This window comes from Sinohyriopsis cumingii, unplaced genomic scaffold, assembly GCF_028554795.1.
Source record: "Sinohyriopsis cumingii isolate HCF-2022 unplaced genomic scaffold, ASM2855479v2 utg000229l, whole genome shotgun sequence".
Lineage (NCBI taxonomy): Eukaryota > Metazoa > Mollusca > Bivalvia > Unionida > Unionidae > Sinohyriopsis > Sinohyriopsis cumingii.
In genome coordinates this window covers 5,839,891-5,911,979 of record NW_028315879.1, presented here as the reverse complement: position 1 = coordinate 5,911,979, position 72,089 = coordinate 5,839,891, and positions in this window count along the sequence as shown.

Below are 72,089 nucleotides of genomic sequence, written 5' to 3'. Positions count from 1 at the left end.
ATGCATTTGCTGAGTCAAATAAACCCCGGTAGATTATATGGAGAATTATCAGCCATTTATGTCAAAAGGTTCTATATCACTTATTGGGGATTGGGTCAATCTTATCCCAATAAAAATATTAAGGGAAGCAGGAGCTTCTCGCAATATTTTATTATCAGATACTCTGCCTTTGTCTGAGAAGTCTTTTTCTGATGAAAGTGTTCTTGTTTAGGGTGTAGAGTGTGTTTTTCTTCGAATTCCACTCCATAACGTTAATTTGTCTTCACACCTAGTTTCAGGACCAACGACTTTCAGCGCTGTGAGTTCCTTGCCCATTGAGGATGTACATTTATTGATAGGCAACGACTTCGCTGGAGATAAGGTTGTGGTTAATCCACTTGTAACTGTCAATCCTAGTTTTGGGTAAAAAATCTGATCATATTAAAAACGAAATCTCTTATTTATGCCCTGCTTATGCAGTTACTAAAGCTATGGCAAAAAAGAAATGCTCTTGGGAAAGATGTTTTTTTTTTCAGGAAAGTATTCCTTTGCCTGACAAATGCGTTAGTCAGACTTTTGATGAGGACACCTCTGCTCCTGTTACTGATCAATAAAAAGTTAATGATCATTTGTGATCATATTTTAACTACTCATTCTCTTATTTCTAATCAGGCTGGCAAATGACATTCACTTGTCGTCGAAAAGGAAAAATATACTGATATCTCCTGTTTGTTTCATTGGGTTATTATTAGTGAAGCTGATTTCGCAGATGTAACAACTTGATAGTTTTGGAAATTGGGGTCATTATGATAAAATCGAGATCACCTGAGGCACCCGCTGGTGAAGAGTGGTCAGTGAGCTATCAAACTGTTGCTCTTATGTCATATAGACAGGAAATTCATAGTTTAGCTCATGTTACTATCTTGGCTGGTCATTTAGGAGTCAATGAAACCTATCAGAAGTTCTTGCATCATTTTTACATCTTTTTACATCATGTGTACAAATATTGTAGATCTTGTTTAATTTGTCAATGGCTGGTTTCAGTTCTTTTGAACTAGTTTTTGGACATATATTATCCATGGACTTGTAAAAAGAAAATGCTTTTTTTTACAGAGGAATCTGATACTAATCATTTTATATTATATCTCTGATTGTGAAGTAGCAATATATAATCTTCTGTCTAGTCTCTCAAAATTACAATTAAGGCAGGTCAAAAGTACAAATGTGAGACTTTTCAGCCTGGTGATGAAGTTCTGTCTATCTTGCCAATACTTCAAAATCCTATTTAGGTTAGATATTAACTGTCCTTACAAAGTTAAAAAGAAACTGATTTTGGAAATGTTTGGATTATTCAGAGGAAATAGAAAGTGCTCTTTTGACTATAATTTGATTTTGGAACTAGTGTGAATTATTCAAACAAGTTCTGGATGACACCCTTTTGACACATCAGAATTGTTGGCAAACAAATATATTCTTGGATCTGAAAATTATTTGGAATATTTCATTCTTTTGGACCTTAATATGATTATTTTGGATTCAGTTCATAATTATATGTTACTCTTAGATTTTCTTTTTAAAACATTGATAATTAAATTCTTTGTTAAGTTTTACAAAACTTGTCAGTTTTTCTTCTTTCTATGACTTAGTCTATGACTATAGACTTGTAACAGTTACTAATACAGGTGACAACCCTCTATCCAACATGACTTAGTCCTCATATCTTACGAAATCACACATGTATGCATGTGAACTCTGGATTATAATCCATGAAAGTTACCAACAGGCATCCATGCAAGAGGATAGTCATGTAGAGTAAAAGATTGTGAATTAAATTGGAAACCAACAAAATACTGCTCTTGCCACTCTACTTGAAAGCCACGTCTTCGTGATCGTGACATGATAAATACAATGAACTGCGCTTCTTTTTGGTATTTATAAACCTTTTATTTTAAAAAGAAATTACTTGTACTCTCTGTAAGTCAACAAACCCCTGGTTTCATAAATGTGCACCGAGTTGCCAGTGGTTTTCCATTTCCACCAACACTGACTCAAACTCGGGTATGCTAATTCTTTGATCCTCAATAGCCATCGAGTTATTAATTGTACTGAAACTACTTTGTGCTGCCATGAAAAGTTTCGAACAGACACGTATTCCAGAATGCAGCCATAACGAAATAATTTTACCAGCACCATCTGTGACACTGGTTCCGACAATTCCACTGCGTGTTGCTATAATAGTCAATGTGGTTGCGATTCATACCACACTCAGACCAAAGGCTGTTGCTGTGTCGATTCCACAAATAGCATGTTACACATTTTAAGTTTAACAATTCGATCTTCAAAATTCACAATTTCACCTGGGTCAATGTCAGCAACAATGTGGCTGTTAAACGAAGCCAAATCTCAGCCAAATCTGCCTTGGTGGAACATCTGCTTAGATCAATACAACATCTGAGCAAATATTAACATACATTTTGAATAATGTTAAGCAACCTTAAACGTAATTTCAATACACATTTGCTGGGATGGTGAATGTCTAAGTGCATGCACTTCTTTAACAACAACATGACCATATATTGGCCCATCTGACAATGATGTCTGTCAGTCTGGGATATCGCCATGGGTTAAATAATTAACAATTTTAGGCGGTGGTACAAGCCAATACAAGTCAAAATATAAAATATGTTTGGGTCTTAGTATGTATGTTACCCAATGCATTCTAGGTCCGTTTGTCAAATCTAGGTTAACAATGCCATTTTGTATTATTTGTGGAATCCTCGACGCTTGTTCCCTCGCATAAACACACCTGCAAAATGTTTGATTTTACCACTGCTAACAGCACTGAAATCTCTGCGATGAATGGGAATATCCCACTGAACTTTTTCATTTACTGATACTGGTATATAAAGGAAAATCTTTCTCTACTTACAAATTTCATCAATAATTTTCTTTTAGTTTGTTTACTCTATCAGGATCATAAACTGCAATCGCTTCAACCCTGGATGTTACTTTATCAACATATGTGTTTCCTCAACAGTGTTAACGTTACAGGGTGTTTTCATTGACATATATCTTAGCGAATCATTGTCGGAGTGTACAATAATACTCACGAACAGATCCACAAAGTCGGCAAAGCTGGCTATGTGATTTAACTCGGATGCCGCATTTAAGACACCTATACCAGCATGTCATGCGATTAATAGTTAACATTTTCCAAGGCAAACACCTCTAGAGTCATTACATACCAATGCCACAGAACTTTATATATTTATAAATTGTATTCTAACAGAAATAATCATCTGTGTTTTCATGAAAATCATAATTTATGTTTCTAATTGTTGCGAGTATTTTGAAGACCATATGTATATGCAGCAAAGCTTTCTCACATACCCACATTGGCCAATCCTGTGACTTGAACCCATGCAAATGTGACATGGCAGTGATCAGTAAAGGTGACCCCTTTAGACAACTTAGTCAGCCTCAGGGCCCCTAATTTTTTCTTTTTGAATGATGGTGCACGTATTATCAGGCGTATGTGCTCCTCAGCATATACATATGGTCTTCAAAATACTCGCAGTGGACAGTATTTGATTGTATGGCCATTTGCTGTAAAATACACCGCTGTGAAAGTAATTTGCAAACCTGTGGTAGTGCATTTTACAAACATTTTTACACCAGTCTGCATCAACCAAGGATAAATGTCAAATATATATTGTGTGTCTTAACATAATTTTCTTTAATTCAGTATCTAATCAAATCAATGCTGATTAATATAATCGCAATGTATTATACCAAAACATAAATGACCACCGCTTGTACAATTACATCTGATGTTCTTAAAGCACTGCTTGTATATTGACAATATAGCTTTTCTCTCTGCATGTGAATCTCTTTCCACAAAACTTATAACACTGCATCATTTGCTTAGATTCTTCCTCGTCGAAAAAAGTCTCATATTATTCAAGTAAAGGTGTTGTTCGTAATTCAATATATTAATGCTAAATACATCTATCTCTAATTAATTCATTCTTGATGATCATCACTCTTAGGCTACTGTATTCACTTAATGTTTTCAATTCACCACTATCATCATCATTGCAGAATTTATTCATTTTTTGGGTTCTCTAAATGTTAACTATTTCAGTTCTTTCCTGTACAATATCAAAGGACTTTCTAGGATTTTTTTCTTCTCCCAAGTCATGATTACCGGTACATCATTGCTACTCCAAGACAATTTCTAAATTTGATAAAATTATCAATATGTCTAGGCTATGTCTTTAACAAGTCTCTGACTAACCTTTATGATACATTTATGTGAAACAGTAATTTAATCTTTAGCTGTAGCATTGTGCATAATTCACTGATCTGGTAAAATGAAACCACAATTTGATATGTCAGTACATTCTTTCAAAATACTATAATATCAATCTGTGACTTTTTTGCCATTTATATATAGCGCGGTAATTGTCTAATATAAAAATATCCTCTGGTTCAATTTGTATAAAATAATTTCAAACTACCTCTGCCACAGAAAATAAAAGCATTGTAGTGGTAATCAATATTCCTATTTCTGCAGTTACACAAGAATTTTTAGTATAGCCACAATCAATAATATGGGCCTGATTGAAAACTTCATCTCTGTGTGTAATGCAGAAGGGTCACTTTCTTTACGACACATTCATTAATGCAAATCAGGGTCATAATGAAAAATTGCTTATACAAGTAAAGTCATGAAAGTCTTTTTGTCCATTTTCTTCTGAATAAGACCTTGTCAGACCCTTTGCATATGTACCTGGGCTCAACTGATCTACTTATTTTGTTTGGTTCATGAGTCAATGACTGGTGGTACGACAAATGAAACCACTAATTTACATGGGGAAAACACAGAATGTAAAGGAATACAACCTTCCGATTGGATTGATGAGAAAACATAACCAAGACTGAAAGAAAGAAATGTGAGAGAGCATGTCAATTTGTTTTCAATAAATAAAAAAAGCCTCTTCTTTTTTCAAAAATCACCATATTTAATAATAAAAATAAGCTTCTCTAACTCAAAACCATAAAACAAACATACAATGTTTTAAACCTGAACATGTTTACAAGGTTGTCAAGTCTGGTTGAAATTAATGTGTCAAGATTAACATAGCAGTTGTGGAGGGACACAAAATGATGCACGATGGATGAAAGACAATGCCAAAGCACTAAAAAAAGGCGTTGATAGCAAAAGCTCACTTGGCTTTACAGCCAAGTTAAGTAAAACAAGAGCTCCTTCAAACAATGATACTCCGCTGGCTGAAATGAATTTCCAGGAACCAACGACTGTTTCTTTTTGTTAACTGATGGTGTGGAAACTGTTTCTGATATTCTGGAGGAAAAAGACAATTTTCAAAGTGGCCACCATGAGAACTATAATGGATGTAAGATTGGGGCCATTTTTTATGTGAAGTTTTCTGGTGAAAACCCTATGTTGATATGACCATTCATTTAAGAAGAGTAGAGATACAATGTTTTTCAAGATAGTCATTGTAGCAATCATACTATCTGTGTAGATTGACATCATTAAAGACCAACGTTAAGTCACAGGGCTTGAACTTAGGTAACAAGACCAGGTAAAACCAAGCAGGCATTCAAGTCTTCCAAAATATAAATTTACTTAAATAAAATATAAAATCAAACAATGTGAGAGAATTAAAAATAACTTAAAATTGTATGATGGCTGCCATAGTGGCCATTGTGGATGTCACCTCCACAATTTTTTATTTATGACCATTAAAAGCCTTTAGGTGAAAACGAAATGTCTATATAACTAATATAACTATCCATTCAGAAGAATGCAAAAAAAAAATCAAAATGGCTACAATGGTAGCCATGCTGATTGGAGATTGGAACCATTGTCATTTACTTTCATCTAGGCTTGATAATATATCATCTGGTGCAAAACCACATGTCAATATGATTTTCCATTCATGAGATGACAGTAACAATATTTCTATGATGGCTGCCATAACAGTCACATCTGATGTCAGATCAGCACCACAAACAAAATAAACAAGTTGTTTGGTTGCTTTGACCAAATCTTGCTAAATGTGACCTATTTTTACCAGTGATGAATGAAAATGTATATACATGTGATGATTAGTGTCATGATGTTTTTTAATACAGATAAATATGCATCAATGTTCAATAACATGTTGCTTTGACCAACTCTTGCTAATAATTGGTTCAGTTAATAGATATAAAAATAAAAATATTTCATATTTCAACAGGCAACAGTATCCAAGATCTCTGAAAGTCAGCTTAATGTAAACAAAGAACATAATTAAGCAAACCTGAAATGTAGGTCACGGTTCTACATTTTTTTGCAAATGGGTAAAACAAACTCTTAAAATAAATTATCAAATTTCATGACTGTATAAAAAAAAATTGTATGGAAATATTAACTAAAGGTATAGCGATATATGTAGTCATGGGAGGATGAGACCAGGTCTTTGTGACCAACTTTGTCAGTTGATTACTGTACAACAAGAGTAAAACTGTTTCTGTGTGTCTCCACTGTCTAACAAGAGGTTGTGAGTTTCATCTAAAAAAATTATTACTGTTTTTGTATTTTTATCTTCAAACTTTCTTTTAAGCATCCCTATTTGTTAACTTCTTTATATACTTTTTCTTCAACTCCCATACCAGGACAGACAAATAACCAAGGTTTGAAAATAAATGTGGCCAGTCATACTGACCAATAGATGCCAGTAAATGCCCATATTGTTTCCTCAAACAATGCAGTTTAAAGACAGTACAAATTTCCAAACATTAAGAATAGGAGCAATGCAAATATATTAAGACTAAATTCCATCTCCACCTTAAGCATAATCTTCATTTCAGTTAATAATACAAAAATTCAGTGTACAGTTGCTTAGTTATAATTTCTATAAAACGTTTTATATGAACACAACACTATATGATAAAACAGTTAAAAAATGTAAAGAATCGTATATAAAGCCTCATTTCATGCAAGACTAATAAAATGATTACCAAGTGCAATGAATCTGCTCAACTGTTTTCAAATATTTTGTATGAAGAAATGAAAATATAATGTTCCTGGTCACATTATAAAACAGCAATGTTTTACCCTGCACACAAGAATTATGACATGGATGAACATGCTTCAATGAGGGATCATAGCCAGCTGTCTTTACAAAAGGTGGAGCCACAGAAAAACCTGGTCCCGATATTTGGTTATCCTTGGACTTTATCATTCCTCAGAACAAACTATTATTGACCAGTCCAGATATATTATTTTAATTAACTCATTATAAGACAATAAAAAGCAAAACAACTTTGAGTACAGTTTCGTATTTAAACCTTAATACAAAGTTTTAAAAAATTGCATTTATTTTGGTGAACAAATGTGAAATACATGGTCATAGAGAGGCAAATAAGGCTTGATATAAATTTACAATAAATACGCCTTTTGACAGAGCCAGGCAACAATATCACCGATGCCTAGTTTGCTTAACCTATTGACTAACTCATTTTTTCACATAGATAACATAGTTAGCCATTTAAACTCCTCTCTCACTGCCGATATGTCCATGAACCATAAGACTGAAACATTTTTGCAAAGCAAAATGTAGATGCTATAGGAAGTATACCGCATATAATTTTGGACTGCTTTGTTCCATGCTGCCACGTATCAGTTTAAAGGGAAGATAACTGGCTATGATCCCTCATTATTTGAAGCATATTTTAGGCTGAATCCATCTGGACTGAGATGATTTTCAACCCCAAAATTTCCCCACATCCCTTGGTAAATCTTGTTACTGTAAAAAAAAAATACTTTAATTTCTCTTACTGATCATATTCAGACTTTGCAGTTAGATTCTAACAAGCATGCACATACTGTGTCTCACTATTAAATGTAGTAAAGCACATGCCCCAATTTCATACATATCTGAGTATAATTTAGCTCAACCAATTTAACAGCCAATTCTCCCCCACCCGCTGGATTAATGGGTAATAAGCTAAATGTCCACATGTGAAATGTCATACATGTAATGGGTCACTTAACAAATGGAGGGAAAGGGCCAGAATCAGCTATCTGATTTTTTCTGACCACCCCCAACCAAATACCAAATAGTTTCTTATTATAAATGGGTTCTTTCGTAATATACATAAGGCCTCCAAGTGAAATACCATACATATAATGGGTCACTTAACAAATCGGCGGGGGGGGGGGGTGAGGGGGGCAGAATCAGCTAATCAGCTAACCGATTTTTCCCCACTACAACTAATTGTTTTTTTTTTTTTCATTAATTGACTCTTTCTTAATCTGCTTAAGGGTCCACATGTGAAATATAATACATGTAATAAGTTCATGTAACAAACTCATATAGGATTTATTTCAAATAAGCCATTACATTAAATTTATTACAGATTACAATTTCAGACTAATAACCTTTCAAAAATCACCTATATGGAATAAAATACTTTTTAATTATTGTTCAAACTTCTTCTTAGTAACCTAACACTATATAAAAAAAGTCACTTGCAAGGTTTTGTTAATAAATTCCAGACTGAGTGAAAGGTTTGTGAACTCTTTTCCCTCATCGATAGGACCAAGGCGACATATGATATTAAGTATAATTTTTTTTTACTTCATCAGCACTTTTGTTGGGGAGACCTTCAGCCTCAGACCATTGGAAAAATTATATGTGGCTGCAACAATATATTTGTTCCCACTGTCTTTTATTGGAAGAGGACAGATAATATTGATTTCAACTAAACTCAACACTTTTGATGGCACTGGTAACGAATTCAGAGGAGGTACTGCTTGTATTGGCCTAGATTCACTCTATTCCATTTATTGCAGTCACTGACATATTTTATTATATGTTGTTTCATCCCCATCCAGTAATACCCTACCTGGCATTTCTCATATGATTTTTCATGTCCACCATGTGTATTTACCTGTTAAAATAAAAATATAACAATTCAATTATATTTGAAAAATACAAGAAAAGAATGTTTACAATTTATAATTATGTACTTTGTGTACCACAGAGAGAAAGAGGAAAGTAAGAGCAAGAGCTAGAGACACAGAAGAGAGAAAGGAATTGAGATAGTTGTTGTTATGGGGTTTAACGCCATTTTTCAGCACACGATAGGCTATATATCGTGGCCAGTATTAATGGTGGAGGAAGAACCCGGGAAAACCCCTGCAAGAACCACCGACCAACGAGAAGCTACTGGTAAGCTTTCTCACATACCCACATTAGCTGAATCCGAGACTCGAACCCACGCAGACAGAGGTGAGATGGCAGTGATCCGTAACGGAAAACGCTTTAGACCACTCGGCCACTCGGGGCTCCATGAATTGAGACAGAAATAGAAAGGAAGAGAGAGACAGAAGGAGATAGAATGACAGGAAGAGGATTATATGAGAGTTCTAGAGGCAGATGGTGAAAGGAGAGAAAAAGAGAAAAAGTGCGAGAGGAAGACAGAAAGAAAGAGATAGGAGAAGAAAGAGAGAGCGAGAGGAATAGACATAGAAGAAAAGTGAGAGAGAGATAGAGGAGATAGAAGAAGACAGAGGAAGAAAGAGAGTAGAGGAAGAGAAAGAAAAAGGAAGACAGACACAGAAGAAGTGGCACAGAGAGAGAGAGAGGAAGACAGGACAAGAGGGAGGAAGAAAGGGAAAGGGATTAAGAGGACAAGAGAGGAGACAAAGAGGAAGACGTAAGGAAGAGAGAGAGGTAAAAAAGTAGACGGAATGGAAAAGAGAGACAAGAGAACAGAATACAGTGGGAGAGAAAGAAAGATAGAGAGAGGAAGAAAGAGATTATGAATGAGAAGAAAACAAGGAATATGGAGATAGGAAGCAAGGATGACAAAGAGGAAGAGTGAGAAAGACAGAGGGGAGACAAGAGAGAGAGAGAGAGACAGAGACAGAGACAGAGAAAGACAGTTATTAAGATAGAGAAAAGCAGAGGAAGGCAGAGATCAGAGACAAACAGATTCCACTCCTGGAATAATGATTGATAATTGATTTTGATAGAGTATGGATGTATCAATAGCAAGTAGTGTTATATTGTTTTTTTTGTGTGGACTACGGCCAATAGACCCAGGCTCTGTACATGTTATCTGAGTATCTTAGAATTTTGCATTAATATTATATTATGATTAATAATTATTTAAAGTACTACTTACCAAAATGAAAGTTTGCTAGGACTGCTGATACTTCATTTCTTCTAAGAAGTCATCTTTATAAAGTATTCCACTGCTTGCAGTAGAGCCTTTAACCTCAATTCACTCTTTCTCTTACTGAGAGCTTTGATAGCTGCCAGGTTTGCTGGGAAGGTGCCATTATTAGCATCTGATACTATATCAATGTATAACTTGTCATCCATGACTGTGGGTCAAGAAGTAATATTAAGGATATTCAACTTTATTTATACCAAGATTTTATCCCACCAGATGCTCTTATAAATGGGATTATAGACCAATTTCCTGTAGGGAACACCTGGAATTACCAGTGATAGTTACTATGTATAGAACATATGAAATTTCTGGTGGGATTTGCAATAGACAAGTTTTGTGGCTTTATTTCTTTTCAAAATATGACCACCCTTCCCTGCTCCACTGAACCCCCAAAATATCAGTTAGAACAATTACATTCACCTGTAGTCATCACACCTGTGACACTTTCATTAAATATACATAAAGTAAGGAACACCTACAATACTTACAACACTGGTTGCAAACTTCCTATTGTTTTCTTTTTAATTTGCAATTTCAATAAAATACAAAATTATTTTATGCATGCTAATAGAAACTGACAGATTGGGACAATCATATTTCTTCCAAGTGAGACCGTACAAAAGTTATATTTCCTCATCTTATATTCTAATTATATATAAAATCCAAACAAAATAAGAAAAACGTATAACTCCCTCAATGAAGAATGTACATATATATATTTTTTTAATATGGAAAAACATAAATATTTATTTCAATATGATTGGTTTTAAAAACTAATATATTCATGGGGGGGTGCAGAGATTTGTTCTTATACAAATTTTAAACTCAGTATCTGTTTTCATAAATTTAATTTTGCTTTTTAAATGTTCTAATGGTGTAATTGGCAGGGGAGATAATCACCTAGCCAGTTCCATCGTGGGGGGGGGGGGGCACTTTCAGCTGGAGGGGGGAAAGAATTTGCTAGCCTGGCAAAACTTTCAGAGCTGGGTAAATTTTACTAATATACCAGTCCTGTACTTTGAAGTTTTTGTTCAAATGCATAATTTCGACAAATGGATCAAGATTTGTTTGAGGCAAATTATGCAGCACCTTTTGTGAATAGATGAGACAGGTAGCTTACAAGAGGGGCACACTCTTGCTTTAGAGGTAGCCTAGTCATTGTGTTATCAGGTTTCTTTTTTTCTTTAAGCTCTGCATGAATCCTAAATAAATCTTGTGTGAAAAGTAAAATCTGACAAACTTGCAATGCAGTGTTCCATCATGGTACCTGAAGTTCTTTGATTAATGGCTTCAAACACAGTTCACACTGCAATAGAGATTTCTATAACTGCATGCCACAGTGTTTATTGAGTTCAAGCTGTTATAAACAGATAGATAACAACAAAACTTGTATGCATGTACTGTTAATCTGCACTGATATGCTTAAACTTTGGGCACAGATTATTGCCAGTTACAAAATCATGCAAAAACAACTCAGAATTAATTTCATGGCCATAAACCATTATGATCACAACTTTGCAAGGGATCTGACCCTCCTCCCCCGGCAACAATATGTTAAACCTGTTTAAGAGAAACTCAGTATCCTTTAATTTGTTTCCAATTTAATTAAAGAACCAATATGACAATTTGCAACTAGTGCAATATAGCTGCATTTTTTAAATATAAATTCATAATTATAAGAAAGTATACAAGTACTAGGTTCTATGCAAAGAAAAACGGCACTACATTATACCAGTATGGTACATCTCTTTTACACCCCAAACCCCCATACACAGCACTGACTGGTGTTATGACTCTATGGTCTTAAACTAAGTATCAGAATATAGTGAACACCAACAAGTATTTCATAAAATTCAACATATAATTTATTTCCCTAGAACACAAAGTGAACGTTTAACAGGAACTTACACTACTGTGAATTACATTCCAAATAGTCCCAAAAAATTCTAACTTAAGTCCAATGGGAATCAAGTATTTCTAATGAATTCCAGTAGTATTCCAAAAGAAATTCGATATTGAATGCACTCATGTGTCAGACGTCTGGAATAGTGTGGATGTCCTGACAGTCGCGATCAACAATATAATCCAAAATATACTTGAATAAATTCGTAATAATTCCAAGATAGTAATTTAGTCCTAAAATCAAAGAGCACTTTGTAATTACAATCAATAATTGAAATAAATAAATTAAATTTTCACAAAATATAATTGAACACAACTGCCTCCACTGGACTGATGTTAAGATATGGAATGAATCATTCTGAAGTAAACAAAATATATATACAACAAAAGCCAAGACACAATAACATAACCTGGATGAGGGTCAAAAGTTCATTTTCCCATTAAATTCACAATAATAATAATAATGATAATAATAATAATAATAATAATAATAATAATAATAGTAATGAGGACTTTGTATAGCGCCTAATCTTTAGAACCTCTAAGCGCTTTATAACATTAGACAACACCTATAAGATAAAAATCATATATAATGATAAGATTGGAAACACATTCACCATGAAATTGGAAAACATAAAAAAAACATGCTGAGAATATTTAAGGTAGGAAACATTATTAGATCTTTAAGTTTGTTCTTGCAGTCGAAATAAGTGAGTTTTGAGAGGACTCTTGGATGTGATCACTTTGTCTTTGTCTCGAAGTTCAGTGGGCAATTAATTCCACGTTTTCTGGGCTCTGGTATGCAGAAGAACGCTGTCCATATGAATTTGTTTTCATAGTGGGAATAACGAGTATACGATTGTCAGAACAGCAGCATAAGAATCTTGCTGGTGTGTACACATGGTGAGGTCAGATAGGTATGATGGACTAGAGTCCGTCAGTGAAACGTAGCACAGAGAACAAATTTTGTGTTTGATTATGGATCTAATGGATAGCTAGAGTAGGGTACAGAGCAGCGGGGAGATGTGTTATGATCGTGGTACTCTAAGTATGATCCGAGCAGCTGTGTTTTGAACCTTTTGAAGTTTTTGGACTAGATATTGAAATGAACCAGACAGAATTGAATTAAAATAGTCCAGTCTTGAAAGTACTAATGAACACATAAGTGTTTTAGTGGCATCAACTGAAAGATATCTGCGATGGAGATGATGTGTCTCAGCTCAAGATATGCAGATTTGCATACGTAGTAATGTGTGACGGTATAGCCTCAATGGAAAATCCAGTGTAAAAGGACAAAAGACATTATAGCCTCAAGATTTATAGCCTCTGTGGGAATTAGCATTACAGATCCCTCTGGGACGACATAGCCTCAAACTTTTTTAGTACACCCTGGGACAGTATAGCCTCAAGGGAAATGGAACAGTGGATTTGTATAGCGACAAGGGAAAGAGAGCGTCGACGTCACGGTAGGGGAGATTGGCAACACGGTAGCAACTAGGGGAAGGTGGCGTCACAGGACTGAGTTGGGTGGCTAGATTTGTATATTTTGGTGTTATCAGCGTACAATTAGTGAGACACTGGATGATGATCTATGACACTTGAGAGCGACTGAGTCTATAGAATGTAGAGAACAGGCCCAAGAACAGAACCCTGTGGAACACCACAACATAGATCAACTGGACTGGAGTGTATTCCATTTGCAGACACAATTTTTGTCCTGTTGACCAAGTAGGACTTGAACCACAGTAAGGCTGTATCATGAATGCCAAATACATGCTGGAGACAGTGAAGTAATATATCATGGTCATTGTGTCAAATGCTGCAGACAAATCAAGGAGGGTGAGGACTGTAATCTTTCCGCTATCCAATGAAGAGAGAATGTCATTAACTCCTTTTAGAAGAGTAGTTTCAGTACTGTGGCAAGGGCGATGTACATTGCTAAAACGACTGTTTGAATTCACATTAGATACAAGCTGGAATAGAACAACCTTTTCTAAGATTTTTTATATGAATGGGAGATTAGAAACTGGGCTGTAGTTCTTTAAATCGTTATCGTCGAGTGTTGGTTTCTTCAGCAGAGGCTTTACAATGGCAGTTTTGAAAAATGATGGAAATTCCACTGATGAGAGAGAGGTATTAATAACATCAGTTAGTGAAGGCAATACTGGATCTAAGCACACAAGCAGCAGTGAAGTTGGAATTGGATCAAGTTCACATGACTTTGGTGCACTCTTCATCAGGATTGTACGTACGAAGTCCATATAGACAGGTTCAAATGCTGCTAATGGTTGCCGCTCAAATTTTGTATCCCAACTGTATGGTGACGACAAATCAATTGAAACTGTGGTGTCAAGCTTGTCTCTACTGGTTCGTACTTTGTCACGGAAGAAATTTGCAAACATATGTCCGGAAGGTCGACTGGAGAGAAGGTAGTTGGAAGTGGTGTAGATTTGTTCCTTGACATTAGCTTGTTAGTAATCTCGATGAACTCTTTGCAGCTGGAGCTTTCCATAATATATGTAGTGTAGTGGGCTGATTTCGCTGCATGGACTATATTTGTGACATTCTTCTTAGCGGCTTCATAGATCTGCTTATGAATAGTGAGTCTGGTGGAAAGCCAGAGCCTCTCAGCTTTACGGCGGTCTCTTTTAGCAATGCGAAGCTGGTGCCTAATACTGCTATACTATGGGGAACACGTTTGAATTGATATTCTGCACTTGGTAGCTGGGGCATGTTTGTCGAGCAATGAACGCAGGCAGTTATCGAGTTGTTCTGCTGTAGGAGGTAAGCAAGTTGTTAGCTTTGCTTGTATGTCATGCATTAGTTTGCAAGGTTGCTTCCAGAACATTCTCCGTTTAAAAAGGAAACAGACCCTTAACTCAAAATTTGTAAACATGTTTATCTCTAGGTGATAATTATCTTAATATATAAACTAAAATCGCAAACAAGACTTAGTAATGTAATATGTTGTTTACAACAGCAAAAAAAACAACAAACATTTCTGGCCAAATTTTGAAAACTGTCGTAGTTGCTGCATCACCCAAAGTAATTTGTTGAAACTATATTTGGGGATCTTTGCCCCCAAATCAATAGGTGTCTTTAGTCTCAAATGCATGACATCCACAATCTCTGGTTTATAGTAGGTAACAAAGAACAAAAGATATTGTCAGTAAACTATATTTCCCTAAATGGTCAGTGACCCTGACTACAAAATCAATGTAACAGTATGAATTTTGGAAGATGATTACTGTACCATAACTAAGTGGAATCTTTTTGCAGTCAGATGACATGTAACAATTAACTTTAGCGTATAGGCTTGGCCTGCAATAAATAACTGCCTGTGAAAGATGGGATGCTCTGCCGCATGGGATAGCGCATGATTGATTTTTAATTAGGACCTGCTGGAATAATGGTTAGAAATATAGAAAAGGCGACATTAATGTGGGGTTAAGTGGCGGGAAACGCAACGTAGAGACATACCAGAGACAAGTCTGTGACATTTGGATCGTGTGCGTGTGATTTGGAATTTTAATGTAGCTTTCACAATTTTACAGTCATATCTGCAGTATGGAAGTTTATTGTGATGTCTAGCACTAGGGTATCATGCCGCAGACATGTAGCATGATGTCCCATCCAGCCACATTATAGTAAGCTGGCCAGTCCTAACACTAACCTCTTAATGCTAAGTGCCTAGAAATACAGATGTTAGAGACATTTTTATAAGTCTTTGGTATGACTCTACTGGAGTTCAATCCCTCAAACTCCTGCATCTGAGGCGGACACTCTAACTACTAGGCCACTGGAGCAATCTAGTACCATTTGGAAATAAGTGTCTAAAATTAATTTTTCCTGAAGAGTTATTAATAAAGGCGGACCAGAGATAATTATTCTAAGTTAATTGAGGAGTGTGCTTCCATGACAAAATTCAATGTTTTAAATGTCCTTCCCCAAACGTTTTGGCAGTCCAAGTTTTCCTGAGGAAATGGATGCCCTACTCTAAGAAAAAGAGCAAGTATCTTTCTCATTAAAACACTGTCCATGGGATGGGTGTCTGGAAGTGAGGGACACGAAGTCATTCAGTCATATAAAAGAGAGCGTGTCTTGGAAAGCATAAGGAGAAAAGAGCTCTATATGTAAACCAGTGTGGAAAGACAACAGACAACCAGGTTATGACGGAATAGCCAAATGAGGCTGGAGAGAGAGAGAAAAGAGGAAAAGGAATACGGCGACTCTCACCTTTCACAAACACTGAATTTGGAAGGAGACACAAACAGGTTATGCCGGAATGCTGAGCAATGAGTTTTTTTGTTCACTCGTCTCTGTGATCAAATTTGTTTGATCGGTATAACAGAATGGATAACTGCATTTCTTATAAATTTTGAAATACTATTTCTAAGAGAAAGTATATTATTCCAATGTCATGTTCAATTTCATCTTGTTTATGTAATTGATTAAAATGTTATTTTTTAAATACGGGGTGGGGGTCTTGTGTTGTTCTATTCTATATCACTGCTCAGATCTCTGTTATTCCATCCATTACTTTCATATTTGACATTGTTATTTACTCAATCTGGGCAATGACACCACAGTCAATCATCTCCTTGATAACAATAACCAACAAAAGCGCCATGTAAAAAGTGGGGTATTCTCTCTCAATCAATTAGTGTCTTTCTCATCTCCTATGTGGGTCATTTACATGGTTTGGTCAAAGCAGTGAGTATGCATGTATATAACCATAGATAACCATCTTCATTCTTTCAGTCCTTGTCCTAGTCACCCTGACTCTTGATACCTAAAATTAATCAGACTCTTCCTAAAGGCATGCTCATCAAATAGTTCGGTAACCACAGACTGTAGGGAGCCTAACTTATTCCTAACAAAATAAAGAACAAGCAGACTGACATCTGGAAAACAGGTGCACATATAATATTATTAAATGGTTGTTGTATAACAACTGTAAGAAGAAACATTAAGGTTGCCATGCATTACTAGTCCAGAGGTCTCAAACTGATGGCCCATGGAATTATTTCCTGCAGCCCGCAACGACATATGGAATTTGTTGTTGTTGTTATAGGGTTTAATGCCATTTGTCAATGCAAGATAGGCTATACATGGCAGTCAGTATAAATGGTGGAGGAAAAACCTGGGAAAATCCCAGAAAGAACCACCAACCCACGAGAATCTACCAGCAAGCTTTCTCACATACCCACACTGGCCGAGCCTGAGACTCAAACCCACACAGACAGAGGTGAGATGGCAGTGATCCATAACAGTGAGCGTTTTAGACCACTCTGCCACTTTGGGCCCCACGGAATTTGTAAAATAATTAATAATGCAATTTGTTTTCACAGTCAGCCAGTTTGATGCAAACTGGATTATTACATCATTTACTTCTTCTTGCCAACATTTCAACTAGCTACCATTTTTTTATATGAACCAGTTTTGACATGTGTCAAAACTTATCAATCTTTGAATTTCAATAAATTTCGAAACTCATTAATGTTTGAATTTAAATGTTGAAACTATCCAAGTTATATTTATTCCCATCGTCTGACATACTATAGTTTTAAGTTCAGCTATGGCAATTATAAAATTAAAATTGTAAAAACAGCTCACTGGTTGAGGTTTTCGTGCTCAAATTTGCGATTCTAACAAATTAAAGGATGATGCCAATTAATGCAGCAATATACTTATTAAAAACTACCAACACTCAATTATGTAAAAAAATTACATTAGCAACTAGTTTATCACTGGAAAAATATCTGAATATAAAATTAAGGAACAATCCCTAACTTTTTATTTGTGTTTTCCAAAGAGGTGAATTGGAAGATCCAAAATGCACCTTTTCCTACTTGGATATACAAAAGAAAAATTCATAGTACAGCACGCATTGCAGTTATGTGTTTTGATCTAAGTATTTTTTCTCTTGCTGGGAGTATACTATGCAAAAATAAGAGCAACTCCTGAGTAACATCTAATTTTCATGCACAAAATTCATTGTTATATTCCAGAAAATATCAAAAACTACAATCTCCCAACTATAACAACAAATACTACTTTTACTACAATATAAATAACAATAGAATGGATTGATGCTTTTCTGAGTGAGAAGACTTTCCAGGAATTTAATACAATACCATTTGTCTGGTAAAGACTAAGTAGACTGTTATGTATAGTACATTAATTTTTTAATGATTATACACTGTTATGGGTCATTTTGTTATTGTTGTGGGGTTTAATGCCATTTTTCAGCACACGATAGACTATACATGGCGGCCAGTATTAATGGTGGAGGAAGAACCCGGGAAAACCCCGGATAGAACCACCGACCCACGAGAAGCTAGTGGCAAGCTTTCTCACATACCCACATTGGCTGAATCCAAGACTCGGACCGCGCAGACAGAGGTGAGATGGCAGTGATCCGTAACGGAGAGCGCTTTAGATCACTCGGGGCCACGGATCATTTTGTAAAGAACATATTAAATAATAATTTTGTCCGTTACTATGGGCTTTTACTTTAAAATAATGTAATTTTGTTTGTAAACATGTTAACTTGGATGTGAATTCAGGACATTGGTATTCTCCTCAGAAAAACATGATCTTCCTGCCCTTTTCTTAACAGCTTGCTAATATTAATATAAACGGACATGACCCATGACCTTTTTTTTTTTTTTTTTTACAAATTTGATGGAAATTTCCCAAAAGTGGTTTATTGCACCATAGGTCAAGAAAGAGGATATATACATCATACATGTGATGTTGTTTAAATCAGAATTACTATTCCTATCTTAACGATTGTACTGGAATTGGTCTTTTAGAAGTGTTCAATTATTATCTGCGGAGATTAATTTATTTTAATTACCAGTATTCATTGGAAGTACAAAGCTTTCATTTACTTTAGGATAAAATCACTGTTTACGGATTATTTTGAATTTATTCAAGGACATATTCTAGGTTACATCAATTTGAAACAACAAGACAATTTACAAATTCAAGACCATTCACATATCAGAACATGCAAGATTGGAATTTATTTGGAACACCACTGGAATTCATTTGGAACATTGCACTTTTGGAAATGTGATAGAATTTATAGGACTATTTGGGATTTAATTCACGATACTGTTAAGTTCCTTTTATTAAAAGGAAATAAATTATCTGTTGAATTTTACAAAACTTGACGATTTTTTATCTTTTCTTTCACTTAGTTGAAGAGCATAGAGTTGTAACAAGACAAGATTAAAAGCCTTTTAGTGAAATCCTGATGACAATATAACCATTCATGCTGGGGGGGGGGGTAGTGATAGCAACATTTTCAAGACAGCCAATGTAACATCAATATTGGATCTACCAATGGCAACATTTGCACTTAAAAACAGCTAGGTATCATAAGAAGTATGTTGGTGAAAACCATATGTTGATATAGGCATACATTTAGGAGGAGCAGAGATAACGACACTTTCAACATGGCCAGCATGGTGGTCATACTGTGAGTCAGTTTGCATCGTTTTCCTTCAGGACTAACTAGACATCAGAAGAACTCTTCTGACGAATACCCATCTCAAAATGACTTTCCATTGAAGAGTAGAGCAAGAACTTCCAAATGACCATTTGGGTCATCAGTTTAGCATCATTGTCATTTATAACCAACTAGACATCACAACAAGTCTTTCAGTTAAAACACCATGCTGATATGACCATTAAATTGGTCACTGTGGTGGCCTGAGTGGCATGTCATTTATGACCAACTAGACATCACAACAAGTCTTTCAATTAAAACACCATGCTGATATGACCATTAAATTGGTCACTGTGGTGGCCTGAGTGGCACCATTTTCATTAGACACTTTAAGTTTTTAGTAAAATCCACGCTAGTAAGAAATCCATTTAGCACAAGATGTGATGACAAAGTTCTCAAAATGGCCACTATGCTAGCCATATTGGATTTGTGAACAACGTCATTGTCACAAAACTATTTGCTAATGAGGAGTAATGATAAAAAGCTTTTAAGATCGATCAAGGCTGTGACAGCTATAATGGAACTCAGATCAGCACCCTTTTCATTTAAGACCAACTATACATCATGATAAGTCTTTTAGTTAAAACATTATATCACCATCCATTGAGAAGCAATGACAAGATTTTCAACTAGAAGATACCGGTATATTAAGACTTCTGGTGAAAACTCTGTTTTCATATTGGATGTCTGAGCAGCAGCGTCTTCATTTAGGACCAACTAGACCATGAGATGAATGCATGTATAAGAAAAGGTTCACTGCCATCCTCAATGTAGCTTAGGAGATTTGATAACAAATTAGCAGTAACAGACAAACGGATGGATAACAGATGATGCATGATAGACAATCATATGACCTCTTCTGTTATATGACAAGTAAAGATAATAGCAAGTTTTAATAGTGCCTAAAGTAGTGTAAACCATGCCAACCCACCCCCTATCACCCATATGTAACTAAGCAGATCTAAACAAAAGTTTAGTAGTATAGAAAATTTACCACGTGATCCACTGATTTTCACTGAAGTAAATTAAATCTCCCATTCACTACTGAAAACTGTCTTTTCTTTTTTATGATCTTTCTTCAGGTAATTTCCACTATCTGATTTGGAATCACCAATGTTTGATCATCAGTGACAGATCTAGATGGGGCTAGCAGGGTAATTTCATGCTTGTTCTGAAGGTGCAGAGTTCATTTTTCAGAATGATCATTCATAATTTGTTTAATTTGAAAGTGTGTGTCACAAGTTACAAGTTGATAATGGAAATCACTGAAATGTATAATACACGATACCAGTGGACTCCATCATGGCAGGCCAATCATGTGACTATGTCAGTGCAAATCCAAACACAAAGGTCATGCACCAGAATCATGGTCAAGTCAGGTACAACATATACATGTAGTGCCCAAGTGAGCCAGTAATTATCCTGATTATATTAATAATCACACATATAAGAAAAGTTGTTGTTGCTGTAGGATTTAATGCCATTTTGCAGTACACGATAGGCTATACATGGCGGCCAGTATTAATGGTGGAGGAAGAACCGGGGAAAAACCAGGGAAGAACCACTGACCCACGAGAAGCTACTGGCAAGCTTTCTCACATTGGCCGAATCCGAGACTCTAACCTACGCAGATAGAGGTGAGATGGCAGTGATCCGTAACGGATAGCGCTTTAGACCACTCGGCCACTCGGGGCCCCTATAAGAAAAGAAAAGAACAGGTGTTATTTGAATGATGGGGTTGTAGTATTTGGTGATAGGTTGTTTAATAATGAATGTCAGGAAAATTAACGTATAACAGTGGGTTCTAAAGTGTCACATGGCTAAAATGATAGTACAGTAGGAAAGCTACCATAATTTTGGGCCCAATGAGAATACACAATAATTTCAACTGTTAAATATATCAAGCAAATACATTTACCTGTACTTTTCCAATGATAAGCCCTTCTGTGATGGACATTTTGGTCATCAGGTTAGCACAGCTTTCATTTAAGACCAACTGGACATCATAAAAAGGCATATGGTGAAAACCCCAATTCATTATTACTTTCTGTTTAAGCAGAGTTGCAATAAAAAGTTTTAACATGGCTGCCATGGTGGCCATATTGGATGTCAGATCGGAACCATTTTTATTTAAGATGAGCTAGACATCTTAAGTAGTCTTTTGGTGAATACCCCATGTTGACACAACCATCCATTATGGATGATTTGATATAACAATATTTTAAAAATGGCAACTGTAGTGGCCATACTGAACTTATCATCAGTACCACTGTCATTTAAGCCCAAAATGTTTTTTAGTTAAAGCTCCATGATGATATGACCATTCATTCAAAAGTAGCAATGGCAAAGACTTTCAAGATATCTAATGTAGTGGCCATATTGGATATCAGATCAGCACCATTTTAGTTAGGACCAAGTAGACATTATACAAAGTCTCTTAGTGAAAACCCCATGTTGATATGAACATACAATCAGAAGAAGCAGCATTAACAAGATTTCCATGATAGCTGTCGTTTGGGCCTTACCGGAAGTCAGACTGGCACCATTTTATCAAAAGACAACTTGCCAGCAGCAGAATTCTTTTAGTGAAAACCAAATGTTGATATGACCATTCATTCAGGAGAAGTAACAGTAACAAAAATTTCAAGATGGTCAGTGGCAGCCATACTGGTGGTACCATTTTCATTATGGACCAGCTAGACGTCATGTGAAAACAGAATGGTGTTAAGACCATCCGTTTAGGAATAGTGATAACAATATTTTTAAGATGGCCACTGTGGTCGCCATACTGAATGACAGAGCAGCACCATTTGTTAGATCCTGAGATGTATTTGATTGTAAAGTTTCAGGTCAATCCTATAAATAGCTTAGGAGAAGCAGCAACAACAAACTTGTGTTAACACACACAAACAACAGACTACTGAAGACAGTCAAACGACCATCCAAAATCACTTCTGTTATATGACAAGCAGAGCAAAAAAAAAAACCAAAAAAAAAACAAACAACAACAACACAATACATGTATCTATTAGATTAAAAACAAATTTAATTATTTTAAAAAAAAGTTTATCTTGAGTAAAAAGAAAACAAAATATCCTATTGAAAGCACCCTCCCCACACTACTGGCTGGTTCCTTGCTGGACTTCAGAGATGGTCACAAATATTCAACAGCCAAACCATACCATCTTTTATGCAGCGAACTGAAATTGTGGATCAACATTTTTATAACTAATGCGATCATTACTTTGTAAAGTAAAAGTTCAATTAAAAACAGTAATAATCAAAGGTTAAAAGCCGAAAGATATGCATGTTGTTGTTGTTGTTGTTGTTGTTGTTATAGGGTTAAACGCCATTTTTAGCACACGATAGGCTATACATGGCGGCCAGTAGTAATGGAATAACAAGGAAAAAAAACGGAAAAAACCACCGACCCACGAGAAGCTACTGGCGAGCTTTCTCACATACCCACATTAGCTGAATCCGAGACTCGAACCCACGCAGACAGAGGTGAGATGGCAGTGATCCATAACGGAGAGCGCTTTAGACCACTCGGCCACTCGGGACCCCTAAAGATATGCATGTAAACAACATAGAAAAAAGGTGGCAGCCAGTCAGTATGTGTACATAGTGGGCATTTTTATATAAAACAAAATTAATATTGTAATTGCAGGTACTTGTAATTCCTCATGGACATCCATCATATGTAATATCATCAATTTTGCATTTAAACTGAAATGCCTACTATTATACAAGTGTAGTTGTGAAATGGGTATCTCAGGTAGATACGATTGTATTTTAATTTGTTATTGACAGAATAAACAAGCAACAGTCACATTAAGTCAAACTGCATGATCAAACAACCTCCTCCATACCTTGGAATATTCTTCCGACTGGCTACACTGCTAGAACCCTGTTACGTCTACAAATCCCTGCATTACATTTGCAATGATTACAATGTGCTTTCCGTAAGGCAATTGCAAACCCGCGATTATTTTTGAAAATATTGAGACGGCTATTCCAGAAGCTGCTTAGGCTACTATATAAGTATGTGCATCACGCTCAAAGGTATCACTTCGGAGGTTAAACCTAGTAGTGGGGAAAATATCTAGCTAATATGTGGGGCTATGGTATGTCATTATCTATCAATCAGGGAACATGCTACTATTTTGTAAGAAAGACCCATACAACATCAATATCAGGGTGTACAACTTACACTGTGTTATTGGGATTAAGTGTAAAAAATTCCCACTACTTACAACTAAAATTGTACTGCCATTTTTCTGACATGTGAAAAACCTTATCATTCCTGGCACCACAGACACATATTCCTTGCTTACAATATACCGAAAAATTATATTTAATAACCCATATGTTATTGGGTGTAGGATAAAATCCACACAAAGAAATGAAGGATACGACATAATCCCCTCTGCCAGAACAAGTTTTATCTTTTTAAACCGTCAGAAATATACTAGCCTTTTTTAAAATGGGATAGGGGGAAGAATAAAAAAGTCAGAAATATTGATATTTAATTTAATTAAGTTATTTCATGATAATACAATAATATTACGGCTCAGATTCTATGTGATTCACAAAATAATAGTCAAATACTGTACACTCAATTCTTAATCTTAGTATATCTCTATAAAAAATTTAATTTATCTACTCAAAGGAGGCCCACACTAAACTTCAGAATCAAATGGTCCATGGCAACACAAATATATATATATATATGTATATATATATATATATATATATATATATATATATATATATATATATATATATATATATATATATATATATATATATATATATATTGTGTTGGTTAAAAAAAGTTTAAAAGAGGATATACTTGTACTGGAGGAGGGAATTATGTATTGTCTTTTATTTTTAAGAGGTGGGAGGTGGGTGTTGTCCTGTGGGTATTTTATCTGTACCAGATATTCTTTATAGGTAATCATCGTGCCTGTCATCACGGGCGCAAACGACGTTACTCCAAAGTTACTCCAAATAGTTAGTCATTTATAGGGAAACTACCACGATCAGAGTACACCTCCCCGCTGCTCTGTATCCTACACTGGCTATCCATTCGATCCATAATCAAACACAAAATTTGTTCTCTGTGGTACGTTTCACTGTCGGACTCTAGTCCAACATACCTATCAGATCTCACCAATATGTACACACCAGCAAGATACTTACGCTCCTCTTCTGACAATGTTATACACATTATTCCCACTATGAAAACAAAGTCATATGGACAGCGTTCTTTTGCATGCCAGGACCCAGCAAAGGGGAATGAATTGCCCACTGAACTTAGTCACAAAGACACAGTGGTCACATTCAAGAGGGGTCTCAAAACTCACTTATTTTGACTGCAAGAACAACCTTAATGACCTAATAATGGTTTCCTACCTGAAATATTCTCAGCATGGTTTTATTTTTTAATGTTTTTCTAATTTCATGGTGTTTGTTTTTGTAATAATATTATTATATGGAATTATATTATTATATGTTTTTTATCTTATAGGTGTTGTCTAATGTTGTAAAGGGCTTAGAGCTTCTAAAGATTAGGCGCTATAAAAAGTCATTATTATTATTATTATTATTATTATTAAGCAACGATATGAGACACACCCCACCCCGATAATGGTGTGGCATTGTGTAGTATCGCCAGCACCTAAATTGCATGTAGATTAAATCAAAAGCCAATCTTTAACCTACAGTATGCACTATATCTAAGAATGATGCAAGTCACAGAGAGGTATTTTGGCCCAGTTTGGAACAGGAGTTATTGACGGAATAAACAAGCAACAGTCACATTCAGTCAAACTGCACGATCAACCAACCTCTTCCATACTTTGGAATATTCTTCCTACTGGATACACTGCCCGATCCATGTTACGTCTACAAATCCCTGTATTACATTTGCAGTAATTACAATGCGCTTTCTGTAAGGCAACTGCAAACCCGCGATTATTTTTGAAAATATAGAGACGGCTTTTCCGGAAGCTGACTAGGCCAATACATAAGCATGCGCATTACGCTCGAAGGTATCACTTCGAAGTTAAACCTAGAAGTGGGCACAATATTTACCTGATATGCGGGGCTATGGTATTTCATTATATATGCTAACGGTGCGATATGTAAAACGATGATGATCAAAAATAATCTTAAAATCTATTTTAGTGAAAAAACATACACGCTACCAACAAAAGATATACGTGATATGCAAGATGTCGCCGAAAGGTTGCACCGCTAATATATATATAAAAATTTAAAATTTAAACATCTAAGCATCCTTTTATATAAAGTTGATGTAAAAATAAGTTTTAACCTTATTACTATCTCATTTATATATATCAAGTGACCAATACGGTTTTATTTTCACAGAAACAATAGAATATCTTGTGTGACTTTTGGGCGACACTAGATATATCCTTTAGGCGACCGCGGTCGCCTAAAGGTTCCTCGTATGTCTACCAAAGGTCGCATTTTGGCTAATATATATAAATATATTTTTTTTAATCGGATTTCACGGGTATTTTTTCTGTACAGTGCCAATGTGGTTAACAAGCTTTTACTGCATTTATACAATACGGTTAAGATATTTCGCAACAATTTAGAACTCCGACTTTTCAATGATAATCCCTCTATATGCAATACCTCAAAGTGTTTATTTTCCCCCTAAAGGTAATGACTAGTTACATTAAACAATTGACACAATATTTTCCCGCACATTTAGTATGTAATGATACGCTGTACATTTATAAAGTATGGCATCGAGCCATTACACATGCGTACTTGCAACCAAATTTGGTGAATGTGAGTTTAACTATTATGATTTTCAAGCTTGAACTCTAGTTTCCTAACAGACATTATACTATATTATTTAATTGACATTTAGTTTCGGTTTTCAATGAACACTCATTTACCTCCCTTGTATGGAAGGTTTTCAAACCATCTCATGAGGTTGTTGAGAGCTATGCTCATCAAGTAAACCATTGGTAGTATTGCAATTAATCGTAATTTTTGTCTAAAGTCCGTGTATTTTTTCCCATAGATTGTAAGTATGAGTGACAATTAACACCGAATCTAAATAGACTATATAAGTTCAGTTAATGAGAAATTGCACAATTTATATTGGGAACTATTTAAAACTAACTTAGCTCATAAAATGTAATTTGTGTTCCTTTGAGTTTGCTGCATACAAGTTGTTTTTATATCAACTTATTGCTTATATAAATGAATTGGTGTTGTCGAATGGAGAGAGAGAAGGAGACAAAAACGAAGACAAAAAACAACGAATTAAACCTTACTGTAGGAATGTAATACATAAAAGGGTGTATATATATATATATATATATATATATATGTGTGTGTGTGTGTGTGTGTGTGTGTGTGTGTGTGTGTGTGTTTGTGTGTGATTAGGATTTTTAACGAGGCTTTAAAAAAGTTCAGTCATATCACTATGATGTCTGCACTGTGGCAGTTTATAGTGATGTCTAGCACTGGGCAACATGCCACAGACACGTAGCATGATGTCCCATTCAGTAATATTTTCCTGACACCAAGCCTACCAGTCCTAACACCAACCTCTTAATGCTGAGCGCATAGCGAGCAATCTGTTAATACCATATATACATATATGAGCAATGCAAAATAGCTCCGTTGGCCATATCCTATAGTATCGATATTCGTTTCCTCATACTGTTATATTTCCATAACTCTATATGAAATATCTGTAGCCAAGTTTAACACGCATGTACAATCTTTTTACCCTTGTTTATTAGTAAAATATGTTTTTAAACCATAGGAGTTTGAAATTCTCCCCATGTTTAAACAACATATATAACCATATCGAGGTATACGTATCTGATAAGAAGTCTTACACGGGGTGGGTGAGTTTATGCTGGTTCCAGATTCAAACCATGAGTCTTACCAGATCAAATCTTTTTCGGCGGTTAAATTGAATTGCTGGTAAAATATTCACCTCAGCCACACCAATATCCCCTCCCGAGTAATTTAAAACCCACCGTCCACCTGACTTAGTCCAGTCTCTTTTGTCGTTCCATCAGTTTAATTGTTCCTCAATCAAAGCTCAGTCTTCTGTCAAGGACATATTTCCGTACACCACATAAAACTCTTCATCCGCTATAAATCAATTAACAATTTGTTTTCATTAAGTGCTGCATCCTAGAAGGAAGATTTGGGTTGCTATAATTAATATGGTTTTCTAATTTTACAAGAGTCACTTTAGAAGTTGAAAGTGCTCTGTAATTTGTTTTATACAAGGTGCAATTGCTAACCATATTTCTTTGTTAAATAATTGCTCCTACTGTTGAGACGTTTCACTTAATAACAAGCACTCTTAAAAAGTGTGCTAATTATGTTGTGCGAGTGAGTTTTAAGAGTTTTGTAGATTGCCGGAAGAATGGAATAACAGCCAGGCACGTGTACTAGCGAGAACTGAAAGGTACAACTATACATTCATTTCATGCAAAAACCTCGACACACAATTTAAAGTCGGAGTAAGCATTTAGATGTTACTTACAATTATTTTACTCAGAACTAAACGTAATTTCAAGAGCAGATTAATTTAATGTTTCCAGTTGTTCAAACACTTTAACTGGGGTTTTTAAATAAAGTCAGAACAAATAACACTCACGAACGGGCAAGCAAAAGGAAAATACGGTTTACTATAGTGTTCACTATTATTTAAACAATTTCACTGATGATTCCCCTCTACCATAAGGTTTCTACCTTGGAAGTCTTTTGTCTGAAGTCATTTTTTTGTAGAGCGTGAGGGCCTCATTTTGTTACTTTTGTGACTCGGTCCCTCCGTCCTAAGATCTTACATTATTTTAACTCGTACCTGAGAACTTTCGGAGCAACGTTGAAGACCGCATATGCATTTTTCGATTCACATTTTCATGTCAGGCTGAACTTAAAGTAATCGCATTGTAAAGGACAGATGTACGACAGAATGAACAAGAACACCTTTTGCTTTGCTGATTGTGCGACCGTTTTGTCAACGTTAGAGCGGTTGGGCACTAACAGTAGCCATATTATTTCTATCAAGTGGATTCAAATTCTGTGCTCGTGTAAGATGTAAGTAATGCTTATTCACGGTGGAGAGATCAATGACAGTAGAGTTCAAATGGCCATTTTGGAAAAATATTTCTTGTCGTTTTTCAACATAGTTTAATCATACTATTACATTTTTAACTAGTCATTTCTATAGATATAGTTTCATCATTCTATTACATTTTGGACTAGTCATTTCTATAAAAATAGATTGATCTTACTATTACATTTTGGACTAGTCATTTCAATAGAAATAGTTTAGTCATACTATTACATTTTGGACTAGTCATTTTTATAAAAAATACTTTAATCATACTATTACATTTTGGACTAGTAATTTCTATAAAAATAGTTTAGTAATACTATCACATTTTGGACTAGCCATTTCTATAAAAATAACTTAATCATACTATTACATTTTGGACTTGTCATTTCAATAAAAATAGTTTAATCATACTATTACATTTTGGACTAGTAATTTCTATAAAAATAGTTTAGTCATACTATTACATTTTGGACTAGTCATTTCAATAAAAATAGTTTAGTCATAATCTACATTTTGGACTAGCCATTTTGATAAAAATAGTTTAATCACGCTATTACATTTTGGATTAGTCATTTCTAAAAAATCAAAAATTGTCCAAAGTCCTAGGACTGTAGTATGTGCAGCAATGTTGTCTTATACGTTGATATACAGAACCACTAATAGTTTTGTCTATTACCATCTCGTACAGAGCTAAAATGTCCTTTCGAAAACGAGGTCATTTCTTGGCCATTTAAAAAAAAAGTTGAATGGCTCAAGATGCAATTAAAAATAATGTCGTTGTCCTGTCGTTACATAACTTATCGCCAGTGAAAATGTCGTTTTGCACAAATGTTCAGGTATATCAATACCTTTGGGTTCTTACGTCTCTCCCAGTTGACGAAATAGGAATTATATACATGTGACCTAATGAATTTTATATTAAACACTTATGTCTTCAGCAAGGTATTATTACCAAATATGTTTCTCAAGCTTGATGTCTGAACAATTAGCTATACCGTAACAGTGCTTCACATTAGGACTACAACGTGTTAGACACACCATGAATATACTAAATATTTGTATTTGCAGTAACTTTCTCTTTGAGATAAAAATTAATGTTACCCTATATCATATAAAAATAAACCGACATACGATTATATCACTGACACTAATTCGGGAACAAACTTGAAATCTCATTAAAAGTATATGTGTTTCCTCAAGAGAAAGAAATATCTCAGCTAACTCTAATATGTCGGCACTACTAGATTCATATTTTAATGTAGTGTCCCCAATGGGAAGCCTACTAGTATGCTAATATACATCCGATATTGTCAGCGTTAATACGTAATTCTCAGTTATAAACAATTTGTGTGGGTGACACACATTTTATCTCTGGAGATTTGTGTCATTATGCTGACAGGCTGAATTTATTTTGGAGTTTGTACACTACTCTTTAGATTAGCAGTTTCGATGGAGGTATTATGGCCATGTAAACGAAGTAACTGAGCACTATTGCGGTCGATCTGACGTGCAGAACCAAGGCGACAACCATTCGGATCTACCGTTGGAGAGGGAGATTAATCTTCTACGTTGGGGCTATCAGGTTCCACAAACTGTCCCGGGGATTAAGAGTTCAGAGGGTGCAAATGGGCTTCTGATAAAATTCAAGATAAATGTCAATTGTTAAATGATTTGAAACATTTAAAATAGTGAAATATTAATTAAAATATTACTAGTTAAACAAATCTAAATATTGACAATAATTTATATATATCTTCCTAATCTATGACCATCTATTTCCGAATAACATATAAACTCATTTAAGAGAAGTTTAAATTAGCAATTTCAATGACATTAAACAATAATTTGGATGAAGTTTCATAGTGGAGTATAATTATTAATTTGAATTATACATCAAGATTTGACGATCATATTGTAAAAAATGATCATATGAGGTGGTAGAAAGAACTGCGTATAGCTAATTGTACTACAAGACAAGGATTTTAAATATGCTGAACAGAAGCGAAATTGACAATGTTATTTCATATGTATATATTTATCTAACTTTTTCAATACCAGAGTTAGGATAGAACAAATGCATAAGTAAAAAATGTATATTTGGCAGGAATGAATTTGTATCGAATAACGTATATATCAATCATTTAATTAAGTAGTAATTAGTAATAGTAGTAAAACATAGAGGTAGTAATGCTTAGATGTGATGAGAAACATGGCGTAACCTATAAACATACACATAAGTTCTCTAAGTGTTTATTTAATGTGATAGATGGATAATGTATTAAGCACAGAAGTGATCATGCAGATATAACATCAGAATACAATTTGGAATGATACAGCCACTGATTTGACATATTCCTGGTAAAAATATAGACCACTTGGAAATTAAACATGAATTTTATACATCCTTAAGTCATTGTGAAATATTGGAAGGAGGAGAAAGAACGGAATTGGGTGAAACTATTTTGATCCTATTAGAAAAACTAAAATATATTTTGAACTACAAATCGACGTGTTAATTATATTTCATTCTGGTGGTCTGAATGAATGCAAAATCGATGTACCATTACGATCGAATAAATAGTTTTGTTTAGTGGTGTCATCACAAACAATATCCACGAACAAACTCGCAATTATTTAAAATATTGTATTATCAGAACCAAAGAGACTGTGTACAATGTAGATACTTCAATGGTCTAGTTGTTCAATTCAAACACTGTCATTGTCGGTTAAAAGCTCTGTATGCACATATTTTTGGGGTTGTCATGGTATAATCTAGCCACATTTATCGGGTAAAAGCCGAGCTGCCACACACATCAGTAGTTTTGATGGAGGAAGATGTGAACGGGTACCAGATATAAAGTTTACATTTTGCTCATTGCCAAGTAAATGTCTAGCAGAAGTCAACACAGAAGTCAATACTTTCTTGAAATATTTTTGTCAGTGACATTATCGTAGCCGGCAGATGATAATATATGTTCATTTTAGGTGTTAATTTCTAAAAATACCGTTTATTTCTCACGCACATGAACTTTATTGCTGTTCTTTTAAGCTTATAAGTTATATTCCATTAAGTTGTAGTATAATTATATATATATATATATATATATATATATATATATATATATATATATATATATATATATATATATATATAGATGCAGACAACTGATCAACTGTATTTTTAATAAATTCACTATTTGAGTCATATCTTTCGAGCAAATACTGGCTTGGTACATACGTATTCCTCTGCTTGCTTCATATCGGATTACCTGACACTGAGGATGCTATTTATTTAAATATGAAAGCAAAATATTCAGAATGGACCAAGTTATGACGACCTTGTAGAAGAAATATTACTTACTAAATACGTTTAGCAATTATCATTGTTAGCGTTAACTTCGCCCAAGATATGAAGAAAAAAAGTCAAATCTGTAGTTAAGAAGGATATGTAATGTTTATCCAGAATTTAAACAACAGCGACTATTTAAAAGGCTTCATTGTGCAATAAGTCAGCCAGACAAGGCAAGTTTCTAATTAATACAAACAACCTTTGTCAGAGACATTTCATTTGTTCCAACTGAATTGATTGTGTATCGTTGTCACATATTTAGGCGCATACAAATATAAATCATATAATTAGAGAAATTGCGAACAGAGCGGACATGCCTTCTTGTCTCTTCTTTCGCTATGGTGATAAATTGATTGTATTAAACCTTCAAAAACTACATAATAGATATGCATGGATTCACCATAAAGTTTAAACTATTTTCTTCTTGCCCGTCGACTTTTCGGGGTTGGGAGGAAACATAAATCGTTGTCTAAAATGGGATTTTTTTAGGTACAATATCACACCTAAGGTTCTGATTGTGTCTCGGTTTAGGTTTAAAGAAGGGATTTCACCAAAATCTGTAAGCAAAATAAAATCAGTTCGTACATTCATAATACGAATTTTCCTGAATTAATTTTTCCTAATAAATTGTCGACTGTGACAAAGGGGTGTATCTTGACATGTTTGCCTTTATGATAAATGTACTGTTATTTATCATCCTAAGCTGCTTTCAGAAACTTTGTAGGTTGACGAAATGATTCATGCACATATGTAAAATGTGGCTCATGGTCCTTATATATATATATATATATATATATATATATATATATATATATATATATATGCGTTTTTATTTTGAATTAAAACCATATAATCGAAATATTTACCCTGTGTCTTTTAAGTGGCTTAGCGAATGATTACCTTTGAATTGTTCTTGGGTCTAATTTTAATTGTTATTGGGTCTATATTATGCCGATGTTTCCGACATTAGAAAATGGCCCAGGGACCACTTCTGAAAATCATACTAACGATAATGCTCGAATTAAAATAAATATCTATGTAGGCTTGTGTTATGCAGTTTGATGGATTTCTGTAAGAATCTATGTTACTCTTGTATATGTTCAACATCTCCATCTTCATCATCTGGCTTTACCAAGTAGATAATAATACTAACGCTAAGCCAAGATTTTCAAATTGGCCAATATCAAACAGAAAGTGATACTAAACATAAACCAACATGTGTAACATTAGGTAATGTTAAATACAGATTTATCCAACTCTGAAAAATCGTTTTTTTTTTTAAATGAATAATATAACCCTTTATACAGCTATCTTTATAACATATGATACATATTAATGCTATTTTCGGTTATATTTATCTTTATATAAATTTCCGGGACAGTGTGTAATTCTAAAATCCGTGATACTTAGCTGTTATATGCAACTCTGTTAGTACGTTGCATTTACACGAAAACAGGTAATTAAACATTTTCGTCTCACCGTTGACCATCTTTGCATAAGCTTTTTCCTAATGGCCACATATAAACAGTACACACTTCTTACACTTAATCACATAGAATCATCAAAATTGAGGGGGGATTCTAAAAGTATTAAAGTTGTCTTATGAAAAGTTGCAAATATTACCTATATTACTAACTTTTGTTTGTTTTGAATAAGTTGAAATGTTAATTATTGTTTAAGCTAGAATCAGCAATTCTAGGTCTAGGATAAGCATTAAAGCTTCAAATATACTTGAATACTTTTAAATTATTTCGGACACTGTAATAATGTTTGTTCATTTCATGGTTAAAACTTATCAATGCGGATTAGTGCACGAGGCCTAAGGAACACACACACATATCTCTCTCTCTCTCTCTCTCTCTCTCTCTCTCTCTCATATGTGTGTGTGTGTGTGTTTGTTTTAAAAGAATGATATACATCAAAGCCTTGTGCTACTTAACCAATAATATCATTTTCATTCTAACACTATGTCTAAACTAATATTGTTAAAGGCAGCTAGCGCTTTCAACAGCGGATTTTGACATATCTTATATGTAACAAGCGAAAGCATTTTCTTCGTTATTTAAGATATTACGTAGATCATCATATGTACAAAATAAGAGACGATCTATACGAAAATCGTTTTTGTAAACATGTTCATTCTTTTAAACTATCCATATCTAATAAAAGTTCAATGGTGAAAGACGACGAATTTTAACGATGTGACTATCTGTATTATTTTATTTCGTTGCCTGTAAATGTATCGACATTTGTCTGGTAAATTATTTTATACGTGTCTTTGTTGTTGATGTTTATGCTTATTTTACTTTTCCATTTATTCATCTGAATGTATTATTTGATTTCTTTTTCTTACCAGTATTGTAAATATTTTGTAATATAAGACTTACAATACGTGTGTTTATTGAAATCAGTAGCGACTGCTTTGTTCGTTACAGCCTGTAACAGATTTACCTGGGAGTGGTTGAGTTTCAATATTTGGGATTAGAAATAATGATTCGTGTTCACTCACTGTGGGACTCAAAACGCGCAGGCAATCTGTAATACATTTTGTTGCGAGTTTTGTACTTTAGTACATATAGACGCTTTCAGTAACCTAGTAATCAGCCTCTCGTGTTAGGTATTTACTACATCCGGTAAGTAATTAAGCCGCTGGACACGACGATAAATGATATCACCACTAATGATACCATCTTTGAAAAGTGATTTTTGTGTAGTAATGTTTACCAATAAACAGTGCTGAGTAAAATCTAACTTCTCTCTCTCTCTCTCTCTCTCTCTCTCTCTCTCTCTCTCTATATATATATATATATATATATATATGTGTGTGTGTGTGTGTGTGTGTGTGTGTGTGTGTGTGTGTTTGTCTCTGTGAGTGTATACAATGAGAAAATATATCTGTAATATATAATATTATAAACAAAATCACCGGTCTTATCACTATTAAGTGACGAATTGCTAGACGTAGACCGGAGAACCATCACAAAACATAATTTTACACAACTATTATACGTTTGACCATTTTGTATTTTCTGTACGTAAATAAAATGAATACAAACATTTTTAACAAAGCAAGATAATTTATTTATAAAATGTCCAGTCACAAAATCACAACAAGATAACATAATTAAATAAGATAGCATACATATAAAACACAGGTAGAACATTAGATCGATCCATGACCATGATCACTAATTTAGGGACCATGGTATAGAAACCATCCGCAAGACCTAGTGTCTCATGATACACGTTATGTCATAAAACTATACTGGGATGGAAAGAAAAGGTACCAGTTCCAGAGTTTTTGTGAGTACGATACACCGTACAACAATAAAACGCAAATAGCAAAGAGCAGCCCCTGGACAAAAATAATAAATATGTTTTTATTCCAAAGTCTTTTTAATTTTTACAGAAATAGAAATCCTATACATATTTTAGAGGACGATAGTACTGAGAGCTCTCTGCATTGTCATAATGCCGCTGAGTTTAGAGCTGTTTATGATTTCGGGGTCGTCGATATCTGGGGGAATAATGCGGGAAAAGTAACCTCTGTTCGAAGGACATCATTGGTTATCTGATTGATAGGTTCAAATGGTTATGGATCAACTGCTTTGCGGGACAATGAGGTACCTTTGGGATCGTTTTGTAGGCTGGATTGTAGCCGTGATTATTTGACAGATGTGGGATGGAAAATATCTCGTAATCGTTGACTGGATCCCACGGGATAACCACCATCGTATATTCCTTATTGAACCAAACATTTGATGTCACTCTGTTTGTGAAAATCAAATATATATATTAATAATACTAGTTGATTAAACTATACGTTGCTCAGTTTTGTTCATACTTTTCATACATTTCTTACATTGTCATATCTGGTGATAGGCCAACATATCAATGATATGTGATGTAAGTTGCATAAACTGATAGTAGTAAATGGGGATACCCTAGCCTCAATGGGAATTAGCATTACAGAGACCCCTGGGACACTCTAGCCTCAATGGAAATTTAACATGGAGAAAAATCGTGGGCCACTCTAGCCTCAAGGGGAATTTAACATGGGAAATAGTCTTGGGCTACTCTAGCCTCAAGGGGAATTGAACATGGAGAAAAAACCCTGGGCCACTCTAGCCTCAAAGGGAATTGAACATGGGATTTTTTTTTTAATTTTTTTTAAATTTAAATTTAAATTTAAATTTAAAAAAGGGGTAGGCAATTGAATAAAGTCATTCTCTTTTCGAGAAATATGGCTGGCCCTGAAAAGGGCCTTTGGTTTTTCTTCTTCTTCTGCTTCTAATTTCTTCTTTTTCTCAACCAACTTCTTACTTTCTCTCCTACACTCTTTCTCTTCTTTTCTTTCTTTTTCTTCTCCTCCTCTTCTTTCTTCTTCTCTTCCTCCTCTTCTTTCTTCCTCTTCTCATTTTCTTCTTCTTTTTCAATTTTTTCGTTCCATTTGCGTATTCTTATCCTTTCCTCTTCATCCTCCTTCTCCTCCTTTATCTCTTTCATTACACCACTTATCTTATCCTTTACCTTTCTTAAGTTATTAATTTCCATCTTTACACGATGGGGACTATAGGAATAGTGGTCTTCAACGAGCCTTATTAACATCTGCTCCATCATTCCTAAATTGTCCAAAACGTCTTGCAATGTTTGCATTTTGTCAATTTGGTTAGAAGCCATCTTCTTTGTAGAATGGTTTGAACGACGAATACTGTGGGTTCTTATAGTGAAAGCGCGTACGTGATGGAAAACATCCCCCTAAAACATAAAATTGATATTACCTAGATCATGACCTAACATCGTGCGGACGTGAAAGAAAACATCCCCTACTTTTCTCATTTCATATAATATACTATCCACATAAGTGAAGCAACAATAAACAAACCCCAAATCTACTATTTACACACGCAAATCATTAAAACAGAATCCATAATCTACTATCCACACAATCGTACGTGAGCGGTTACAAAACCCAAACTATACTCTCCACATACGCTAAGAAACAATAAACAAAATCCATAATCTACTATCCACACAATCGTACGTGAGCGGTTACAAAACCCAAACTATACTCTCCACATACGCTAAGAAACAATAAACAAAATCCATAATCTACTATCGACACAATCGTACGTGAGCGGTTACAAAACCCAAACTATACTCTCCACATACGCTAAGAAACAATAAAGAAACCCATAATCTACCATTCACACAAACTTACATGAGCAGTTACAAACACAAACACATACCCTCGCACTATGAAAAAAGAGTCAGTGTTTATAATCACACTACTCTACCTACACACACACACACACACACACACACACACACACACACACACACACACACATTGGCAAATCGATAGTTATTTCTTTTCTAGAGTCTTGGGGACAGCCCTCGTCGGGGACGTACCAAACAGACGCTCAAACACCAACACTTCGTTGTCGGGAGTCACGTCTTGCGGGGCACGTCCGATGCTTCGATGGTAAGATTGGTTGTACGCTTGCACCAGGTGCGGTAAGATGTCGATGTACTTCAGAGTGTGGTGATGCGTAAAATATTTCCACATGCGTTCTTTCAAAGTGCGTTGAAAACGTTCCACGATGCTGGCTTTGGTTTCGGGATTCTCGGTGGTAAAAAAATGAATGTCACGTTTCTTTAATTCTTTTTGGAAAGCTTGGTTCAGAAATTCGGTGCCTTTGTCCGTTTGCCATCGAAGAGGGTGACGACCGCTTTGTTTCAACACCCGTTGCAGGGCTCGCACTAACTCGCTGCTCGATGTGGAAGTCAAGGGCACGACCCAGGCAAATTTGGAAAAGACGTCGATGACACAAAACAAATATTTCTAGCCACGATTGTAGCTGGCCAAATGAGAGACATCGGCTAAATCGGCTTGCCATTGATGATCGATGCCTTCTACTCGGGTGCGACTTCTGGCAAGCTTGCGTCGAATGGGTTTGTGTAAAGTGTAGGTAGCTTGTTCTTGTAACCATGGTTGCACTTGAGGTAAACGGAGACTTTTCAGTCGAGTTTTGGCAGCACGATACAATTTTTGAACTCCTGCGTAACCTGCAGGATGGGAGGGATCGTAGTAAATTCTGGCTAAGACTTTTTCCATTTTTTTTGTGTTGGTTGGTGTGTTAATAAGACACCCACTCTTGGAGGATGCTACTCTTTTTCTCTTGGGGTACTTTCTTGGATTGCAATGCTTTGCGTGTGCGGCCGGCAATAGGTGTTGAAGAGGAGGATGTCTGAGCCGGGGATATCGGTTCTTGTTTCACTTCTGTCTTCACTTTCTTTTTCTCTTGTGATGAAGAAGGGGTGGCCATCATCTTTTTAATCCATCCAATTCTGGAGGTAGGTGGTGTTGTTAACTTGCGTACTTTTTCTGGTGGAGTTTGAAACCTTTCTTCTTCTTCTCCTTTTTCTGTCTTGGTCACTGGTACTGGTGGTACTGGTACTGGTACTGGTACTGGTGATGGTGCTGGACTTTTCATCAAGGTCTTAAAATCTTTTAGAGTGGGTAGAGCTGTTTCGTCTAAAGCTTTCTGGTGAAAGAGTTGCAGTCGTTGCAAGAGTTGACCGTACTTTTGCGATTTTTCTGTTTCGGACAAATCTTGGCGATCCATCAAGGACTGCAATTTGTGTTGTAACTGGGACATCTCGCTCAAATTGGGATTGGGAGGTAAATGCGGGATGCGTTGTTCTTGCCGCCGATGGTATTCCATCCATCGTTTGTAAGGTACTAAAGTTTTAGTTTAGTTTTCGTCCTTCCATGGGGTTGTCAGGGGTCGATTCTGAGATCTTGGGACTTCCGAAGGCCTTTTTATCTTGCTCCCACTAGTCCTCCCAACATGGTTCCCAAGACTCCTTTCAGTATGGGGCCTAACAAGAGAGGCAAGATGCCTCCACGTTGGACCAACATCTTCTTTTTTTGACGAATGGGAATTTTCTTTTGAACCATTTGGCGAAGAACGTGACGATGTTTGCCTAAGCATTGTTTCTGGTGTTTGGACAAAGGGATCGTGCCTTTCAAAACGTTCAAACAACATTCGCACACGGTATCGATGACCTCTTTGGAGACCGTTTGAATGAGTTTTTTTCGTAGGGGTGGAGAAGCTTTGGACAGGACAGATAACATGTCCCCATGTTTGGCTAAACGTGGTGGCAGTCCTTTCCTTTTCTTTCTTTGGGGTTTTCTGGAGGGTGACATCTTTGAATCTTCAGGAGCACCAAAAAAACACTGATACCCTACTCGGTCACAGGCCTTTTTTATACTGGAACGCGTCGCCACTGATTGTCTTGACGTCGTATCAGTTTGAGGACAGGCATGACACGTCGTGCAGGGGTACGTAACGGACTAAATCGAGCCAGTTCTTGCTTGGACAAATCCAGTAAACTTTGTAACATGCCCGATCTTTCATGGACTTTGATTTTGGGAGAAGGTACTTTGTGAGCAGCAGCCACTGCCACTAAATTGGAGGGTCCTGCCACTGGGGAAGTTCTTTTGGGGGTCATCAACGGAGAAGTTCTTGGTGTGATCAACGTCTCCAAGTACTCTTCAGTTCCTGGTGTCATTAACGGAGAAGTGGACAAACGTGAGGATGCCGGAGACGCAGTCACTGCCGTGGCAGATCCTGGTTTGCGAGTGTAAGGTTGCGTCCTGGCCGAAGTGCCTCTCTTGCGACTAGTTTTCTTCTGTGGACTTTTCTTTTTCTGGGGACTTTTTTTCTGTTTCTTTTTCTGAGGGCTTCTTTTCTTTTTCCGGGGTGGTGGTGGTGTCTGGTAAGAGGAGGGTCCTGCCACTGGAGAAGTTCTCCTTGGGGACCTGGTCTTTTTCTTCTTGGGGCTTCGTTGGACTTTTTTCTTGGGTATAACTTTGGGGGCATTAGGATCCCATCTTAAGAGTGAGCGAATGATGACCCCTCCTAGAGTACCGCTCCCTCCAGGTTTCAAAATGATTTGTTTTTTGGTTTGAGTGTCGATGCGGGGATCGGCCAGTTGGACCAAAGCGACTTTGTTTCGATCGAAAAAGTGTTTGGTTTGATGAGGAATCTGAATGATTCCTTGGAGTAATTGACGTGCCGTCACCGTGAACCATCGTAAGACTTCTTTGAGACTAGCTTCTAAGACACGAGCACGTGTTTGTGGATTTTTTTCTCGACTGATCCCATACAAGGCACGAATCAATTTGACGGGAAGATGCGACTGAAGGGACGTCATGTTCACACTGTGTGAGACAGACGAAAAAGGGTCTGAGGTTTTTATAGATTTTTTGATGGGGAGTGAAATGTTATTGGCAAATTGAAATTGTATTTCTTTTCGAGAAATGTGGTTGGCCCTGAAAAGGGTCTTTTTTCTTTATGGTGTAGGAGTGAGTTTAACCAATCAACTTTAACTGCCTTAAGCCTTTGCCACGGCCAAGGCCTACTTCTGATGATTGGGTTGAAATCACTAAGGGTGGTACGATAGGCTTAGTCACAGGGTTGGCGTGTTTAGCTCGGGAAGGTCGTATTCTCTTCGGTCGTGATAAAGAAATCTGATACATTTGTTTCAGACTTCTTAACTCCGCTAAAATGTCCAACAGTACCGTAGCCGTTTGATTTTCACCCTCTTGTTTCTTTGCTGCTACTTCTTCTTGCTGTTGTTGCTGTTGTTTTTTTCTTACCTCTTCTTGTTGCTGTTGCTGTTGCTGTAGGAGAAAAGCTTGTTCCGCTTCCTTTTGTCGTTGCATAAATTTCTCCAATTCTTCTTTCTTTCTCTGTCTAAAATTCTCCACTTGCGGTAATGAAGAATGAGACGAAGGTTCCGGAACAAATTCTTGCGAGGTAAGAAAATCCACAAAATCCCAATGTACCTCTTCTGAAGTAAGTCCGGGTTCCCTTGGGCGGTCTCCCCTGCTGGTGCACCCCAATGGATCGTTTTCTGAATTTCCGTCATGTTGAATCACTGTCGCATAGATTGACTGCACACAAGCGCTAGCGAATCTATATAGACCAACTGACGTCACAGACTAATCTCTTCGGATTGGATGCGGGCTGACTGAATTTTGTAACGCGTATTTGGATTGGTGAATGAACTCAATCCGTTTCAATCCTACCTCTACCTATAAATAAGCGCAGTTCAGTGCATTGATTCACTTGTTCTCGTCGCTTCAAGATGTGGACCGATGTGCAATCTTCTACGCTTGTGTCTTCCATGATGTTCCGGACGGACATACCCATGTATGTCCGATCCAAGTGGACCGTTGTCCACAGGACAAACACCAGCCTGTGGATACGTAGGATCTACGTAGAAAGACAAGGATGCCTCAAAAGAGTCCTGATTTACGGTTCTACAGTGAAACGCAGCCTAAGGACAAGAAGAAGACCAATGCGGTGCCCTTTATGTTAATGGATACATTAACATAAACCCAAAGGCCCTTTTCAGGGCCAGCCATATTTTTCGAAAAGAGAATGACTTTATTCAATTGCCTACCCCTTTTTTAAATTTAAATTTAAATTTAAATTTTAAAAAAATTTTTAAAAAATATCCCATGTTCAATTCCCCTTGAGGCTAGAGTGGCCCAGGTTTTTTTCTCCATGTTCAATTCCCCTTGAGGCTAGAGTAGCCCAAGACTATTTCCCATGTTAAATTCCCCTTGAGGCTAGAGTGGCCCACGATTTTTCTCCATGTTAAATTTCCATTGAGGCTAGAGTGTCCCAGGGGTCTCTGTAATGCTAATTCCCATTGAGGCTAGGGTATCCCCATTTACTACTACTGATAATAAAAGCCGAGATATCAATGCAAAAATTGTGTTTGTTATTTATTCCCTTTATCAGTCGATAAATAAGTTCCTCACAGATGATCACATCAATGGAGAGATCCATACACAAAACAAATTTTGTTTAAACTAATGTTGTTTATGAACGTATTCCTATTCGTTATTGACTTATGTTCGAATTACATTGTGTAGATAAGTTCATTTAATAGTTTTTGTTACAAATAAACATCTAATTCACTGAACACTGCTCCACCCGGTCTCTTCCAAGATAGATTATCACAATTTTGAAAGCGTCATACATTATCAAACAGAATATCAATCATTACCCCATGACGTTTGCACAATAGTTCGGAAAACATCACAAATTATGATTAAAAATATTTGTTTAAAGTTTGATATTTATATATTTATTGCTAAATATAAGCATCTCTTTTAAGCATGTCTTACAAAGATGTTCAACCTAAAATGGTATTCTAATATGTTATAATTAAGATAATTCATAGATGTATAATTCATATCTGTTATTTTAGATTAATGTGCAATATAGTTAAGTGTTGATACAAATCTAAAAACGACAGGCAAGAATAAATGTGGATTAAGCTGACTATGACATTTGTTTGCTGAAGTACATTAAATGCTAAAGTATTTATGTAATAAATTGGAAGCTTTTCTTAAGCGTGTTTTCTAGTGCATGATCCTCGTTACAAGGACACTACTGGTACGTGGCAGGATAGTGTCTGTAATAAGAGTAATTATTCAAGGTACTACATTTTAGTAAATAAGATCCTTCTTGGTATTTCAGTAAATAGCATTGAGGCATTGTACTACTCAAGTATCTTAATATTTTTAAGGAGCGCAGTAGCATATCATTGTTTAGTCTTACATTTTGCAAAACGTTGTTGTAGCAACATAATGTATCGTTTTCAAAATATACTTGCAATGTGTTTGTTGTAATGGTTATTTACGTGTAATAACATAAGTAATTTTCGCTGAAATATATTGTTAGTAAATAAAATGTGTTAAAATGTTTTATTTGCCGAAATTTTAATGGATTTGTTTTCATAGATAGTTTTGAGTGTGCCATAGGATAAGGTCAGTGGCTGTATACAGGAAACTCTTTAAAACTTATACTGTTTACTGTTAAGCTCGTATTGGATGCCTCGTTGACTTTCTAAAAGGATTTTATTTTCCATTCCTATTCATGCGATAGCCAATAATGTGTGAAAAGCGCAATAAAACAGACAAAACAGCACAATTGATGCAGAATTTCTTCCAAGGTTTGTTTTTCTTCTCAACTTAGCACTGCAAATGTATTACAACCTGTGCTTCAGTTCTATTATACTATGTCTTATATCGCTCAAAATCTTAAATAAAACATTTGTACTCTTTTTGTTAGCATCGTTGTTGACAAAGTTTTCATGGTTGAGCAAATGCATGTATGATAGTGTTAGTTGATGATTGCAATTATTAAAGACTATGATGAAAAGGACAATTTATAGACAAGAGTCTTTCTGGTAAAACCTCTAGTGGCATATTGGTTAAAGCATTCACCTTGGATGCGGTATGTCGCTGGCTCGAACCAAGGACACGTAAAACCCTAGACTTCTAATCATGGTTCTAATAGCTGCCTCACTTGGCACTCAGCGTTAAAAGGTTAGTGTTAAGACTTGTCGACATGGTGTCAGGATAACTTGACCGGGTGGGACATCATGCTACATGTCTGCAGCATCATACTCCAGTGCTAGATGTAACTATAAACTTCCACAAAGAAGATATCGTAGCAATATGACTGAACAATTTTTAAAGCTACGTTAAAAATCCAAATCACACAAATATTGGAATTTTCAATAACTTTTAAACGAGCCACAAACACCCAGTACATATCTATCACTAGAATAATTTAGATAATCAACATCCATTATGGTTCATACAGCACTTATGTGACTTAGAAATTAATTAGAAAAAGTTTGTTTTCTTATTTGTATCGTCCACTCTTGTGTCTGTTTTCACAAGTGCATGCATGACTTTATTCTAGGCGGAGCTTTCTCCTACTCTTGTACAGTGACGCAATGGATCCGGCAAAATCATCATTGATAATTCACAAAAATGTTATATTTAATGAGCCTTTTACGCCGGTTTCTCAAAGACGATAAAACACGAAGTCTGTATGGAAGGAACAGTGTGTTCAGTATTTAATTTCTTTTTCTAGGGCAATTATTTTATACCCTCTAAGGGAAGAAAAGCAGGAAATATTAATTTTGTTTAAGTACATTCATTGACCCAGAGCAATGCTTTGAACAATGGAACATAAAGATATCATAATTCTGATCCAGTGTTCATCGTAATTCATTTATTTCAGGACATACATTACAAATCCAAATATAAGTCAGTCTTCCTTTTGTATGTATGAACAGTATTTTACTGTTTTCATGTATCTATGACACAGCATCTAGATTCCTCTCTCATTTTCCTATTTTTCTTTCTTCCCACTATTTCCGTTCAAGATAGCCCTTATGTAATGCATTTAGGATAAAAATGTTGTATATATAGCAGCCATCGCATACAGTATATTAAGATCAATGGCTTGCATGGGAAAGGTCATAATAACTAAGTACTACTTTTTAGCCGATCCATATTGCTTTCTTTTCAATATATATATATATATATATATATATATATATATATATATATATATATATATATATATATATATATATATATATATATATATATATATTAATAGCATGTAAACGGTGTCATTGATACACCACGAGATGCACAAATGTTTCATTAAAAGGACAAAGACTTCAACGAGTTTCCTTTTACTGAAATATTTATACAACGAGTGGTATATCATTAATACAGCGTACATACTATACATTTATTTTATTTATATCACATACAACTACACATATTTGTACTATGAATCGAGTTACGATATGCTCCTGGCAACTGTGTATTGACCGAGTGAAGGAACTCTTCACATCCCTGCGAGTGTTTCCGCTACAAAATGTACTTCTACGATTTTTCTTCTTGTTCACAATCACATATGCAAATTGATAAGTTGATTGTGTTCTATTTCAGTTTCTATTTGTATTCACATTTATCGAAGCAAGATAAGAGACACTCATGCTTTAAACATGGAATATGGATTTTATGAAGTAAGCAGTGCGCTGCAAAAGCGGTTAGCCTCTTGTACACTGAACCTGTACTGTCAGTATTCACGTACTGACGTATGGAAATTAGCGTCAAATAAAAACTATGTGAAATGACGAACCAACAAGAGGAAAATAAAATATTTTAATATATTGACAGTTCATCATAATTATTATTCTGTCTTAATAATATTTCTAAAGAATACAAATCTCTACCTCTCTGTCTATTTTCATGGATTTTTTCCCGCATCTAGCTGCGATAATCCAGAGAGAGAGAAAGAGAGAGAGAGAGAAAGAGGGAGAGATAGAGGTTTGGCGGGGGCGACTTTTTCAACTTTTTTATATTTAATAATTAATAATCGATTTTTAGAACATCATAATATGTTTAAGAAACAACAACAACGAATTAAAGCACAATACAGTATGTTTGCTAAATAACAGACAAATTTAACACATAAGCCTAGAGTCATTGTCTATTGTAACTATGTATCATTGATATTATGAACACTTTAGACAGGTCCCAAGGAAAGCGCAAACACACCGTTACGACGAACCAAATTTATGTAGGTTACATGGTAAAAGTTCAGTTTTAATGTTTTCGTCCAGCGCAATATGTTGTTCTCTCTCACGGGAGAGTTATGCTTATTTTTGTCATTTACGCACTAGAGGGGAATGAAAAAAAAAACCCAAAGGATTCCGATTAAATTGTGTACCATTTTAATATCATTTAGAAAACAAGGACAATTTATACATTTGTATCGTTTTTGTCATATGTCCTTTATGATTAATGAACGAGTAGAAATTCATCATTGATCTTTAGATCTGTGGTTGAAAGAATGTTTATATAATCGTATAATATCGCCATGGGCGGATCACAATATGATATACCAGTATTATTGGTATATCAATTTGCTTTATATCAAAACTTTAAATACCATGTTAATTTTAATAACATGTATATATAATTTCGAATCCCTAAAAACAGCATGGCATATACTTCTTTTTTAAACTAACTGGCAATACCTCAAATTCTCTAACAAAATTTGAATTTATACCACTTTCAAAGTTATGAATTGCAAAAAAACTTAATTTTAATCCCAAGACCTATTATTTGGTCAATTTTGGACTATTGGCTGATTGAACATGTACTTCTTATATTGTAAAATATATGTGCTGTCTTCTGTTCCTATTTATTGCCAAAGGAAGAATGATGTAACCATAAACATGTGATTCTCTACAGTCAATATTTGGGGTTACTTCCCTTGCTTTCGTTAGAGAGGGAAAATATGTGGTTTGAAAACAGCAGTGAATTTCATTAATATATACAGATCTTGCAGATAATACTAGTTAAAGGAAATGTTCAAGATGTACATCCGTTTAAATTTTTTACTTGAATTCAATCTGAGTGGAAGCAAGCTCCAAGATCAATGAATTAATCATTAATATACATAAAACTCACTTGTTATCTAAGACTACCAAAATCGGAAATCACACGTTGAAAATGCGGAAATAAGAAAAATCTACCACAACAATTATTGCGCATTTGCAAATATTTTCTGGATTCTGCGACACAAACCATGAATTTAAAGACCCAGCGAGCAAAGATCTTTAACAGGAAATAATCAACACATAGTGGCACAGATACAAATGTCATTTTATACAATTGATGTCAATGAAATTAAATTAGAGAGAGTTAGAAACGGAGAGAGATAGGGTTATCCAGAAGAATCGTACAGAAGGCTGAGTGATGCAATCTTTAGTTTTTACACACTTAAAATATGTCGCTGATGTCAACGGAACTAAGTCTTCCGGCCACGATAGAACTGAGAGAGAGAGAGAGAGAGAGAGAGAGAGAGATCACTGGACTTGGATCGTGAAAAATTACATTTTTAAAATATCAAGCTTGTAGCTATCATTGTAATATTACATATTCTTGGAAAAAAGGATAGTGTGTAGAGGACGCATTTGCCAATAAGATAAAAATGTGAACAATTTTAATCCACTAAGCAATTTTATTAAACTAAGTTAAATACAAAGTTTGTTCAATTCAAATAATAAACAACTGTTGAGTTTTTATTATGGTTGATACTTGCATTTAACAACCTATTGACTGTTTGGTTTTACACAAAATTGGTTACATATTCATCAATTTTGCTATAAAAAAGCAAACTCTAACGCTTATGATTAGTTATTATAAAGCAATTCCTTTATTTTAGAGATTTGACGATTATGATGGCAAATCATCCAATGTAGTGTAAGCCATTTTCAATTTTTCCCGCATTGAGACTTGACCACACGCTGGACTTTCTTAACCTGGAATGAAAACAAGATGTGTGGTATTGTTAATGAAAAGAGATTATACTATCACAGCATCTCTGTCTATATAATTATTTGTCTCTCACACACATTCGTTTGATTGATTCAAAGGATTAACTAATGCAAATGAAAAAAATACACAAAAAATCGATATAATCTAAAAATAATTAACTATTAGAGAATGAATATTATTTCACCAAGACATATGCAAAAATATAGTACTAACGTATAAAAAGGGTTAACCATTTATAATATGACGACCTCAGTAATTAACATATAGTTAATTAATCAAAACCAATCTTTCAAAAGAAGTGATTATCACAAAAAATATTAACGAGATTAGTATCGCTGGAACAATAAAAAAAATTGAAGGAGGAATGTGTGCACAAATGATGGAATGAACTGAAAAATAATATAAATAAAACAGACTTGAATCAAATGAAAGAGAGATAAGGCAAAAATAAAGACATATCATAAACGTAAATTATGTCATTAAACGCATATTTGTAACATTAACTTTTGCAAATTGCTGAAAATAAATGAGAGTTAATCGTTTAGCTATTTTGAAAATTAATATACTTGTGTAATTTCGATTTTTAACGTAGATTTATAAATTTTTCGGTCATATCGCTACGGTGTCTGATGTGGGGCAGTTTATAGTGACGTCTAGCACTGAGGCATCACGCCTCAGATATGTATCATCATGCCCCATCGAGTCACATTATCCAGACCGGCCAGTTCTATCACTAACATCTTAATGTTGAGCGCCAAGCTAAGGATCTGCTAGTACCATTTTTATAAGCGTTTGGTATGACCCTGCCGGGGTTCAAACCCACAACCGCCCGCATCCGATGCGGATGCTCTAACTATTTAGGCCACAGGAGAGGTTTGAAACTTAATTAATTTTAATTATTTAGTGATTGACCGTACAAAAGCAAATTCACTAAACTTTTTAACTGCAGGAGGATATGGTAGTGGTAGTGGCTCCACTTCAATCAGTGATAAGATTAACACTGGTATAAGTAATATTGACAAGTATTCGTTTCAATTAGCTACGAAAGCAGAAGCGTGTTCAAGTTGCATTGGCAGAGAATAATGATGTATTTATCATTTGATGGAGAAGATATTTTCTAATAACTGATAATGCTATTTTGTTCATTTTGCTCTAGATAGTTTCTTCTTTCTCAATATCATTTTTAAAAATTGTTTTCTCTTTATATCGAAATAAACAACGTAAAGGGCCCTAATAGAAGAGTAGAAATCATTAGAAACATGAAGTATTACCAACAGTCATATAAATAATAATAAATGATTGTTTGACTGTTTCATGATCTATATCTTTTTCATGATAAGATATTTTCGTTTTGTATATATGCGTCATGACATAATTTCATGTTAATGTAGGTACTTCCGTACAAATTACAAGACATTCCCACTTTATATCATGATGAACAATGTCTCATTTATTTGGTTGCTTCATAATTTATGCTGAAATTTTGTGTTATGTTATAATATGTTGCTACGTCAATGAAAGAAAATAGTGTATCCTATGTTTTCTTCAACGGCTATGTTCCCTTGCTTCGCTGTAGTATGCATTAAATTTAACTTTTCAGCTAACATTTTTTCTCCAGCATTCAACTGTCCAGCTCGAATTTTATATCTTTGTTGGCATGCATATAACTCAGCTAATGCAGGTTCTCTCTCTCGACATAACGTTCGAAAAAGAATGGCGTGTCAAGTTAAATTGAAATTTGCAGTCAGTGAATGAATGCGCATTGCAACAACTGTTCCATTTGATCTGGAATGAATATATTTTGGTATTTTAATTCGATTCAACGAAAGTTTGTGATTTTGGACTGGATTCATCTGTGCAAATTATACATGAAATACATCGAATTGAAGTGGCGCGGGAGAAGCTTGCTTACGTCTGCAAATGTGTTTCTGTTTCTGTCATCGGATGTTTGAAATCATAATGTGGGAAAAATATGAAGTCTTTCAATTGCAATTATTAAAAAGACGCTATGGAATATAATGCTTATTTCATTTTGAATGCAGTAAGGAGGATGCAATTGCACTTATCATCGAAATTTCAGCACAATTACGAAATGTGTAACCCAGATTGAAAACCAATGACATGGCTCATGTAATTCGGATTTGCAGAATTAAGAAAATACATTTTGAGGAAATTCAGGATGTAAAACTGTAAGTATATTTTATTTTGCCATTCTTATCACCAGCTAAAGAAAACAGTATATGCCTTGTCACTTGTATGTTATTTGTAAGGACCTTATCTTCCGTCTTTTATATAATGTAGCTAGCCTAAATCCGTAACATTGTATCAACGCTGAATGTGCCAAAAACAGTCTTTTTGCAGTCAACAAAACAACATGTTTTAGTTCATTCAGAAACAATTTTAAACAACCACAACGTAAAGAGCCTCTTACCCGAGTGTACATGATTTGTGTACAAATCAAAAGTGCTGGCGTCTGCGTCATTGTTTGTTTACAATAGAAAGTAGCTCCTTTATGCACGTGAATGCTATATGTGTATTGTCGCGCGCGTTCAGCATCGGGGAATACTGAACGATTCTGGCAATGTAAAGTTAACGGGGGAAAAATGAGCATATAATAAGATCTGATACATGCTAAGAAGATATTCCGTATCCTGTTGTTACCATCCCACAACTTTGGCTCTGTTAACTACTGCATGCAAATCATAGTTTGAATAGTCATATGAGAACCTTTATCATTTGCAAAAGTATAAAAGCAGCCAGAAAGACTGAGGAGGTTAATATTGCTGGTTACAGATGCAAACAACGCCCGAATAAATAAATTACATATATAATACATGATGAAGCTTTGCAATATAATTACGAAATCTGTGGAAAGGCGATGCAATATTTCTCGTTCTACCCATCCCAAGTGTTTAAACATAATCAAGAAAAATAATGTTGAACCTCAAATAATAAAATAATGTTCTCTTAAAGGCAATATTTATTTGATTCCTTTATACTGTAAAGATGATCTTCACCCAATTTGTAAATGTATCAATTAAACAACATGCAGGTTTTTCATGGAAAATAAAACATGAAAAACATGAAACTGGTTATATAAATCTAAGTGCTGTTTCAGAATGTTGAATATCATCATGATTTTTTCATTGGTTAATTTATTAACATTAATCTTTTTCTTGCATGTCCTCTACCAAGAAAGCCTTTAAGTAGTTCTGCTCCGGCTGGGTAGTACGGATATACCGAATGGGCATCTGTATCGAACGTTAGAACAGGACTATTAGATTAAATTGGCAAGCAATACATATTTATGAGCAAGATATCAATTGATTTATAACCTTCGTTTCATAAAGATAATTTTCTAATTATATATTGCATATATCTTGAACACTAAAAGTTAAATCATTAAGATATATAAAGTTGGCTCAAAACACAATATAGGATCAACGTATTTTCCAAGTCCGAAATTTCCTCTAATAGTGCATAATCTAAATAATGCATACAACCTCATGTCGGAAAGGTTATGTCTCACCGGAAAGGAATTGACAATTCGACAGAAATGTTTGTCAAAGCCTGTGATCATTTTCTATGTATCCACTCTTGCCGAGGTAAATTCGTCGGGAGAGATGCATGAGCATCTATGTATGATGTAATCAACAATTATGGGCTTGATGATTTGAATATTGTTTGTGACGTTTTTGTATCACATATGTAGGTCAGTATACAGTGCATGCATATTCATTTAATATTGGATGCGGTTAAGTTGAGTCTATTCGGAAACGGATCACTGCATGGCATATTTGACTGCTTTGTCTCTCTTATGAATACCCTTCATACCAATGCGATCATGCAGCCAACATTATACAATACAGTTCCCATATTTGATTTATAAGAACAGCATACAACGGGGAGGGGGGGATTTATGGATATTAACTAAATCTAAAATGAAAGATTTGCAAGGATGCTTGGGTGGAAAAGGAATCTGATATGATGAATAATTTGTTATCTAGAGAATTATATATGTTGTTCTAAGAATTTAGTATGGCTGTTTTCCTGCAGTAAAAATTGAGTTTTTATTCAGTAACTGGTTCGATATGGTGCAAAAGGGTGTATCAATGGCAGTTACAGCAGTGTGTCCACCTTTCAAACCATTTGTATAAAGATACGTATGGCTCTGATTTGATTGAAATTAATTGGAAAAGGTGATGATTGCTAATGGACTTTGGAACTTGAAAGATTACAAATTAGTTAGGTTTGAATAACTTAAAATTTAATTTCCTTAGTCTATGATAAATTTATGGTTCATATGTTCTAGACATGAGTTAGGCCTTGCAAACGTTATTAAAACCATATGGTGAACGATCACATGTCATGTTGAATATATGCTTGTGTTGTTTGTAAGAATATTCCAGGGTGGATAGAAATGGTCCTCAGAGTGTATGTGGAAAGATATTTCAATATGAATAATTTAGGAATTTCAAGCATACAGACGTATGCTTTAAACCAATACAATATCGATATAATCCTTTGATTTGTAGATCATCAAATAAATATCCTTTGATTTGTAGATCATACAATGAATATATCACATTTATTTTGTTGAATAAATAGAAGGAAATATTGTACCAGATGGAACTTTAAAAAAAAGATTGTTCTGTCTTTAGTGACAAAGACGCGAGCAAGAATACAAATAGTTTCCTCTACATGAATTTTTTCTTTATATCCACCCAAAAAATTAAAATTGTTTTCTGATATCCATTTCTTCGTGTCAAATGCATCAATTTGCATGTACGTTTTCTCTATTCTCTCTCAATGCAGTTAGTAGCATTGAGGAGATGGAATGAAAACTTAAATAATCTTAAATATGGAAATACAAGTTTGAATAATACGTATGGGCAGATATGTTTCCTGAATATGAAAAATGTATTTTTAAAAGTAATATCGCCACTCTGGCGATAAAAGTAGCATCGCGAAAGTGGCGATATTGGTTTACTCCCACTGTTACATGCACTAAAACGGCATGTGTAGTTTATTCTCAATCGGTAAAATGAACGAATTTATATATGGCACAGTCATACATCATACAGCGGAGCCGTCATAAGCCAGGTCAAACGACTTTTGGTCTTATCTCAGGAGAATAAAAACGAATGTGATATTGTATTTATTATACGCCCCTGTTTTAAGCTTTCTAAACATTGTTAGCTTTACCGTAGGAATGAGATTCAAAAGGATCTAGGGTTTTTTCAACTATGAATGATTATCCTTTGTTTATACACCGATGAAGCCTGTACAAAACAAGACCAAAAAGAATAATGAAAATATAAACTAGTTTGAAATGCCGACCAGTCCTAACACCCAACTGATAAAGTTATATGAAAAATCGAGTTTTGAATGTTCTACTTGATCAACCTTTCTGCAGCTTGAAAACAGGTTTAATTAAACATGATTTTACCTCCAGTATTACTAAAAGCAATGCTCTGTGAAAACATTGTACCTTCCAAATACGCTAAAGTACGAGATATTTATATTAGCTGGTTTTCGTATTTTCAGTTTCTTCCAACAAATATTTCAGCGGCTGCGATTGAACGGCAATGCAGAAAAGCCAATCGTATGTTGCATAGAGGAGGCATATCACAAAATGAAAATAGCCTCTGCTTATTTTTGCTCCACGGGCATCTTACGAAATATAAAAAACTAGACATCAACTTACCTAAGGGGGAATGCTTTGTGAGGACTACACATCCTTGTTCCGTTTCTAGATTATTATTGTTGACACGGGGCAAATAGCTCAGTCCGCATACGCCTTGGTCAGTCTGGAAGCTGGCGGCAGTGCATAAATTAGTCTCAGTGCATGCTCTCCAGCATTGCGACCTTGATGAAACTAGTACAGTCTTATCTGCCAGTCCTTTTATTTTGTAGTTTTCCAAAATATTGTATGGTAAGGTCACGCCTTTAAAAAAAAATGAACTGAAATTCTATATGAGCAGAAGAGAAAATAATCAAATGTAAAATCATATTACAATAAATGGTCACATATATTAACGATGGGTAATGGTGAATGTAAAATATATAAATAGATAAATAAAACTAAAACATTCATTTAGCACACCGTCCGCATCGGATGCGGAAGTTCGCTGGTTTGAACCCGGGACAGGTCACACCAAAGACTTATTACAATGGTACTATGAGCTACATCGCTAGGCGCTTGGCATCAATAGGTTAGTGTTAGAACTGGTTGGCCAAGTGTCAGGATAATATGACTGGGTGGAATATGATGATACAGGTCAGAGGCATGATGACAAAGTGCTAGACATCATCACTATGAACTGTCACACTGCAGATATCGTAGCCATCGAACTGATTGATTTTTTTAAAGCTACGTTATTAATCCAAATCTATATCGCTCTCTCTCTCACGCAAATACACGCTCATTTAGCAATCCGTCCTCTCTTTTTTCTTGCTCTCATCAAACGAAAAAATAGCTGTGTAAATTATAAAACTTTCATTCCAGCGCCGGTTAAATCTGAGATGTATATGTCACCGCTTCTCACTATTACATACTGAAAAGTAAGTATGTGTATTAGCTTTAATTGTTTTCATTTTCATTCATTTCACCCAAAACAGTCATATATATATATATATATATATATATATATATATATATATATATATATATATATATATATATATATATATATATATATATATATATATATATATATATATATATATATATATATATATATATATATATATATATATATATATATTCGACTGGAAGGGCAGTTTTTCCTTTTCCTTTTCATATTAAATGGGTTACCTCATTAGAGATTAAAGACAATTCTTACGCAGTTGTACTTTTTTATAACTTTATTTTAACATGAACGGAAAATTTTTCATAGAGATAGATGTCGACAACCACGCATGTCTGCAAGACTCAAGTATAAATAATGTTGCAAAAGGCGGTGTCAAGGTAGATACAACTATAAACCTGGACATGAAACAGTCTCTGTCAAAAACTATTGAATAAACTGATATTGTGTGAAAATAAATCACAGCCTTACTAAGATGGCACTTGTTTGAGACACCTAAGTTTGTTACAGGAAGGTGCAGATATAGTCAAAGAAAATTGTCTGGTGCGATACCATTTTGGCGGCGGGAGAGTAGATATCCAAGAAAGGATCCTTATCATGCTGGACTTTAAAAAGCATATATAGAACGGAGTTATAAATCCTACATGCCTCGAAGCAGATGGCCGCGCCGCGCATTGCCAAGAAAAGGCAATGTAACTTACCAATTTTGCTGTATGCCAAACTGATAAAGGATGCACGGAACGCTGGATTTAACAAGCTATCATATGTTGGTGTCCATTTGAATATATCTAAGTACGCCATACATATTGCTCCCGAGATTCGAGCAATATCGTTCTGGTTACAAAGTGGTCTAGTATACACTATGAAGCTGCATTACTCTTCAGTATCTTAAGATCTATCCCAACAATTCTTGTTAATCCACTATAATCCTAAGACGTTAAGATAGGTTGCACATATCAGCTGCTGAAAATCTGCCTGTTAACTTATGCCATACATATAACAATAACAAGGCAAGACACTTATCTCCCTTCACAAGTAACCTTCTTAAGAATGAAACAACATTGTAATCCTACACAAAGTTTGATTTACTGCTAAAACGTTTATGAATGCCAAACCATTCTCCTAATTTATCAGTTGACATGTGCATAATTGTGTCTGTTCAATATACAAGTTAAACAAAATGGATCTAATAACAGTCCTCTCACTGTTCGACCTAGGGAAAGGTTATGAAGTCAAAACTTACGTAGGCATACAAAGTCGGAAGCTGAGATAAACATCAGTAGGAAACTTATTCCGCTGCGCGAAGTAAAGCTTCAAATATCGGCGTCGTTTCGTAAATGCGTCGCGCGAGATTGGAGAGAAGTGTTTTCACTTTTCAATATTTGCATATATAGTATATGTGTTTAGGTAAATTAATAGCAGCTGTACAAGCCTCAGTGGGCGGAACCAAGAACTGACCACGAGGCCTCTGTTTCACAGGCCCTAGTCAGCTAAAATGCTAATTAAGTGACATCATCTACCTTAGACAGCTACACTCCGCATTCTCCCACTCACTCTTCATGGACTCTCACCAAGAATCTCAACTACATCCTTCATCACGCTACCAGCTGCTTAGGGTTTAATCAGATGAAACACGTTGCTTTTCTTCAAACCTCTATCACGGAAATACTTCGAGCGTTCGATCACGTTATGATACATTTATTGATATTTTTGCACACTTTTTGTATAAGAACGTTATCAAATGAGTTCAGTCTTTAAACAAGAAACTTGTAAACGTTTCAGACAAGACTAAGTCATTACAGTCGATTCGCCCTGAATAAATCTAGATCATGCGTTATGTGCTCATGACATCACATGATAAATAAGGTTCAATACTCGAACGATTTCCCACTCATTAAGGTGTAAATTGACACAATGACCTAACGATTAATTGTCCAGATACGTCTGCCGGCTGTCCACTTAGTATAGTTTATTTTGTGTTACTATGATACCGTTCCACCTGTGCTCGTGACAGAGTGCATGCCATAAAGAATGCCTATCGACATTATGCATCCCAATTGATCGACTAATTAGGCATGAACCTTTTTTCATATGTATATGCCAGTCGTTAATTACCATTTTACATCAAGCGGTAACTTGTATTTTTTCGCCTAATAAATGATAATTCATAAACTGTTTATTAATTTTTAATGTATCATACATAAGACAAAGACCCTTGAACGGGTTATTGACAACAATCATTAGGAACCAGCGTATGAGTGACATTCTTACTTTGATATCAGCCGCCTTTCCTACCTCAAGCCTACAACCCTCAATTATGAAGTACATTTGACATTTGATACCTAGATTCGATGTCCATTTTCGCCACTGATGTTTCTAAATGAACGTTAAACTGATGTAGGCGCATCGCTATACCGTTTTTGTCATATGTCAGTATATAAATACGAAAGCACCCTTCCGCTTGTTGGGGGTTGGGTCCTCCTCCCCGCTGAAAGTTTTAAACAAAAGTTGAAATTATTGAAATGCCAACAAATCATTAAAATAATTGGATTGAATTACATTATTGTTTCTTGCCCAAAATGTTCGTATGCAGCAGCGTATATGCGTATAGGCAGTTACACGCCTGCGATGAATTCTACTGTTTCATATTGTCGAAATATTTGAATAAATTAAATTTTGGCCTTCCAGTATAAACTTAGAAACGCATTGAAGTTAGGGCTTAACACATTAAGGTCATCTTATCTATCTTAACTAATCTCTATAATATAGCTGCCTTTGGACCACCTTGGGCTATTATCAAACAAGTAACGACGCAAAAGCTGCGAATGCTTTGAATATTTTCAATTCGGAAGTTGTCTGTCAATCAAAGCGTCAAACTAGTAATAGAGATAACCAAGGTAGTACAAACAGATTGTGGCTTAAATTATGATATTTGCGTCGAAATAACCGACTTTTCTATACATTACTGCGCACACATACATCAGAGGCTTAATTTTGTGGAGCATAAATTGCCGTTGTACTCCGATTGGAGCTGACTATTTAATTTTAATTTTTTTATTATTTTAATTTTGTAGCGGGGTCGGTACTTTTCTTAGCGCATATAATGCATGTATTAAATTGCTAAACTTGGAATTCAAGCATGTAATGAGAATTATTTTAATAGCATAACAGACGTCTGTCTAAGGAAGTCATCAACGTTTGCATTCATTCTGTAAAAAGTTGAATTAATAAACTGTGTTACGTTAACTTACGCAGAATAAATAAATAAATGAAATAGACTGAAAGTCAGATGCCGCAGTAATGGAAACGAACACACATACACCATTTTCGAGGATTCTTTAATTAATCCTATACGTTTCGCAATACACAAGAAATAATTCTGATTTACGGCTTTGCGTTCCGAAACTGGTTTTAAGTAAATAAAGAAGAATTTTTTGTGTACTTTTTTATCCTTAATATGGTTAACATGAACAGGATTGGACATTGGTGGGTTATGGTTGTACAGTGCTATAACTTGGAAAAACAATTCACTTTTGCTATCCGGTAGGCCATTTTGATGATGATGGTCTTGGTTGTGTGACGTCATTGTTCCAATCAAAGCCTCGAATGTACAAAGTATTAAAGACAAAAGTTGAGAAAATACTTGAGATAATGAGATAAAATATCTCATAAGCTGGAACATCATAACATATATTAATTAAATTATTTGTTACTTTCATCTTGAAAACATTTGATAGGTGATGCTTAAATGTAATGTATTTATATCTAACGAATGAGATTCGAATAAACATTTTAGTCTTTTACTCGGCCGTCAGGGCATATTCCACTTTAAATTCTCCGCCTTTTTGTGGCCAACAGTACACTCCAAATACTTCAGGGAAACAGTAATTTGAATACATGGCAGTAGTCTAGGGAGATGGTTATTCGTCACAACTTCTTATGCACTAAGATTAACTCGTTTATTAAAACCACCTTGACAGAACATTCCAAAGTCTTGTGGTTGTATTTGCGTAACGACACGCAATGAAGAAGAATATCAGAGAAAACAAAGAGCAAATCTGATAATAATTGTCTACTTTCCTTTAAATTACAGACGATTTGATATTAAAAACAAGTATTTCTTTCTCAAAAATGGAACCTTAATTGAAACGAAACAAGCCAATATTTGTCCCGCTCCCTTGTGCAACGTTTTTAATTATTAAGTACGTACTTGAAAGCATAAGCATGAGTTGAGAAGCGACTTAATGGAACGTGATGGTAAGTGCACTTAAATAAAAGTTACTTCTTTGAGAGAGAGAGAGAGCGAGAGAGAGAGAGAGGAGAGCTAGACTGTTTGAACAAACGTATACATGATTCATCCAATGGAATAAATGTAAATAATTGATAACTGGTACCTCATTTGTCCGCATTCGCATTTTACTTAATCAATGGCTTCATATTCTTTTATATCGAAAAAACTCCAGATATAATTTGTTATACAGAATGTTTAATTGTTACTCATTGTCACTCATTAAAAGGTTCATACACTTTGATCAACTTATCAAATGAAAAAATAAATGTATTTATTTCTTTGTTGTTTCTTTTTCTTTTGTTACTTTTCATCACATAATTCGTACTTGTTTCTGGACACGTCCCCTTGATTGCCAGGTTGCTATTTCTATATTTGACTTGAGACTCGTCTAAATTCAGATAACCTCGTAATTATTAGGTGTAGCCTAAAATGCGATTTACGGACGGACAACAACTTTCAGAAATGGATACCAGGTTCATGCACTCAACATATATATATATATATATATATATATATATATATATATATATATATATATATATATATATATATATTTGTTCACGTAAATACCCAATATCTTTCGACTTGACATTACACAATAAGGAAAACAGTGATGCTAGTCCAAAGCAACAAACCGTGGCAAAACTGCAAAACGACAACAGGCATGAAATGCATTCCTCACGAAGGTTTAACGAAATATTTTAGGACCACTGAATGGCTTTTGAAGAGACGCTTCAAGCGAATGTAGATGATGCTGTTATCTTTTCCGCTGATGCAGAATATTTTCAGCGGAATTAAAACGCCTGTTATAAGTATTCTTATTGAAAGACTTTGTTTACAAATTACACCAAAATCAAAATAACCATGATATATAACATTGCATAAAGCAATGCATAACAAAATTGTAATTCCATGTCCCCCCCATGGTTTAAATTTCAATTTTAATGTCCCCATGTTTGTTATTTAAAGTAAGTAATAAGTACTACGACAAATTTCAAGTATGGAAAACAATAACAACTATGGAAGGTGATGAAAGCAATTTTAGTCGTTAAGATGATATAAATTACATTAGTGGAAAAATACCTAACTGGTATATATTTTACAAATCCTAAATGTCTTTAATTATTGAAACCTACAATGGAGACAATATAATGGTTTCAGGCTGAATAATTATGTTTTTACGCAGTTATATGCGTCTTATTCACTACAGTTATGTAAGAAATTCATTACAGTGGAATACTGACATCTTGAACTTTGGAAAATGTCTGAAACATTTTAATATTTTCTGTTGATTAGGAAAATATATTAATCGCATGATATCGGGCAAGGCTGAAACTCTAATCGTGAGAATGGTATTTATGCATTTCTTTATCTAATGACACATTCAACACAGTTAACAAAAGATTATAAATTGCTAATCGAATATTTTCCTTTAGAAACGATAGGTATGTAGATTGACGATACCGTAAGGCCTTACATAAATATAGCAGGGTCCAACTGACCTTTCATTATGCTGTTGAAATCCTCTTTGATATGTGCGAATTCAGGAAAAATCTCTAGGACAGCATAAACATCAAGGGTGCTCTCGTCACTACAAACGGCCTCTGGGAACATTGGAAGAAGGAAAGTCATAACAATGAAAACATTCATGGTAGGAGCTTGAATGAATATTTAGCAATGGTATAATTATTATATTATTACACTCAGTGAAGTAAGTATATAACAATAAATGCCACAGAGCAGATTGAGGGGGTAAATTTATAATGATAGTTTAACCATCCGGTGTAAGTGTTAATTATATCATTATGTCGATCACCGTTAGCTATGACCGCCTTATATCTTTACGTCGACCTGTTTGGGGGATTAAGCTTATGCTCCGCCCACATTGTTGATTAAGGCGTCATGATCTACGACGTATAATTTGTAGCAATTCCGTCAAATGTTTAAGTTAAATATTTTTCATATTTGCAAAATGTCTTTACGATTCGATAAGTTTTTTTTGAGGATTGGGATAACATCTAGTATGCTAATGATATTGGTCAGTGCTAAAACGGGAGTAGGGAATTCTTTGCAATTTGCATATACTTGTCACAATCGATGTGCCAGTCATGTTGGCTCTATGACATGTTATATTCATGAGAGAAACTACTATTGCAAAAGAAAATTTACACCTGTCTATGAGCGGAGAGTCCATGTTTATTTATTTAGTTATTTCATCTGAAAACGTTATAGCAAACAGAGAAACACATATAACGCAGTCAAAAGGCGAAAACTAACAACCATCAATTACAGTAATCTATACTCTAGTGTGAATACAATTTAAGCAACTTCGTCTCCATCTAAATCGATTTTAATTGAAAAAAGATAAATTTTCTACAACAATATTCTGAAAAGTATGCGAGTATTTAAAAAAAGTAGATTGCATACAAATGCGGATCAATTAATATTTCAAAGAGTTATAAACACATTCATTCAATTATACATGAACATCAGTTACTTTTGTACCATTTACTGATTACTTGTCATAACTGAAAACACATAGGCTTTGAACAGGGAAAGGGAAAACAATTATATAGTTTGCAATCTAACCCGCTGAGACAGAGGTGAGATCGCAGTCATCCACAAGGGTGAGCTCTTTATACCACTCGGCCACTCGGCGCCCCTTAAGTTACAGGATAAAATGCACGTGATTTTTCACTTATCGAGGATGGTATTCTCAATGTGTTCATGCGGGTTTTTAAAGCAAATGGTTGGTTTCATTTTTATGTCATTCAATTCGTCAAGAATATTTTTTAACATAGGGCATTGTTTTAGCTTACCATAGGAATGTGATGGGAGGTCTCTTTGTTTTCTTTTTGAGGGTGGGGTGCATCAACATGTGATGATTTAGGAGTCTAATTTATTTATCCAGTAGTCCAATCCAGCTGTTAAAAGCGTAGACACGGACAAAGCAATGTGCCAGCAGACGATGTTCTATTCCGTTTAGTCGACAGATTGCTTACAAACTGCATAGACCCTGATATGCCGGCATTGTGCAGTTTGTTGCTCTTCTCGACGTGTAATCAAATGTATGCCATAATTTGTTTCATTGATCTGTTTTGCTATTTTGGAACAATACTTCCCCATATTGTTTACAGCGACATTAATTTTGTGGACACGTCTGCAAAACATAGATGATACTCGTCAGTAAGTTCTTAAAATGTCAAACTTACAGCAACTATTATGTGTAATGAAAACAGACTACAAAGATTTGTTCTCTCTCACACACATACACATGCAAACACACACACATATATATCACTTTTGAATAAATTATGCTTATTGTAAAACAATATTATTACTCTTTCTTTGGAAACAAATTCTTAAGTTGCCTCAATTTGAATAGATACTCATTATTACTGGTCGATCGGTTTGTCTTTTTCTGTTTGTGAGCTTTTTTACGTTTGCTTCTTCAACGCTGCATTGACCTTGAGAATGAGGTGCTAATTCCGACCTTTCCCATTAAAAATAACAATCAAGAATATTTGTCTTGGTTGTAGAAGTCGGATTGTTTGGCAGATGGTAATGATTAAAAGTACGTTTATTCCAAAATACAATATGGTGTATGTCATCTGAATACAGTAGTATACTACAAAGCAATAGTGAATAATAGTACAAGCATTTATAGATATTGTGCGTTTATCATTTTATACCACTTGTTTTGGATAGAATGAACAGTAACAGAAGAAAGAATGAAAACAACAAGCTTTGATAAATACAATGATTTACTTCCATGGAAAAAATTATGTAAAATGAAAAACAATATGAATTTACGGTTTCATAGAATCAAATCAGATATAATTAAATCAAATATACAAAACACTTCCACCCATGAAGAAAAATAAAGATTTATACATAAAGCTTTCTTTTTACCACAGACCAATTATACATGAGGTATAAAAGAGCTCATATAAATTACATAGTGAACATGACATACTATATTATTATACACGGGAAAGTGCGTCTGCTATTAAATTATCTTTTCCCTTGATGTGCTTGAAGTTAAGATTATATTCCTGAAGCAATAAACTCCACCTAAGTAGTCTTTGATTTGTATTGTTCATCTTGCCAATGAAAGTAAGGGGATTGTTTTCACTAAATACAATAATCGAAGAAGGAGCTGAACTAAGGTAAACTTCAAACTTTTGTCAGGCTAATATCAAAGCCAAACATTCCTTCTCAATTGTTAAATAATTCCTTTGGTCCTTATTTATCTTCTTAGAACTATAGCACACATGATAATCAATATCACTTTCATCTTCTTGAATCAGAACTGCTCCATCGCCAACATCACTTGCATCAACATACAGTTTAAAAGAATGGATGACATTTGGAGCTGTAAGAACCGGCTTGCTTTTAAGAATGGCTTTCAACTTGTCAAAAGACTTCTGACATTTTTCAGTCTAAAGGAAGATGTTTTTATTACTCAATAAATTTGTCAAGGGTTCAGCAATTATGGAAAAAATTGGAACAAACTTTTCGATAGGATAGTATCCGGCCATATCTAAAATTCACATCAGTTGCTTTTTATTAACAGGCACGGCAAACTCAGAGGTAGGCTTGATCTTAGCATTTATAGGTTTAAGTTGTCCATGTCCCACGTTGTGTCCTAGGAAAGCTCAACTAGCATGGCAGAACTCACTTTTAGATAAATTAATTGTCAAACATGCATCTGTGAGTCTATTGAAGAATTTCCAAACTGTTGCTAAATGTTATTTCCAGGTAATATTGTAGATGATGACATCATCGATGGAAGCATCACAATTATCTAGACCAGATGTAATTATATTCATGAGTCGATGAAATGTACTTGGCGACCCTTTCACCACAAACGGCATTATTTTATATTGGTAAAGTCTATCTGGAGTCACGAATGCCGAAATTTACTTTGCTCTTTCCAATAGTGGAATCTGCCAAAATTATTTCAGAAGGTCAAATTTGGTGACATACATGGCTTTCCCGATCATACCAATACAGTAATCAATACTTGGTAATGTGAATAAATCTGTTTTTGTCACAATATTCACCTTCCTATAACCAATACATATATGGAAAGTTTTATATGGTTTTAGAACAAGTAAACATAGTTAAATCCAGTAACTTTTACTGGACTCAATACAAGCATTCTCTAGCAAATATTGAATTTCTTTTTTCAGGTATTCATCTTTGAGAGGGTTCATCCTGTACGGGTGTTGTTTGACAGGTTTGGAATGTACAATTTCAACGTAATGGAAAATTGTGTTTGTCCTAGTAGGAACATCTGGAAATAAGTGTTCATATTAAAATAATATTTGTCTAAGTGCAGTTCTTTCTTGCTCTTGCAAATTTGAAAGTGTCTGGTCCTTATCTTTCATAATTTCTGAAATCCGAAGATCTGACACCCCAAAGTCAGTAGAATCCGATGATTTTCCTTCACTTAAATATTCATTGAGTGGGACAGGTACAACTAAATTAAGTGTACGTTTAACCTAGTTATCTCTTTCAATATATATAGGTACTCCTATAATTTATTTAGATCCCATGAACACTAATATTATGATTTAACTCATTAATTTTCTTCTTATCCTTTTAAGGACCTTAGTATTTAAACTAAAGAAAAACTCGAAGAATGAGCAAGAGAGACATAACTCCATTATTACCAAACTCAAAAGTTCTCTCCACTATAGTTCTGTCAAATAATAATTTCACTTTTGACTTGAATTACTGATTCAAGCAGTATAGGCTGGAAATTAAACCCTTGACCCGATTGGATATAGTTTGAAAGGTCAAATTGAATAAAACATCTTAACAAAGCTTTTACTACTGTTTTAGATTTTACATTACTCAAGTGAATTGCCTTTGGAGACCTTTTTGACGCACACATAATGTTGAACAGGTATTGGTTATCTGACTTTGTCTTAGGTAAGTGACCAACACAATCTACCATACTTATATTGAATGTTTTGTCAAAGGCGGGAATATGTTCCAGATGAGCCTTGGCAATTTTCTGATTTGGTTTTCCTACCATTTGACTGGTATGGCATGATCTACAGTAATTACCAACATCACTTTTGATTTTTGGCTAATACAAGTGAGTTACGATTTTGTGATAAGTTTTATTGACCACTAAATGACCAGCCAATAGAGTTGCATGGGCCAGGTTAAGTATTACATGTCTGTAGGGCTTTGGAAATACAATTTGATAGTTCACTGACCATTCGTCATCAGCAGGTACCACGGGAGGTCTCCGTTTTCTCATAAGAATTCCATTTTTAATGCAGTAACATACAGGAACTCCAGTAGCTTCAGATTCACAAATGGCCTTCTGAAACAACCAGGAGATCTCAGGATTTTTTTTCCTGTTTGACGACAAGTGATTGTCGTTTATCACCCTGATTAGAATAAAGAGAAAGAGTCGGTAAAAGAGGATAACTGTGATCAATACCAGCCTTCTTATTGATCCAATCAGGGATTGAAAGTGACCTCGTCAAATGCCTGATCAATACTAATTGTGTCGGCTAAAGGAATACTTTCCTTATCTACATCATTCTCAAGGGTATAGCTCTGGTAACTGCACAAGCTGGAAATACATTAGGGAATCTTTTTCAATTGGATCGACTTTCTGATCCAAGTAAGGCTTGTCTGTTACAAGTGGATTGACCAGTGACTTGTCTCCAGCTAGGTCGTTGTCTACTGATAAATGAATACCCTCAACCGGTAGAACTGAGACTGTTCTGACTGTCACGGGTCCTGAGACTAAGCCTGATTACAAATTTACCCAATGGAAGGCACATTAACGAAGCCGCACTCTACTCCCTGAATAAGAACACTCACGTTAGAAGAAGACTTCTCAGAAAAAGACAAAGTATCCGACAATAAGAGACTATGATAATCTCATTTCTCACTTAAAATTTTAATATTAATATGATTGGTCGAATCATCCAAGAGTGATATAGAACCCTTCGATATGAATGGTTCATATTTTTCCATAATAGAATCAGACTGGGAATTATTAGACCCTACACATGTATATCATTCAATATATGACAGTGACACTGACCTCTTAGATATGAGAGTATTTTGAATAGGTCTGTATTGATTCTGATGCCTATTTGTAGCGATCATATATAACGTGTCCTTTTTTCTTGCAATATGTACATGTAGGAAGAGACGATGATCTTGAATCAAGCTTCTCTGAAGTTTGATTTTTAAAAGTTATGCCAGTTTGAGTTTTAAAAGGTCTTGTATTAGGCTGAAACACTTTTCTGCCAAAAGGCTGTTGAGTAGAAGTCTTATTTACAAAAAGGTACTGTATGAGTTAATGCATAATTGTCACCGGAACAAGCAGCATTTTTTCCAAGGTTTCGATCTTATGCTCGTCAAGATAGACCCTAATGTCACTATGAACACAGTTCTTAATCTCTTCAACCAATATTAGTTGTCTGAGACTTTTGTAATCTTTCGTAACCTTTCTAGAAGAATACCACCGATCAAATTGTCGTGCTTTTTCCCATGCAAATTCGACATAGGTCAGTTTCTTTTTTATAGTTTCTGATTTTTTGTCGTTAATCCTCGGGGACTAACTGATAACCCTTCAAAATATAATCCTTCACTACATCATATTCAGCGCTCTTCTCTAGTGACAATGAATTGTAAATATCACTAGCTTTACCAGTGAGTACACATTGCAAAATAGAGTCCAATGCACCATTGATCATTTCAAAATCTCAGCAAGATTTTCAACACGAAGAAAATATCTAAGTCTTCCAGAAAAGGAGGTACTAACTTGAAATTTCTTAAAACATCAAAAGTAGGTATGTTTTTCCTTTGTCAGCTCACATTATTGTATTCGAATTTGAAATGCTCTCTTTATCCCTTTCTTCCTGATTTAATTGCGGTTGTTTTTCTTTTACCTGCATTTGATGTTCTTATAACTGCATTTGCATCTGTTTTTCTATCTCCTCATTCTCATTTTACAACTCCATTCGTCTTACTTCCATTTCTTTCTGAAAATGCATTCGTCCTGCTTCCATTTATCTTTCCATTTGTATATTTTCGATCTTAAACAGAACCTGTCTTATCTCTTATTCCAAATATTTTCAGCTGTACTTACATTTTCAATCTTTCCAACCAATCCTGATTAAAATTCAAAAGAATGCTTTACTTAGATAATATTTTAGAAAAAAACTTGCCGATGTCACTAAAAATTTCAAAAACAAGGTGAATTCAAATTCAAAATAATCCGGGAGGAGCTACCCTTTATTCTTATGTAAATTGGTTAGGCTCAAATAAACAGTAACACAAGAAATAGTGAAAACAACAAGCTTTGAAAATTATACAATAATTTATTTCCCTGGAAAAATTCAATAAAAAATGAAAAAAATATGAATCTTCGGTTTTATAGAATCAAATCCAAAAGTAATCCAAGAATAATCCAAGAATAAAATTTTAGTAGTCCCAATAACAAAATGATCTACTGATTTCAACGTCAAATCCCGACGAAGAATCTAATATACAAGACGATGATATATGCTGCAATCTGTAGTGTTGAAGTCCACAGTTCCTTGTACAAATACAAATTATCTCTGGTTTCTGATAGCTGAATAAGTTTTTTTATAAAATAAAACTGTCCATATTATACAATATTATATCAGAACACGTCTTTCCCAGAACAATAATGGAAATAATCCTTTTGAATCCAAGTAATTTGAAAAAAAAACTCCAAACCAAATAATTGAAAAATTACTCCAAACAGCACAACATACAACTAACATTTTAACAGCCCAGCTTCTACTGAGAATAATTCTCCAAAACATGGGTTATATGGTATTTCTAAAACGTAAACAAGGATCACGTGATCATATTCTGGGAGTTTAAAAGAGTAAGTATTTGTTACAGATCACATTTACCCAGTGTGACCCTGACGAAAACAAATCATCTTTACTCTAAGAAACACAACACAATTGTTTATGTCTCAAACACAAAATCATATCATGACCTTGGAAACAACCAATCATTTTAATATAAAATAGAACTTGTTTACGAAGCTTCCTGCAAAGTTTGAAACAAGGTCAGGATTTAGATCATCACCTTGTGTTTATAAACTAACAGTCAAGATGAAACTATTTTCTAAAAATACAGTATAATCTCTAGTGAATAAATTTACATTCAATATCATGTAATGAAAAAAATAAAACTGACAATTCAATTTAAATAAATATATATATTAAATCAGATATAGTAAAATCTAATATACATAATAATTATATATGCTTTAAGTGCACAAGGGCAATGTGGGCTCGTCAAGGTTTCAAATACACTTCATGCATATAACTATTCCTTAATTATTTTAGCTTACTGTTTGTCTATCTTTGTGATTGTCTCTCCGTAAGTTGGTCTATTCATCTAAATGTTATCGAAATGGTACATTAATTTCATGCAAAAGATGAGCGCTATTATGAATGAAATTTTTATATGCATTTTATGTAGGCGGAATGTTAATTTTACAAGAGACACTTTCGAGTTCTAAATTATGTTAGATCCGTTTGAAACAACTTAACTTGCCTAACAAGAATGAAGTTTTTAAACAGGATATTCAGACGAGTTATATTACAGAATTTGATCTATGCTTACAAGAAACGTACAGGTATGTTAAAGATATGGAAACTATCTAAGTGTCTTAAAGGAGATACTCATGATTTTTCACGAATTAAGTTGAAACGTTATGTTATCACTTGTGCCGAAGAAAATTTGTCTAGTCCAGCCGTGAATAGTATATAATATCTAACAAAACAAAGACATAGAGTGTTTTGTTATTATATGTATTCGAATTCAAAAAATGATTTGCCTTCTATATGCAATACCTCAAAGTGCGTATTTTCCCCCTAAAATCAATGAGTATTTTCATAAAACAAATGAAAAAATATTTTTCGAACCGGCACATTTTGTATGTAATGATACACTGTACGTTTATAAAGTATGGCATGGAGCCAATACGCATGTGTACTTGCAACTGTATTTAGAGCGTAACCAACTTCTGTTTAAGATATTGGCGATTACGAATTTAACTACTATGATTTTCATGCTTGAACTCTAGTTTGCTAACATACACTATACTATATTATTTAATTGTCATTTAGTTTCGATTTTTAATGAACACTCATTTATCTCCAATATATGGATGGTTTTGAAACCTTATTATGAGCGTGTTGAGAGCTATGGCCATCAGGTAAACAATTGATAGTATTACAATTAATCCAACGTTTTGCCTAAACATGTTTATTTTTTCCTATAGATTGTAAGTATGAGTGACAATTAACATCGAATCTAAATAGATTATATAAGTCCAGTTAATGACAAATTGCACGATTTATATTGGAAACTATTTAAAATTAATTTTGCTCATAAAATATAATTTGTGTTGCTTTGAGCGTGTGTTTGTGCGTGTGCGAGTGTGTGCTTAGAATTTTTAACGTAGCTTTAAAACAAATTCAGTCATATCGCTATGATGTCTACAGTGTGGCAGTTTATAGTTATGTCTAGCACTTGGGTATCATGCCGCAGACATGTAGCATGATGTCCCACCCAGTAACATTATCCCGAAACCAGGCCGACCAGTCCTAACACCAACCACATAATGTTGAGCGCATAGCGAGCCAGCTGTTAGTACCATTGGTGTAAGTCTTCGGTGTGACTCGGCCGGGGTTCGAAACCACGACCTCCCGCTTCCGAGGAGGACGCTCAAGCCACTAGGTCACCGGAGCGGTATATATATATATATATATATATATATATATATATATATATATATATATATATATATACATATATATGAGCTATGGGAAAAATAGCTCCATAGGCCACATCCTGTAGTATAGATATTAATGTTCTAACACTGCTATATTTGATTAACTCCTTATCAATTATACGTAACACAAATTTCGCACGTATTTAGAATTCGTTTACCGTTGTTTAATATTCATATTTCTCTGCCGCAATACAATATGTTTTACACTATATGAGTTTTAAATTCTCATCGGGATTAAGCTAAATATATAATTATATCAAGGTCTACGAATCTGATCAGCAGTCTTACACGGGATGTATGAGTTTATGCTGGTTCTGGACTCAAACCATCAGTCCTACCAGATTATATCTTTCTCTACGGATAAATTTAATTGCTGGTAAAACCTTTACCTAAGCCACCCCAAATATCCCCTCCCGAATAATTTATAACCCACCATCCACCTGACTTAGTCCAGTCTCTTTTGTCTTTCCATCAGTTTAATTGTTCCTCAGTCAAAGCTCAGTCTTCTGTCAAGGACATATTTCCGTAAACCACATGAAACTCTTCATCCGCTATAAACCAATTAACAAATTACATCCGCTATAAAGTGCGTTCATATAAATGCTGCATCCTAGAAGAAAATCTGGGTTACTATAATGAATATGGTTTGCTACTTTTGTAAGAGACACTTCAGAAGTTGAAAGTGTTCTGTAATTTGTTGTATACAAGGTTCAACTGATAACAATATTTATATGTTAATGGTTGTTGATGCTGTTCAACGGTTTCACTTAATAACAAGCAGTCTTAAAGTGTTAATCATGTTGTGCGAGTGTCTTTAAAGAGTTTTGTAGATTGCCGGAAGAATGGAATAACAGCCAGGCACTTGTACTAGCGAGAACTGAAAGGTACAACTATACCTTCTTTAAATGCCAAAACCCCGACGCACGACCTAAAGTCGGAGTAAGCATTTATATGTTACTTACACACGATTTAAAGTCGGAGTAAGCATTTATATGTTACTTACACACGACTTAAAGTCGGAGTAAGCATTTATATGTTACTTACACACGACTTAAAGTCGGAGTAAGCATGTATATGTTACTTACACACGACTTAAAGTCGGAGTAAGCATTTATATGTTACTTACACACGACTTAAAGTCGGAGTAAGCATTTATATGTTACTTACACACGACTTAAAGTCGGAGTAAGCATTTATATGTTATTTACAATTAGTTTGCTCAGAACAAAACGAACTTCAGTAGTTTTAAGAGCAGATTAATGTAAAGTTTAGTTATATAAACACTTTAACTTGTGTTTTTTAGATAAACTGAGAGTAACGAACACTCACAAACGTGAAAGCTAAAAGAAAATACGGTTTAACATAATGGACAATATTATTTAAACAATTTCACTGATGATTCCCCTACACTTTAAGGTTTCTAATTTGTAAGTCTTTTGTCTGAGGTCTTCTTTTGTAGAGTGTTTGGGCCTCATTTTATTACTTTTATCACTCGGCCCCTCCAACGTAAGACTTTAAATGATTTTTACTCGTACTAGAGAACTTTCGGAATAACGTAAAAGACCGCATATGAATTTTTCGATTCACATTGTCATGTCTGGCTTAACCTAAAATAATCGAAATGTAAAGGACAGATTAAGACAGAATGAAAAAGAACACCTTTTGCTTTGCTGTTTGTGCGACCGTTTTGAGTGGTTTGGCACTAGAAGTACCCTTATTCTTAATATGAAGTGGATTCAAATTCAGTCATCTTGTGAGACTAAAGCAATGTTTTATCATGGTAGAGAGATCGTTAACAGTAATGTACAAATGACCATTTTGGAAAAATATTTTTTGTGGGTTTTTTTTTCTCCACTTTTCAACGTAGTTTAATCATACAATTACATTTTGGATATGTTATTTCGTTTTAAAACAATAGGTATCCCAGGTCCTATTGCTGTAGTATATACAGTGATGTTGTCTTATACATTGTTATGCAGAACCACTAATAGTTTTGTGTATCACCATCTCGTACAGAGCTAAAATATCCTTTCAAAAACGACGTCAGTTCTAGGCCATTTACATAAAAGTTGAATAGATCAAGGTGCATTTAAAGATAATGTCATAATCATATAATTATAGACACAAGTAGTAATAATCTAAAGTTCTGAATAAACATTTAAATCCGAATTAAATCAAACGCTGAAAGCATTGACGTGTCTGTGATAACTTGCAAGGTGTTGCTGTGTTAACATTCTTTTCTTGAATCACAATAATACTATCCAAGGATACATCCTTTTATTTATGTAATAATCGAAGACTCTCTGTACCAGAATATCAATTGAGATCACGTGTTATTTTGAAGGAGGCACATTTTGAATTAAGCCCAAATTAAAATACTGTACAACAATGATATAACTTGATTCTCTCAGATGTTATTGCGAGAATAAATATTTGTTTTCAGTAACAAGGTCTGTTAGTGTTTTACTTGACTTTAGGTTACAACTATCATTTTCAATAATTAAAAATAAGTGCTTAATGGAAAATAACCTTCTAGAAAGATCTTAATGTTTGCGAAATAAAATATAAGATATAATTGTAACTCTTTTATTGATATTACAATACTGAATATGAGCTATGTCGGGTACGCAGGGGAATACCAATAACCTAGACCCAGGCCAAAATACACACATTCACATCTATTAATAATGATACTGATGTTTAACCCATACACATGGATAATTATTTAGCAATGTATTAGTTGATTGCAGAATAAAATTAAAAAACAAATTAATAATTCACGCCAAGTTCAACATAAAATGTTTCTTTAGACTAATATATAATAAAATAAAAATACAAAATACTAACAAAAGATATAAATTAAATATAATAACCAAAGTCCGTTATACAAGCAACCTCATGAGGTTCCAGATATTTTAAAATCTCGTTCATGCCCTTTCAAATATGAGACTTAAGCTTAAGTATGAGATTTACGTCACGTCGTTCATTCCATAGCCT